Raw genomic sequence first — 72,089 nt, 5'->3', positions numbered from 1 at the left:
TTTGTTTGGGATAAAAGCATTTTATTAATATTTCCCTTCCTTAAAAACATGGCTTATTTTCCAATATGAAAACTCTCCCTTTAGATAAACAAGTATAGTGTTCCCCCCCTTATCCATGGAGGATAAGTTCCAAGACCCCTGTGGATGCCTGAAACTGCAGATAGTTCTGCCACTACATGTACTATATTTTGTCCTATACATACATGCCTATGAGAAAGTATTATTTATAAATTGGGGATAGTGAGAGATTAACTATAATACCTAATAATAAAATAGAACAATTATAATAATATACTACAATAAAAGTTATGTGAGTGCTCCTGGGAGGGACGGAATAGGACAGTGTGAGACTTCCCCAAGCTACTCATTTAACATTTTTGGATTGAAGTTGAACACAGGTAGCTGAAACTTTAGAAAGTGAAACAGAGGTTAAGGGGTGTCTTAGGCTAAGTTTTCTAGAGAAACAAACCCAGTGAAGTATATGGGCATATATACATATGTGTGTGTGTGTGCATATATGCGTATATATATGTAGGTATATACACACACACACAAGTATATATACATATACACACACATATATACACACAAATAAATTATGTATATATATATACACACACACATGCAAATAGAGAGAGAGAGAGAGTTATATCAAGGAAATGCAGTTGTAGAGGTTGGAAAGTCCCAAGTCCGTGGGTTAGGTGTCAGGGTGGAGATTTCTGCTGACTCACATATCTGCAGGAGCTAACGAACCCAAGATCGGTAGGTCAGACTGCAGGTTGCTGACTCAGGGGCTGTGGATGCTAACAAACCCAAGATCAGTAGGTATGATGGCAAGCTACTGACTCAAGTCTCAAGAACCAGAGTTCAGATGATGATGAGCTCAGTGCAGGATCAAGAACAGAGCAAAAGCCAGTGAGCTTTATCAGAAAGTCTGTATATATTGGATGCAGGCTATACCCCAAGGAAATTCCCTTTCAGCTGATTTGTTGCTCATAGCAGATCTCATCATGGAGGAGATTACTACATTACATAACCGTCAAACAATACCATAACTCCCAAACTACTGAGCATCATGTTCTAGCCAAGTTAAGAGAACCTTAACCATCATAGCCCTCTCCTTGTTAACTTGGCACCTGTACACATCTACCTAAACCATGCATAATCTCTAAATAAAAACAATTATAATTGCACCTAAAATGATACAACTAACACATGTACAATTGAAAATGCACTAGCCCTGTTTATATCTTATATTTTATAAGTGAAGAAAACAAAAATATTTGATGCACACATACAAGGAAGAAATACTCATAACTATTACAGTCCTTGTTTCTGTAACTGGTCACATGGGCATAGCTGGTATTTAAAACTTCCTTCTTCCACCACCCATTCTGTATTCCCTTTGCCCTCAGCAAGCACCTCAGCTGGCTGTGGTTCTTTGCCTGGTGAGGTGACCCAAACTTTCATCCCTGAAGTGTCTGGGCCATTAGTAGTCATGTAGGAATTGGGTTGCTATAGTTTTTCATTCATTTTAATCACAGTGCATGGTAGTACTAAGAAATGCCCTAAGGGATCTCCTGAGTTCCAGACATACTCTTCTTTACTTCCATTGTGTAATATCAATCCAATTTCCTTTTGGGAATCAGGATCAATCAAATCAACCAGTATAGTAATTCCCTTCTTTGCCTGTTGATTCAGGAGCATAAGGAGCACAAAGTGGCCAGCTGGCTTTCTCAACTTCCAGTTCAAAGGAATCAGAGATGTGTCTTCAGGTGGGAGCATTCCTCCTTTGGAACTAAGAACTCTAGACATGTATAGCATAGGGTTGCAGAGGCAGGAAGCCAAAATTTTGAAACTGGATCACTAGGGGTAATAGTGAGTCATACCAGTCCTATGTCCACCCCCTGATTCCTAGACCCATGAATTCTCATTATGGGAAAAACAGTGTCATATTTCGGATGCCAATTTAGAACACATACAGCCTTCTGGAGAACATTGCCCCAACCCTGCAAGGTATAGTCACCTAGCTGGTGCCATAACTGTGTCTTTAGAAGGCCATTCCATTGTTCTTTCAAGCCAGGTGCATCAAGATGATGGGGAATATGGTAAGACAAGTGAATTCCATGAACATGGGCCCATTGTTGTACTTCATTTGCTGCGAAGTGATTCCCTTGATCAGAGGTGATGCTGTGTAGGATACCATGATGGTGGACAAGGCATTCTGTAAGTCCACAGATGTTAATTTTGGCAGAAGCTTTGCATGCAGGGGAGGCAAATTTGTATCCAGATAAGTGCCTCTTCCAGTAAGAACAAAATGATGCCCTTTCCATAATGGAAGATTGCTGACTATTCACTTTGAGGTATGGTAGCATATCGGGGACTCAGTGTTGATTTCCGGTGTTTGTAGATTGGGAACTCAGCAACTCACCAAGTTGGCCTTGGTGAGTGGAGGCCATGTTGCTGAGCCCATGCATAACCTCCATCCCTGTTACCACGGTCACTTTGTTCCTGAGCCCATTGGGCAAAAAAACAGGAGTGACTGGGGAAAAAGGATGACGGTTTTCCACAGAATATGTCATTCTATCCACTTGATTGTTAAAACCTACCTCTGCTGAGGTCACCCTTTGGTGAGTATTCACACGAGATACAAATATCTTCACTTATTTGTCCCATTCAGAGACGTCTATCCACATATCTCTTCCCCATACCTTCTTGTCACCAATTTCCCAATCATGGTCTTTCCCTGTCCCTGACCATTCAGCCAAACCATTGGACATAGACCATGAAAAAATATATAATCACACATCTGGCCATTTCTCCTTCCCGGCAAAATGAACAACCAAGTGCATTGCTCAAAGTCCTGCCCATTGGGAGGATTTCCCTTCACCACTGTCCTTCAGGAAACTCCCAGAAAGGGGCTGTACTGCTGTCACTGTCCACTTTCTAGTGGTGCCTGTATATTGTGCAGAACCATCTGTAAACCAGGCACAAGTTTTCTCTTCCTTAGTCAACTGATCATAAGAAACTCCCCAGGAGGATATAAGTACAGACTGGGAGAGGGAAAGTAATGTTACAGGAATAGAGATCATAGGCATTTGGGCCACTTCCTCATGGAACTTGTGCCTTCCAGTCCTGTTCAAGCCCAATATCATATATATCACTTCCATGTAATGATGGAATGCTGCTGTGCACGTCAGACTTCATGGTTCTGTGGGTCAAACAACACTGAGTTCATGATGGGCAGCTCAGGCCACATGGTGATTTGGTGGTCCATTGTTAAGCATTTAATCTATACTAAGTCCCAGTAATGGGCCAAGGCTGTTTCTTAAAAGGAGAATGGTTATCTGCAGAGGACGGCAGGGCTTTGCTTCAAAATCCTAATGGTCTGAACTGTGATTCACCAATAGGGTCTGCCAAAGACTCCAAACAGCCTCTCTACCTGACTTTGACATTTCAAGCACCATTGGGTCAGAGGGATAATATGGCCCAAGTGGCAGAGTTGCTTGCACTGGAAGCCTGAACCTGTTGTAGGGACTTCTCTTGGTCTGGGCCCCATTCAAAACTAGCATTTTTTCAAGTCACTTGATAAATAGGCTGGATTAGAACACCCTAATGGGGATATCTTGCCTCCAAAATCCAAAGATGTTCACCAGGTGTTGTGCCTCCTTTTCAGTCCTTGGTGGGGGGGGGGCCAAATGCAATAACTTTTCCTTCACTTTAGAAGGACTATCTCGACATGCCTCACACCACTGGATCCCTAAAAATTTCTCTGGTGGAACAGTGGTTAAGTGTTCGGCTGCTAACTGAAAGGTTGTCAGTTCTAATCTACCAGCTGCTCTTTGAAACCCTATGGGGCACTTCTACTCTGTCCTAAATGGTCCCTATAACTCAGAATTGACTCGATGACAACAGGTTAGCACACTAATAGGAGCCTTTGTGATACAGTGGCTAAAAATTCAACTGCTAACCAAAAGGTTAGCAGTTTGAATTCACCAGCTGCTCCTTGGAAAACCTGCAGGACAGTTCTACTCTGTCCTATAGGGCTGCTATGAGTCTGGATTGACTCAACTGCAACAGGTTTGGTTTGGTTTTAGCATGAAAATATTACCAGTAAGTACAAAGTCATTGACACTTCTTCCTTACTAGGTCCAGTCAGCACAATGTCATCAATGTAATGGACCAGCATAACCTCTTGTGGAAGGGAAAGGAACTCAAGCTCCCTGTAGATTAATTTTGACACAGGGCTGGAGAGTTGATATGTCTCTGCGGTAGGACAGTGAAGGTATATTGCTGACCTTGCTAGCTAAGGCAAAGACTTCTAGTGGTCCTTCGAAACAGGTATGGAAAAAAAGGCATTAGCTAGATCAGTAGCTGTGTACCAGGTGGCAAGGATATATTAATTTATTCAAACAATGAAACCACATCTGCAACAACAACTGCACTTGAAGCCCCCACCTGGTTAAGTTTTTGATAATCCACTGTCATTCTCCAAGATCCATTTGTTTTTTGCAGGGGTCAAATAGGCGAGTTGAATGGGGATGTCGTAGGAATCACTACCCCTGCATCCTTCAAGTCCTTGATGATGCAGTAATCTCTCCAATCCCTCCAGGAATGTGATATTGCTTTTAGCTTACATTTTCCTAGGAAGAGACAATTCTAATGGCTTATACTTAACCTTTCCTGCCATAATAGCACTTACTCCACATGTCAGTGATCCAGTGTGAGGATTCGGCCAGTTGCAGAGTATGTCTGTTATAATTATGCCTTCTGGAACTGGGGAAATCACTAAAAGATAGGTTCAGGGACCTATATGAGCTAATACTCCATTAATAACCTGAGCTCCATATGTACTCACTCTGACTGGTGGGCCACAGCGACATTTGGTGTCTCCAGGAATCAGTGTCAGTTCAGAACCAGTATCCAGTAATCTCCAAAAAGTCTGATTATTTCCTTTCCTCCAGTGGACAGTCACTCTGATAAACGGCTATAGATACCTTTGGGGAAGGCTGGGAGAAAGGTTAACAGTATAAATTTTTGGCATTGTAGTGGGTTTCTTCTTCAGGGGTCCCAGCCTCCTCTTCATTCAAGGGGCTGTGGACCTGTAAACTCTTCCAAGTCTGGGAATTGATTGAGGGTCCATAACTCTCTATTCTGGAAATTTGAGTTTATTGCCATTCACTTGACCTAGAATTCTTCTGCCTGAACAGATCAGGTAAATATGTAGTAGATTTCCCATCTATTTCACTCCTAGGGACACCATAAATAGCCAATGACAGAAGACTGTATGGGTCAAACTATTCTGATTATTGCTTTAACTCTTTTGTCCACTATGGTAAGCATACTCACCTTGTCCTTGACTATTGAGTGTCACCACTTGGTCCCTACCACCACAGGTTCCAATCAGCCTCATTGTAGTTAGACATTTTAATTCAGGTAGGGCACTTCCCACTGTCACATCTGACTTACATAAAATAGCAATCAGAGCAGTCTTCAAGGATGCTAAGGCTCCTTTCACAAATCTGTTTCTCAACAGTTTGGTAAAGGAAATGTCCTCTTAGTACTCCATGTTAGGGTTTGTGGGTGTAACTTGATAAATCCATTATAACGAGCCAATTGTCTTAAGCCTTTGAATACCTTCTACAGTATACTGAGGCAGATCTGATACTTCAGCTTGATTTAGTGTAGGACACCACATAATCCATGCTTCAGCAACCCAACCAAATAAGCTGTCAGATCCTTTCCTAACCACTTGAGCTGAAACATTGAACAAAGAACCTGTGGTTAGTGGGGCAATATCAATAAACTCAGACTGATCTAACTTTATGTTCCTTGCACATTTATCCCATACCCTTAATAGCTATGCCTACACATATTCCCCAGGTTACTATTTGTACATATTAGAAAAGCCAAGCAGTTCTTTTGTAGTGTAGTATACCTCTTCCTGGGTCACTGTTTGTACTTCATCTTTTGGGGCTCCCTGAGCTTAAGTCAAGCTATAGATCTAGAAGCAAATACTGGTGGCGGGGACGGGTTTGATAACATTCAGTATTTTCTTGTAAGCCATCTGCCTCAGGTGATGCCCCAGATAGTGACTCAGACAAAGGCTCTCTAGACACAGTTGGGTTAATCTAATCAGATGTGGTTGGAGGGACTAATGGTTTTGCTGGCAGAAATGATCCAATGAAATTTAGGGACTCAGTAACCCCAGCTTCCTGATTTTCTGCCCATATATCCCCATCCTAAATTTCAGCATCCTATTTCTTCCCAATAAATCCCTCACTTTAACTTCAGATACCTCCCAAGTTTGGCAGCTGAGCTGTCATTGTAACTCAACCACTCTTATGATAAAATTCTTGGTTTGGTTTTTGGCAATATCAGCCCTCTTATTACAAGAAATAAGGCTTTCTTTCCAGGCACAAGTGGTAAACATGAAGTCATTTATGTGGCACATGAGCTTTGACTTTGAAGCCTTGAGCTCATCTCTTTCTTTCTCCACTTTCTGTCCTCAAAGTAGGACCAACCAATGAGCTTCTTATAATTCTTATTCTGACAAAAGTGTAGAAAAGTATCAAACATGAGATCACCTGAAGCCTCACCTCTCAGCAATATTTGATCTATTGGTGGTGATATTTTGCATATTTCTATTGCGCTCTCCCACCATGAATTAGTAGTGTCATCTTTACTACTCAAAGCAGAGTCATCAACATCTTTAAGACTAACCAGACTTGAGAACAAATTTGGAAAACTCATCCTTACAATTTTGTCTCTCTATAACTACCCTTGGTAACAAATGTCTTAGGTGGGTTCTCTATATAGGTAGACATATATATACATATAGAGAGAGAGAGAGAGAGAGAGAGACTTATGTCAAAGAAATGGCTTATATGGTTGTATAGGATGGAAAGTCCCATATCTGTGTGCTAGGCTTCAGGCTGGAGGCTACAATTTTACTCTTACTAAACATCTCCAAAACATGTATTTAAACATATGTATACTTGCATGGTGAATGTGAATAGGTATGGTGAAAGAATACAACCTTGACGCACACTTTTCCTGACTTTAAACCAATCAGTATCCCGTTGTTCTTCCGAACAACGGCCTCTTGATCTACATAAAGGTTCCTCATGAGCACAGTTAAGTGTTCTGGAATTCCCATTCTTCGCAATGTTATCTATAATTCGTTGTGATCCACATAGTCGAATGCCTTTGCATAGTCAATAAAACACAGGTAAACATCCTTCTGGTATTCTCTGCTTTCATCCAGGATCCACCTGACATCAGCAATAATATCCCTGGTTCCACAACCTCTTCTGAAACCGGCCTGAATTTCTGGCAGTTCCCTGTCAATACATATACTGCTGCAGCCATTTTTGAATCATCTTCAGCAAAATTTTGCTTGTGTGTGATATTAATATTGTTCTATAATTTCCACATTCAGTTGGATCACCTTTCTTGGGAATAAGCATGATAGAACTTGAAGCATTTACTAATGAAGATCAAAAACCACAGCCTTCAGTATGGATTGCACAACCTAAAGAGAACAAAAATCCTCACAACAGGACCAATGAGCAACATCATGATAAAAGGAGAAAAGGTTGAACTTGTCAAAGGTTTCATTTTACTTGGATCCACAATCAACAGCCATGGAAGCAGCAGTTAAGAAATCAAAAGACAGATTGCATTGGGTGAATCTGCTGCAAAGGACATCTTTAAAGTGTTGAAGAGCAAAGATGTCACCTTGAAGACTAAGGTGTGCCTGACCCAAACCATGGTATTTTCAATTGCATCATACGCATGTGAAAGCTGGACAATGAATGAGGAAGACCCGAGAAGAATTGACACCTTTGAATTGTGGTGTTGGCGAAGAATGTTGAATATCCCATGGACTGCCAAAAGAATGAACAAATCTGTCTTAGAAGAAGTACAACCAGAATGCTCCTTAGAAGCAAGGATGGTGAGACTGCATACTTTGGACATGTTACCAGGAGGGTTCAGTCCCTTGGAGAAGGACATTATGCTTGACAGAGTACAGGGTAAGCGGAAAAGAGGAAGACCCTCAATGAGGTAGATTGACACAGTGGCTGCAACAATGAGCTCAAGCATAACAATGATTTTAAAGATGGCTCAGGACCAGGCAGTGTTTCATTCTGTTGAGCATAGGGTCACTACGAGTCGGAACTGATTCGACGGCATCTAACAACAGCTACAATATACTTGCATATATATATATATATATAATTCAAATATATATATATATACCCTCACTTGTCTGTCAGGTTGTCATACTGTGGGGGCTTGTGTATTGCTGTGATGCTGGAAGCTATGCCACCAGTATTCAGATACCTGCAGGGTCACCCATGGAGGACAGGTTTCAGCTGATCTTCCAGACTAAGACAGACTAGGAAGAAGGACACAGCAGTCTACTTCTGAAAAGCATTAGCCAGTGAAAACCTTATGAATAGCAGTGGAACATTGTCTGATATAGTGCTGGAAAATGAGCCCCCCAGGTTGAAAGGCACTCAAAAGATGACTGCAGAAGAGCTGCTTCCTCAAAGTAGGGTTGACCTTAATGACGTGGATGGAGTAAAGCTTTCTGGACCTTCATTTGCTGATGTGGCACAACTCAAAATGAGAAGAAACAGCTGCAGGCATCCATTAATAATCAGAACCTGGAATGTATGAAGTATGAATCTAGGAAAATTGGAAATCATCAAAAATGAAATGGAATGCATAAACATCGATGTCATAGGCATTAGTGAGCTGATATGGACTGGTATTGGCCATTCTGAATCGGATAATCATATAGTCTACTATGCTGGGAACGACAGCTCGAAGAGGAATGGTGTTACATTCATCGTCAAAAAGAACTTTTCAAGATCTATCCTGAAGTACAACGCTGCCAGTGATAGAATACTATCCATATGCCTACAAGGAAGACCAGTTAATATGACTATTATTCAAATTTATGCACCAACCACTAAGGCCAAAGATGAAGAAATAGAAGATTTTTATCAGCTGCCGTAGACTGAAATTGATCGAACATGCAATCAAGATGCATTGATAATTACTGGTGATTGGAATGCGACAGTTGGAAACAAAGAAGAAGGATCAGTAGTTGAAAAATATGGCCTTGGGGATAGAAACAATGCCTGCGATCGTATGATAGAATTTTGCAAGACCAACAACTTCTTCATTGCGAATACCTTCTTTCACCGACATAAATGGCAACTAATTTTTTATACACATGGGCCTCCCAGATGGAACACACAGAAATCAAATAGACTACATCTGTGGAAAAAGACAATGGAAAAGCTCAATATCATCAGTCAGAACAAGGCCAGGGACCGACTGTGGAACAGACCATCAATTGCTCATATGCAAGTTCAAGCTAAAACTGAAGAAAATCAGAGCAAGCCCATGAGAGCCAAAATATGACCTTGAGTATATCCCATCTGAATTTAGAGACCATCTCAAGAATAGATTTGACACATCGAACACTAGTGACCAAAGACCAGACGAGTTGTGGAATGACATCAAGAACATCATACATGAAGAAAGCAAGAGGTCATTGAAGAAACAGGAAAGAAAGAAAAGATCAAGATGGATATCTGAGGAGACTCTGAAACTTGCTTTTGAGCGTCGAGCAGCTAAAGGGAAAAGAAGAATTGATGAAGTAAAAGAACTGAACAGAAGATTTTAAAGGGTCTCTTGAGAAGACAAAGTAAAGTATTATAATGACATGTGCAAAGAGATGGAGATGGAAAACCAAAAGGGAAGAACACGCTCAGCGTTTCTCAAGCTGAAAGAACTGAAGAAAAAATTCAAGCCTTGAGTAGCAATAGTGAAGAATTCCATGGAGAAAATATTAAATGACACAGGAAGCATCAAAAGAAGATGGAAGGAATACACAGAGTCATTATACCAAAAAGAATTAGTTGATATTCAACCATTTCAAGAGGTGGCATATGATCAGGATCCGATGGTACTGAAGGAAGAAGTCCAAGCTGCTCTGCAGGCACTGGTGAAAAACAAGGCCCCAGGAATTGATGGAATATCAACTGAGGTGTTTCAACAAACAGATGCAGCGCTCGTATAAGCCAAGAAATATGGAAGACAGCTTCCTGGCCAACTGATTGGAAGAGATCCGTATTTACGCCTATTCCCAAGAAAGGTGATCCAACCGAATGTGGAAATTATAGAACAATATCATTAATATTACACGCAAGCAAAATTCTGCTGAAGGTCATTCAAAAACGACTGTAGCAGTATATCGACAGGGAACTGCCAGAAATTCAGGTCGGTTTCAGAAGAGGACATGGAACCAGGGATATCATTGCTGATGTCAGATGGATCCTGGCTGAAAGCAGGGAATACCAGAGGGATGTTCACCTGTGTTTTATTGATTATGCAAAGGCATTCGACCATGTGGATCATAACAAAGAATGGATAACACTGCGAAGAACAGGAATTCCAGAACACTTAATTGTGCTCATGAGGAACCCTTATATAGATCAAGAGTCAGTTGTTCGGACAGAACAAGGGGATACTGATTGGTTTAAAGTCAGGAAAAGTGTGCATCAGGGTTGTATTCTTTCACCATACCAATTCAATCTGTATGTTGAACAGAAAATACGAGAAGCTGGACTATATGAAGAAGAATGGGCATCGCGATTGGAGGAAGACTCATTAACAGCCTGCGTTATGCAGATGACACAACCTTGCTTGCTGAAAGTGAAGAGGACTTGAAGCACTTACTAATGAAGATCAAAGACCACAGCCTTCAGTATGGATTACACCTCAACATAAAGAAAACAAAAATCCTCACAACTGGACCAATGAGCAACATCATGATAAACGGAGAAAAGATTGAAGTTTTCAAGGATTTCATTTTACTTGGATCCACAATCAACAGCCATGGAAGCAGCAGTCAAGAAATCAAAAGACACATTTCATTGGGCAAGTCTGCTGCAAAGGACCTCTTCAAAGTGTTGAACAAAGATGTTACCCTGAAGGCTAAGGTGAGCCTGACCCAAGTCATGGTATTTTCAATCACATCATATCCATGTGAAAGTTGGACAATGAATAAGGAAGACCAAAGAAGAGCTGACACCTTTGAATTGTGGTGTTGGTGAAGAATATTGAATACCCCATGGGCTGCCAAAAGAATGAATAAATCTGTCTTGGAAGAAGTGCAGCCAGAATGCTCCTTAGAGGCAAGGATGGCGAGACTACATCTCACATACTTTGGACATGTTGTCAGGAGGGATCAGTCCCTGGAGAAGGACGTCATGCTTGGCAGAGTACAGGGTCAACGGAAAAGAAGAAGACCCTCAATGAGGTGGACTGACACAGTGGCTGCAACAATGAGCTCAAGCATAACAACAGTTGTAAGGATGGCTCAGGACCGGGCAGTTTTTCATTCTGTTGTGCGTAGGGCTACTATGAGTCAGATCCGACTCAACAGCACCTAACAACAACATATACATATAATTTAAATATATATATATGTGTGTGATTATATATATGTATTTATAGTTACATATTATATATATATATACACACACACCATGGTAAATGTTTCCATCAGTGAGAATGTTCTTAGCTACAAGTGACAGAAACCCAACTAGGACTAGAACAGAAACATAAGAATCTTTCACTATATTACATGCTCAGACTTCTAGAAGCCTGGAGGTTTCAGAGGAGCCCTAGTGTCACAGTGGTTAATCACTGGCTGCTAACTGAAAGGTCAGTGGTTCGAACCTCCAACCACTCTTCGGGAGAAATTTGTAGCAGTCTGCTTCCATACAGATTACAGCCTTGGAAAGCTTACAGGGCAATCCTACTCTGTCCTGTAGAACTGCTATGAGTCAGAATAGATTCAAAGGCAAAGGGCTCAGGAAATCTTAGGTTTAGTCATCCAGGATTGTGATTCTCTCTTCCGTTTTCTGAATGTCAACTTTTGTCTTTACGCTTGACTCTCTCAGTTGCAAGGTGGCTGAAGTAGTCCCAGGGATCACAGCTTAACACCACTACATTCAAAGAGGAGAAGAGGAGAAGAAGACAGGACCCATGTCCCTTTCTATATTTCCTTTTAAAAAAACTTTTCCAGGAGACCAACAAAAAGTTTCCCCTCGTGTCACACTGGCCAATATCAACACTGTGCAAGATTCCTCCCCTGGGGCCGAGAAAGGACCCAGATTTCCCTAACGCATGTGACCATCTGATTTTTTGCTGTTAGTTGCCTTTGAGTCCGCTCCAACTCCCGGCAGTGTTATGTGTAACAGGACAAAATGTTGCCTGGTCCTGCACCATTTTTATGAACCACCTGACACCCAAACTAAGTAAAGGTACTGTTAGCAGGAAAGAAGTACTGAGGGAAGGGGATAGAAATGCCAAAATATTCTTTAAACTACAACTTCAATTCATGAGAATCCCAGGCAGAGCTTCCTTTTTGGTTCGTCTTTTACTGCACTGCTTACACAGCATTGGCTCCATTGGGGTCTCCAATATTGCAAGTCTATACAGGATATCGTGCTACCTTTTTTTTTTTTTCAATTGATCCTCAGATGAAAGAGAAAATAAGTAAATATTGGTGTGTATATGCTTGTGGATGAGAGAGGAAGAGAGAAGAGCAGAAAAATAAAATAAATTCATGCCTATATAGATGAGATTAACTGAATTTTTAATCATTTGTAATACTTGACTGGCTTCTTGTATATGTTGGAAAGTCTACCATTTATATAGTCCCAAGACTTGGCCCAGAAATAGAAGAAGGCAAAATAAAGGGTCCGGTTGAAAATCAAGCTGGAGTAAGCATTGTACGTTGCTTCAGTTCGTAATCTTGTTGTGTTTCACACAGCTATGACTATAAAGAAATGATTTCAACAAAGTTCAGAGATGATTCCCTACTCATATCTGCACCCCTTCAGGCTAAGGACTTACAATGACTTTTCAGTGATAATATGGACTATTGGAAAATTGAGGAGGGATCTCGCAGTGAACAGTAGTCTTTGCTAGAGGTAAATTTAAAAATAAGTCAAGTTTGGGGCTTAAATGTTCTGAGAACATATTATGTGGGGCTGCTGAATCAGTCTCTCATTTTCTCTCATGCTTTCTTCTTTCTCTGTTCTTATTGGCACACCTATACAAACTCACCATGTTTTTCATTTCTTCCTGTCCTCCTCCTTTTCCTCATATCACGAGTCCCCTTTTCCCTTCGTCCCCCTCTTCCTGAATCCTCTTCCCTTTGAATCTTCTCTTCCTCTTTTTAACTTAAAGACTCAATTTGGGTAAACTTTTTTCTCCACTGGGCACAATCAGAGGACCATCTCTGTTTATTCTGCCCAGGTAGTATCAGTTCCCAGTAGTATCAAGGCAAACTGCAATAAAGCAGGACCCTTGTTTGGTCAGGTTTAACTATGTAGACAAACAATCTAGAGAAAAAATTCCCAACCTCTGCTCACAAAAACACCCTTTTTCTCCTTTGTAGTGTGTTTTCAGGCCTTAAATTTTTTATGTTCTTGTTTTAACACTTCGCTTCACAATGCCTCCATAAAAAAGCAATATCTTTTCTCTTTTGTTAAAAGAGGAATAACTTCCCAAGCAGCTATCTCTCAAGATGTGTTGAAACCCCAAGAGGTATAGTGCTTTACATTTTAAAAAATGCTTCCCCATGTATTATCTTGTTAGATACTCCCCAAAATCCTGTGAAGTAGCCAGGAAAGTAAAACAGCTTCGAAGAAATTTGGGCAACAATATCACAAGCTAAGACACAACTGAGATGTTTCTCAGTCTTTGCAATGCTGCTACCTATACTAATAAGTTCACAATAAAGTAATTTTACAGAAAATAAGGATATATAAAGCCAATGAATATGCAGTAAACATGTATGATTTTCTTCCTCTTTATTTTTAAGGGGGGGAGTAGCGTTTGCAATCACTCACCCCACGGGCAATAGAATTGCTTCACCTGGTGACAAAGATGCCTTTATCTCTGCATCCAGCTGCTTTGCTCTGTCCTTCAGTTCATTTAGTTCATTTTACTCACAAGTTTGGTATGACATCAGGACAGACCCAAAATTCAACATCGGTCAATTGTCCCTTTCTTCCTTCTTTCATTTTTTCTCCCCTCCTTCCCTCCTTCTATCCCTCCCTTCCTTTCTTTCTTTCTGTTCTTTCCCTGTCTCTGTCTCTCTCTTTCTCTTTTCTTTCTTTTTCTCCTTTTCACCCTCCTCTCCCCACCGAGTTTCTAAGATAAAAATGAGAAATCCTTGATTCCCTGCATTCACATTCTCTTTGCTTTTCATCTTTTTTTTCCCTCTCAGTCCTATAATGTAATGCCAATTATTAGAAAATATAATTCACTGTGTCTCACACTATTATGTATAATCTACTTGAGCATTTTCTTCACATTCTTAATATCCCTGGTGTCGGAGAGAATTACAGCTAGGAAGCTGACTACAGGCCTCTGTGTAACGAGAGACGAGAAGAAGGTTGTTTTCACCAGTGGATTTTCTGTTCTGTGGTGCAGTTTCATGATTTTTCTAGAATGGTTAGTCATTTTGTTAAGCATTTAGAATTATTCTCACACACATAAGCACAAACAAAGACATTCTATGATTAACCTTTTCCTTTCTCCATAGGAATAAGAATATAAAAATCATTCAGTAGATCGGTTTAAAGGAGCAAATATCTTCCTATGTATTTACAAAGATATCCAGGAGATGATGATTCCTGAGCAGCTTACATCTTTATAATATGGCTCTGAGCACATGTGACTCATTTTATACATTTGGTTATGGCTTTCTGGAATTCCTGAGTTCTCTCTCTCTCTCCTTGTTTCTCTCTCTTTCTCTCTTTATATAAACACACACACACCACACAAAGCTGAAATCTTTGCAGACAGACAGATGATGTCTGAGTGTTCCCTTTAAAACTCAGTAATCAACACAATCTCTTCCCTGGGAATGCTGATCTACCATTTATTTTGGACAGGGACAAAATTGATGAACTATCAGGAGTCAAAGAAGATGGAGACACAAAAAAGAAATAGAAAAGAAAAGTTTGGGTAATAAGATGAAGTAAAGGAAGGGAAATAAAAAAGCAGAGAAGATGAAGACAAGGTGGGGAAAAAAAAATTAACGTCTACTATGCAGTTCTAGTCTTTCCTATAGAGTCCAGATGAGCTGGAATCAACTAGACATTACAAAACAGCAGACAAAAAGGAGACCTGGTGGTGGAATGGCTAAGCATTCAGTTGCTAACCAAAAGGTTGGCAGTTCAAACTCACCCAGTCTTTCTGTGGGAGAAAGACCTGGCCTTCTGCTCAGGTAAGGATTTGTTGTTGTTGTTGTTAGGTGCTATTGAAATGGTTCCAACTTTACTGACTTACGGCGACCCTACCTACAACAGAATGGAACACTGCCCTGTCCAGTGTCATCCTCACAATCATTGCTATAGTTCAGGCAATTGTTGCAGCCACTGTGTCAAACCACCTCATTGAGGGTCTTCCTCTTTTTTGCTGACAGTCTACTTTACCAAGCATGATTTCCTTCTTCAGGGACTGCCCCTCCTGATAACATATCCAAAGTACCTGAGATGAAGCCGCACCATCTTCACTTCTAACATTTCTAAGGAGCATCCTTACCGTACTTTGTCCAAGACAGATTTGTTCCTTTTTCTGGCAGTCCATAGTATAGTCAATATTCATCAGTAGTGCCATAATTCAAATGCACCATTTCTTTTTTGGTCTTCCTTATTCAGTGTCCGGCATTCATATGCATATGAAGTGACTGAAAATACCATGGTTTGGGTCAGGCTCACCTTAGTCCTCAAAGTGACATCTTTGATTTTTAACACTTTAAAGAGGTCTTCTGAATCAGATTTTCCCAATGCAATAACTCATTTGATTCCTGACTATTGCTTCTGTGGGTGTTGATTGTAAATCCAAATAAAATGAAATCCTTGACAGCCTCAATCTTTTCTCCATTTATCATGATGTTGCTTATTGGTCCAGTTGTGAGGATTTTCATTTTCTTTCTAATAAGAAGTAATCCATACTGAAGGCTGTAGCCTTTGATTTTCATCAATAAGCACTTCAAGTCCTCTTCACTTTCAGTCAGCAAAGTTGTGTCATCTGCATATTGCAAGTTGTTATTTAGTCTTCCTCCAGTCCTGAGACCACCTTCTTCTTCATATAGTCCAGCTTCTTGGATTATTTGCTCAGCATACAGATTGAATAAGTATGGTGAAAGAATACAACTCTGATTCACAGCTTTTCTGATTTTAAGCAATGCAGCACCTCTTTGTTCTGGTTGAATGACTGCCTGTTGTTCTACACACAGGTCCTCCACGGGCTTAATTAAGTGTTCTGGAATTCTCATTCTTTGCAAATGTTACACATCATTTGTTATGATCCATAAAGATTACAGCCTAGAAAACCCCACGGACTGTTCTACCCCATCACATGATGTTGCTATGAGTGGAAATCAACTTGATGGCAATCAACAAAAACAGCAGGCAGGCAAATATTCTGTCTGGTCGTCTGGATATGAGACAACCCTAACGGTGCTTTTTAAATGCCAAAACTTTAAGTTCTTCTCCAGATCCACAAGTCACACACACACATGCATGCACATGCTTGTGAGATCACACACACACCTTTTTGTGTGTGTGTGTGTGCTTTTGACTCCAGAAGTCTCCATCCTGGTCCTTTCATGGTCATTGCAAACACTCTCTCTCCCTCTTGAACTACCTCTTATGGAATAACTCAAGAGTGGATAGCAATCTCTCCAACTAGCTGCCCTCCTGCTACTGCCTTGTGTTGTTTTTTCTGAAACAAGGATATGAATGCTTTTCAGCTTGAGAACTCAGTATTAATCATGATAGGCAAATGAACATACAGTAATAATAAACTACAAGGAATTACAAACTTATTAGGATTTTACATATGATCAAATTCTCTAGAGTGTATCTTATAATAGGCTCTGAAATTCTTCCAACCATGCAGCTAAATGATACTCTTACATATCATTTTTTATAAAATAGGTCATGGTCCTAGTAGAATTGTTTTGATTTTCTCATATATATTTCCTTATTGTTGGGTTCTATAGTTCAATTAATAAGCCACTCCATCATTTAAAACATTGTTTTATTTTGCTTTATCTGCTTGTCTTTTAAATTATAGCTAGGCACAAGACATTGTTCGATGTGAACAAGTCCAAAGAGTATAAAACCAACCCTGACTTCATTAAACATACCATGTTTAGACAGGGAAGCAAAGACAAATTCAATTATACTTGATAATATAACGTCACTCGTGGGCAATGGTGGCCAACTAAGAGATGGTACTTCTATTTACCTGAAAGATAAGCTGAAGCAAAGACAGTCTCTTTTAAATATTTTATTCCCCTAGCCACTTAGTCTATATTCTATTCTTCTGTAATATGTACTTTCAGGATGCAGCAGGTTGTGTCAAAGATGGTTACTTAATTAGTATTCAGATCCTCACTTGAAAACCAGCACAAATGGTCACAGGTACACAATCAGTGTCTGGGGGTTTGAAAATAAAATGGAGTCTTTGTTTTGATTTAAAGCTATCAACTGGTAATTCACATAACTAGACAGAATAACTTCTAAAATGGACTTCAGAGAACTAAATAGATTTTACCTAGATCTACCTAGTAAAGTTCCTAGTAAAGAACTAGGGATCAAGAATATGGTGTCTCAATTGAAATTTGTGAAAATAATTATTGTACTTGGTGGTAATGTACAGGCACAGGTAAAAAGAAACAAGAAACGGGCATTTCCACAGTTTGTGCCATTTTTAATTTGGTCGAGAGCAAATGTTTCCTATTTAAATTACATATTCATGTAGCAGTTTAAAACACAGAGTTGCTCATTCTCTAGTCCCTGGCATCCCAGAGTCTTCCCATACTAGGTTTTCACTCAGTCTATTGATTTATTACCAAACTTGTCCCTTCAAGCTCATATAGTTTTATTTTGTTCCATAATGAAGCATTTTTTTTTTTTTAATATGTCTTGAATGCCACCTAAAGTAGCCATTAAGAGCACTGAGCATTGGCTGGGAAACCAGACGGCTTGGTGCCAAATCCATGTCCTACCACCATGTGAATTTGGGCCAAGTACTTCACTTCTGGTAAAATATTGAACAACAGAGGAAGCATCAAAAGAAGATGGGAGGGATACACAGAGTCACTGTACCAAAAATAATCAGTCAATGTTCAACCATTTCAGGAGGTAGCACATGATCAAGAACCAATGGTATTGAAGGAAGAATCCAAGGTACACTGAAGGCATTGGGGAAAAAAAAAAAATGACAGAATTGATGGAATACCAATTGAGATGTTTGAACAAATAGATGCAATGCTGAAAACACTCATTCATCTATGCAAAGAAATTTTGAAGACAGCTACCTGGCCAACCAACCAGAAGAGATCTATATTTGTGCCCATTCCAAAGAAAGGTGATCTAACACAATGCGGGAATTATGGAACAGTATCATCAATATTAAACACAAGTAAAATTTTGCTGAAAATAATTCAAAAACATTTGCAGCAGTACATCCGCAAGGAACTGCCAGAAATTCAAGCTGGATTCAGAAAAGAACTTGGAATGAATGATATCATTGCTAATGTCAGATGGGTCTTGGCTGAAAGCAGAAAGATGTTTATCTGTGTTTTATTGACTATGCAAAGGCATTCCCCTGTGTGGATCAAAACAAATGATACATTACATTGCGAAGAATGGGAATTCCAGAACATTAATTGTGCTCATGAGGAACCTGTACATAGACCAAGAAGCAGTCATTGGAACAGAATAATGGGATATTGCGTGGTTTAAAATCAGGAAAGGTATGCGTAAGGGTTGTATCCTTTCACCATACTTATTCAATCTGTATGCTGAGCAAATAATCTGAGAAGCTGGACTATATGAAGAAGAAGGTGGCCTCATGATTGGAGGAAGACTCATTAACAGCCTGTGATATGAGATGACACCACATTGCTTGCTGAAAGTAAAGAGGACTTGAAGCACTTACAGATGAAGATCAAAGGCTACAGCTTTCAGTATGGATTGTACCTCAACATAAAGAAACCGGAAATCCTCACAACTGGATCAATGAACAACATTATAACAAACAGAGAAAATACTGAAATTGTCAAAGATTTCATTTTACTTCATCCACAATCAATGCCCATGGAAGCAGCAGTCAAGAAATCAAATGAGTTATTGCACTGGGAAAATCTGCTGCAAAAGGCCTCTTTAAAGTGTTAAAAAAAAAAAACAAAGATGTCGCTTTGAGGACTAAGGTGAGCCTGAATCAAGCCATGACATTTTCAATCTCCTCATATGCATGTGAAAGCTGGACAATGAATAAGGAAGACTGAAGAAGAATTGATTCATTTGAATTATGGTGTTGGCAAAGAATAGTGGACTGCCAGAAGAAGGAGCAAATCTGTCCTGGAAGAAGTACAATAAGACGGCTCTTTAGAAGCAAGAATGGTGAGACTTCATCTTGCTTACTTCGGATGTGTTATCAGGAGGGGTCAGTCTCTGGGGAAGGACATCATACCTGGTAAAGTAAAGGGTCAGAGAAAAAGAGAAAGACCCTCGGCAAGATAGATTGACATAGTTGCTGCAACAATGGGCTGAAACATAGCAACAATTATGAGGATGGTGCAAGACCAGGCAGTGTTTAGTTCTGTTGTGCACTGGGTTTCTATGAGTTGGAACCAATTCAATAGCACCTAATAACAACGACCAAACTTTGCTATGTCTTGGTTTCTTTATTTGTAAAATGTGGATGATGAAAATCACAGTACCTTCTTTTTAGAAATGTTATGATGATTAAATGAGTTAATGTTTCTAAAGCTCTTATGCTAGAGAAAAGACTCACTGAGGGCAGTGCTTATGTCTTCCATCTCTATTTTCTCTATAAAACCAAAAACAGAGCTCTGCACATAATATATATGTAAAACAATATCTATTAGTATCAAATATGATTGAATTAAGGTGAATTCACTTCTCCTAGCTAAACCCGTCTCCCTACTTATGATTAATACTCAACTGTTAACCAAAATGTCAGCAGTTTGAACCCAGCAGTGGCTCCATTGGAGAAAAGACCTGGAGATCTGCTCAAGTAAAGATTACTGCCTAGGAAACCGTATGGGACACTTCTACTCTGTCCTATAGGGACTGTATGAGTCGGAATTGAGTTGACAGCACACATCAGCAACCTATGTGTTGATGATATCTAGTTGGGAAGAGGGATGTCTATCCTTCTGGAAGATTGTAGTGCTCTGGAAGCTAGGAAACTAATCACTGCTCATCTATCAGAACACTTAACTTTTTGTAAATGTCCTTTGCAGGTATCTTTTCCAGTTTTCCTTGTCTAAGCTAAATTTTGTTGTTATAATATGCTGTTGAATCAGCTCTTACTCACGGCGAACTTATGTACAACAGAACAAAATGTTACTAGGTTCTGCACCATATTCACGGTCATTGATATGCTTGATTCCACTATGTAGTCATTGTTGTTATTCATAAGGTTTTTGTTTGCTGATTTTTGGAAGTAGACCACCAGGTCTTTTTTCCTAGTCTATTGTAGTCTGTAAGTTCTGCTGAAACTTGTCCACCATGGATTACCCTGTTGTTTCTTGAAATACCGGTGGCATATCTTCCAACATCATAATACACGAGTCACCACAGTACAGAAAACTGGCAGATAGGTTGTGGCCCTGAATATTAACTAATCACTTATGCAAATATTAACTAAACCTTTTTGCTGAAAATTATGCCTTAGAAGGAAAGAGAAAGATGGGGCAACCCCTAATTCTTTACTTTTCAGTCCTTCCTTCCTTAACATTAAGCAAGAGGTAGAGAATATTGGTAGAATGTGCAAGTATCAAGGAGCCCTGGTGGTGCAGTGATTAAAGCGATCGACTACTTACCAAAAGTTCAGTGGTTTGAAACCACCAGTAGTTCTGGGGGAGAAAGATGCAGCAATCTGCTTCCATAGAGATTTATGGCCTTAGAAACGCTACGGGGTCGCTATGAGTTGGGATCAACTTTATGGCAGTGGGTTTGGTGCAAGTATCAAAAAGTGAAATGCAAACAGTTGAATTAGTTTTATGCAGTATTTCCACTGTTCTGGTAAGAATGAAATACATATGAATAGACAAACCACAAAATATGAATTATGCTATATCACAAACTAATTAAATACTCTTCTATTTAAATTTAAATCTGGAATTGCACAATACAACATGAATGGCAAAGTCATGCTGAAAACTTAAATATACTTTTTCACTGCTTAGAATGACTGTTGTTATTGTTGTGTGCCACTGAGTAAAGTCCAACTCATAGTGTCCTTAAAAGACAGAGTAGAACTGCCCTATAGGTTTTCCTAAGCTGTAATCCTTATGGGAGCAGATCACCAGTTCTTTCTGCCACAGATCCACTGGGTGGGTAGGAACTGACTTTTTGGTTCACAAGAGTTATGGGATCCTTAGAATGGTATTAAATAGCAAATAGAAAACACCATGCCAAATCAAAGGAAAGACCATAAAATACAGGAAAAAGCTTTATATTTTAATATTTTATATTATACTTACTTTTAATGGGTACATCTGTTCCTTTTATTGAACTAGAGGCTTCATATTTTCATTTGCACTGAGCCCCACAAATTATGTAGCTAGCCCTGCTATCATTATTACAACCATTATCAACCTATCTGGCCGGGACTTCATGGTTGAAACCACTGATGAAACTGGAAATAATTTTTCAGAATTACCTTTCTGTTCAAGAAACTACACCCTCTCTATAGTTGAGCACAATTCCTATTCCTGTAATTTATTGCTGCAACTAAGAATATTTTTCAGCTTTCACAGATATTGGATTCTGAGAAACATCAGATTAATTATTTTATATTTTATTCGGATTCTTCTCCAGGAAATAAATAGTGGCATAGTGCTTGTTGCATCTGAGACTAACTAGCATGGGCCTCTCCCTTCCTGATATGCATGCATTATTGCAGTTGGCCCACACTTGTGACTCAGACAGCATTCTGACCTGCACTGTGGTTGATCAGGGTACCATAGCTCCCCAGCTATACTGAGACGTGGGAACCTTCTTTGTAGCACCCTCTCACAGGGCAGAAGACTTTCATGCAATAGCCTTGTGTCTTTTCCTGATGAGTGAATGAGTAAATAGGTTAAGTAATCAAATATGTTTTAATAATTATTAGAGGCAGATGAGTCAGATTCCAAGGCATTGCACTAAATTCTGGCTTTGCCTGCATTTATGTTTTGACTGAAGAGAAAGCAATGTGTCTGTAATCCTAGAATGTTGTCTTCTTTCTGGAAGGGGGCTGTTTGAGTCCACTGTTCCAATGTATTACTGTGACAGAAATAATAGTTTTAATAATTGAAAGTAAACAGAAGGGCACTGGAGAATTTTTACAGTAAGAACGCCTAACTCTGTCTTCAACTGATGCAGCCTCTGCCCCATTTAGGCATTTTTAAGTCCATATTCTGTTCATACGGTTCCATCCGGAGCAGCTAAGATTTTCATCCCATATATTGCACTGCACAATTGACTTACTCCTTTGTGAATGGGGGGTTTTGCTCTCCTCTGGAGCCTCATGTATCATCTAGTGCTGGAGGCACTGAGAATACAACATTGATGGACCAATGGGCTGATCCAATATGGCCAATCCTATATTCCTGATTGGGTACAAATGAATAACCTCATACAGTTCTGCATGTATTCAACACAATGATGAAAGGGGGGGAAATCAAATGGAATCTCCTGGTCATTGCATTCCACTTTATTTCTGTTTTAACTTTGTGAGTGAATTCAATGTCTGTAGAAGGCAATTGATGGCTTTGAAAGAAAAGGAAAGAAAAATGTTAAAGCCCCAAACCACAATCTGAGCACTGTTAGGCTTGGCTGTCTTCTTCTGGAATCATCAGCTGAGCTGCTCCTTTTGCAGCCTTCAGAGGCCAACTCAGCAAGCTCAAGTCAAGGGGCCATGGATTCTGCAGAATGGGGTTGTAGCTCCCTGTTAGCTGCCAGTTTTTGTTTTTTGTTCTCCTGCTGTTGGGGGACAGAGAGGGTATTGACTAGGTGTATGTGAAAAGAAAGAAAGGAAGGAAGGGGAGCAGGGAAGGAAGGAAGGAGAAAACAAGAGAGAAAGAGAGGGAAGGAGGGAAGAAAAAAGGAAGGAAGGAAAGAAAGAGAGAAGGAAGGAGGGAGGGAGGGAGGGAGGGAGGGAGGGAGGGAGGGAGGGAGGGAGGGAGGGAGGGAGGGAGGGAGGGAGGGAAGGAAGGAAGGAAGGAAGGAAGGAAGGAAGGAAGGAAGGAAGGAAGGAAGGAAGGAAGGAAGGAAGGAAGGAAGGAAGGAAGGAAGGAAGGAAGGAAGGACTTTGCTCCAAATTTGTCAAACGCTTTATATCTGTTAAAATAAAATAATACTGAGCTAATATAAATTGATTTAAAATTTAATACAGAAAAACCCAGTGCTGTCGAGTCGATTCTGACTCATAGCGACCCTATAGGACAGAGTAGAACTGCCCCATAGAGTTTCCAAGGAGCACCTGGAGAATTCAAACTGCCAACCCTTTGGTTAGCAGCCGTAACACTTAACCACTACGCCACCATACAATTTACAAATTGAAAAACACTTCTGACTAGAGTGTCAACATGTTCCAAAGATGAAAGAACTTCCAAAAATTCTTATACCTCATGTTATGGATATTGTCAGGAAAATTGGCAGTTTATATAATAACAATTTACCCTAAAACACAGCTTCCAGTCCAATCCTAGAGTTTCTGTTTCTTGAAACTGACTGCGCATAGATAATTCTTCAAAAGAGCACAATGCCTAAGGTCAAAGCTATTTACTAGGTTATTGTTTGACTCAAGGTGACTTTAGGAAGCCAGTTTTCTCAAGACTCAAGGTTCAAAAGAAGATCCCAGGGCAATGGCCTGGGTGGATCACCCCAACTCCATGGACCCCAGAAATCTGGATTCCAGAGAATTAATAACTGTTTCTCATACCTCATTTTAAGGGATTATGCTACATGCCAATCATTTTTATCTTCTCCACACCCACATTATGTATTGAATTATGTCCCCCAAGAATATCTGTTGTAAATCCTAACCCTTAAACTTGTGGATGTAATTGAATTTGGGAATAGGTGTTTCTCTGTTCTGTTAACAAGGCCAGTGTAGGGTGTGTCTTAGACCAGTCACTTTTTTTTTTATTAACTTTTATTGAGCTTCAAGTGAACTTTTACAAATCAAGTCAGACTGTCACATATAAGTTTATATATACCTTACCCCGTACTCCCACTTGTTCTCCCCCTAAAGAGTCAGCCTTTCCAGTCTCTCCTTTCGTGACAATTTTCCCAGCTTCCAACTCTCTCTATCCTCCCATCCCCCCTCCAGACAGGATATGCCAACACAGTCTCAAGTGACCACTTGATATAATTAGCTCACTCTTCATCAGCATCTCTCACCTACCCACTGTCCAGTCCCTTTCATGTCTGATGAGTTGTCTTCAGGGATGGTGCCTGTCCTGTGCCAACAGAAGGTTTGGGGACCATGACCGCCAGGATTCTTCTAGTCTCAGTCAGACCATCACGTATGGTCTTTTTATGTGAATTTGGGGTCTGCATCCCATTGATCTCCTGCTCCCTCAGGGGTTCTCTGTTGCGCTCCCTGTCAGGGCAGTTGTCGATTGTGGCCGGGCACCAACTAGTTCTTCTGGTCTCAGGATGATGTAGGTCTCTGGTTCATGTGGCCCTTTCTGTCTCTTGGGCTCTTAGTTGTCGTGTGGCCTTGGTGTTCTTCATTCTCCTTTGCTCCAGGTGGGTTGAGACCAAGTGATGCATCTTAGATGGCCGCTTGTTTGCATTTAAGACCCCAGATGCCACATTTCAAAGTGGGATGCAGAATGTTTTCATAATAGAATTATTTTGCCAATTGACTTAGAAGTCCCCTTAAACCATGGTCCCCAAACCCCCGCCCTTGCTCTGCTGACCTTTGAAGCATTCATTTTATTCCAGAAACTTCTTTGCTTTTGGTCCAGTCCAGTTGAGCTGACCTTCCATGTATTGAATGTTGTCTTTCCCTTCACCCAAAGCAGTTCTTATCTACTGATTAATCAATAAAAAACCCTCTCCCTCCCGCCCTCGTAACCACAGAAGTATGTGTTCTTCTCAGTTTATACTATTTCTCAAGATCTTACAATAGTGGTCTTATACAATATTTGTCCTTTTGCCTCTGACTAATGTTGCTCAGCATAATGCCTTCCAGTTTCCTCCATGTTATGAAATGTTTCATAGAATCGTCACTGTTCTTTATCGATGCGTCGTATTCCATTGTGTGAATATACCACAATTTATTTACCCATTCATCCGTTGATGGACACCTTGGTTGCTTCCAGCTTTTTGCTATTGCAAACAGAGCTGCAATAAACATGGGTGTGCATATATCTGTTCGTGTGAAGGCTCTTATTTCTCTAGGGTACATTCCGAGGAGTGGGATTTCTGGGTTGTATGGTAGTTCTATTTCTAACTGTTTAAGATAACGCCAGATAGATTTCCAAAGTGCTTGTACCATTTTACATTCCCACCAGCAGTGTATAAGAGTTCCAATCTCTCCGCAGCCTCGCCAACTTTTATTATTTTGTGTTTTTTGGATTAATGCTAGCCTTGTTGGAGTGAGACGGAATCTCATCGTAGTTTTAATTTGCATTTCTCTAATGGCTAATGATCGAGAGCATTTTCTCATGTATCTGTTAGCTGCCTGAATATCTTCTTCAGTGAAGTGTGTGTTCATATCCTTTGCCCACTTCTTGATTGGGTTGTTTGTCTTTTTGTGGTTGAGTTTTGACAGAATCATGTAGATTTTAGAGATCAGGCGCTGGTCGGAGATGTCATAGCTGAAAATTCTTTCCAAGTCTGTAGGTGGCCTTTTTACTCTTTTGGTGAAGTCTTTAGATGAGCATAGGTGTTTGATTTTTAGGAGCTCCCAGTTATCGGGTTTCTCTTTCTCATTTTTGGTAATGTTTTGTATTCTGTTTATGCCTTGTATTAGGGCTCCTAAGGTTGTCCCTATTTTTTCTTCCATGATCTTTATCGTTTTAGTCTTTATGTTTAGGTCTTTGATTCACTTGGAGTTAGTTTTTGTGCTTGGTGTGAGGTATGGGTCCTGTTTCATTCTTTTGCAAATGGATATCCAGTTATGCCGGCCCCATTTGTTAAAAAGACTATCTTTTCCCCAATTAACTGACTCTGAGCCTTTGTCAAATATCAGCTGCTCATATGTGGATGGATTTATGTCTGGGTTCTCAATTCTGTTCCACTGGTCTATGTGCCTGTTGTTGTACCAATACCAGGCTGTATTGACTACTGTGGCTGTATAATAGGTTCTGAAATCAGGTAGAGTGAGGCCTCCCACTTTCTTCTTCTTTTTCAGTAATGCTTTGCTTATCCGAGGCTTCTTTCCCTTCCATAGGAAGTTCATGATTTGTTTCTCTATCACCTTAAAAAATGGCATTGGAATTTTGATCGGAAGTGCATTGTATGGATAGATGGCTTTTGGTAGAATAGACATTTTTACTATGTTAAGTCTTCCTATCCATGAGCAAGGTATGTTTTTCCACTTATGTAGGTCCTTTTCAGTTTCTTGCACTAGTACTTTGTAGTTTTCTTTGTATAGGTCTTTTACATCTTTGGTAAGATTTATTCCTAAGTATTTTATCTTCTTGGGGGCTACTGTGAATGGTATTGATTTGGTTATTTCCTCTTTGATGTTCTTTTTGTTGATGTAGAGGAATCCAAGTGATTTTTGCATGTTTATTTTATAACCTGAGACTCTGCCAAACTCTTCTATTAGTTTTAGTAGTTTTCTGGTGGATTTGTTGGGGTTTTCTGTGTATAAGATCATGTCATCTGCAAATAGAGATAATTTGACTTCCTCTTTGCCAACCCGGATGCGCTTTATTTCTTTGTCTAGCCTAATTGCTCTGGATAGGACTTCTAGCACAATGTTGAATAAGAGCGGTGATAAAGGGCATCCTTGTCTGGTTCCCGTTCTCAAGGGAAATGCTTTCAGGCTCTCTCCATTTAGAGTGATGTTGGCCGTTGGCTTTGCATAGATGCCCGTTATTATGTTGAGGAATTTTCCTTCAATTCCTATTTTGGTGAGAGTTTTTATCATAAATGGGTGTTGGACTTTGTCAAATGCCTTTTCTGCATCAATTGATAAGATCATGTGGTTTTTGTCTTTTGTTTTGTTTATGTGGTGGATTACATTAATGGTTTTTCTAATATTAAACCAGCCTTGCATACCTGGTATAAATCCCACTTGGTCGTGGTGAATTATTTTTTTCATATGTTGTCGAATTCTATTGGTTAGAATTTTGTTGAGGATTTTTGCATCTATGTTCATGAGGGATATAAGTCTGTAATTTTCTTTTTTGTAATGTCTTTACCTGGTTATGGTATCAGGGAGATGGTGGCTTCACAGAACGAGTTGGGTAGTATTCCGTCATTTTCTATGCTTTGAAATACCTTTAGTAGTAGTGGTGTTAACTCTTCTCTGAAAGTTTGGTAGAACTCTGCAGTGAAGCCGTCTGGGCTAGGGCTTTTTTTTGTTGGGAGTTTTTTGATTACCGTTTCAATCTCTTTTTTTTGTTATGGGTCTATTTAGTTGTTCTACTTCTGAATGTGTTAGTTTAGGTAGGTAGTGTTTTTCCAGAGATTCATCCATTTCTTCTAGATTTGCAAATTTGTTAGAGTACAATTTTTTGTAATAATCTGATATGATTCTTTTAATTTCAGTTGGTTCTGTTGTGATGTGGCCCATCTCGTTTCTTATTTGGGTTATTTGTTTCCTTTCCTGTATTTCTTTAGTCAGTCTAGCCAATGGTTTATCAATTTTGTTATTTTTTTCAAAGAACCAGCTTTTGGCTTTGTTAATTCTTTCAATTGTTTTTCTGTTCTCTAATTCATTTAGTTCAGCTCTAATTTTTGTTATTTGTTTTCTTTTGGTGCCTGATGGATTCTTTTGTTGCTCACTTTCTATTTGTTCAAGTTGTAGGGACAGTTCTCTGCTTTTGGCTCTTTCTTCTTTTTGTATGTGTGCATTTATCGATATAAATTGACCTCTGAGCACTGCTTTTGCTGTGTCCCAGAGGTTTTGATAGGAAGTATTTTCATTCTCGTTGCATTCTGTGAATTTCCTTATTCCCTCCTTGATGTCTTCTATAACCCAGTCTTTTTTCAGGAGGGTATTGTTTAGTTTCCAAGTATTTGATTTCTTTTCCCTAGTTTTTCTGTTACTGATCTCTAGTTTTATTGCCTTGTGGTCTGAGAAGATGCTTTGTAATATTTCGATGTTTTGGACTCTGCAAAGGTTTGTTTTATGACCTAATATGTGGTCTATTCTAGAGAATGTTCCATGTGTGCTAGAAAAAAAAGTATATTTTGCAGCAGTTGGGTGGAGAGTTCTGTATAAGTCAATGAGGTCAAGTTGGTTGATTGTTGTAATTAGGTCTTCCGTGTCTCTGTTGAGCTTCTTACTGGATGTCCTATCCTTCTCCGAAAGTGGTGGGTTGAAGTCTCCTACTATAATTGTGGAGGTGTCTATCTCACTTTTCAGTTCTGTTAAACTTTGATTTATGTATCTTGCAGCCCTGTCATTGGGTGCATAAATATTTAATATGGTTATGTCTTCCTGATCAATTGTCCCTTTTATCATTATATAGTGTCCTTCTTTATCCTTTGTGGTGGATTTAAGTCTAAAGTCTATTTTGTCAGAAATTAATATTGCTACTCCTCTTCTTTTTTGCTTATTGTTTGCTTGATGTATTGTTTTCCATCCTTTGAGTTTTAGTTTGTTTGTGTCTCTAAGTCTAAGGTGTGTCTCTTGTAGGCAGCATATAGACAGATCGTGTTTCTTTATCCAGTCCGAGACTCTCTGTCTCTTTATTGGTGCATTTAGTCCATTTACATTCAGCGTAATTATAGATAAGTAAGTGTTTAGTGTTGTCATTTTGATGCCTTTTTATGTGTGTTGTTGACAGTTTCATTTTTCCACATACTTTTTTGTGCTGAGACGTTTTTCTTAGTAAATTGTGAGATCCTCATTTTCATAGTGTTTGACTTTATGTTTGTTGAGTCGTTACGTTTTTCTTGGCTTTTATCTTGAGTTATGGAGTTGTTATACCTCTTTGTGGTTACCTTAATATTTAACCCTATTTTTCTAAGTAAAAACCTAACTTGTATTGTCCTATATCACCTTGTATCACTCTCCATATGGCAGTTCTATGCCACCTATATTTAGTCCGTCTTGTTGATTATTGTGATCTTTTACATATTGATTCAATATTCCCTGTTATGAGCATTTTTTTTAATTAATCTTAATTTGTTTTTGTGATTTCCCTATTTGAGTTGATATCAGGATGTTCTGTTCTGTGACCTTGTGTTTTGCTGGTATCTGATATTATTGGTTTTCTGACCAAACGATTTCCTTTAGTATTTCTTGTAGCTTTAGTTTGGTTTTTGCAAATTCTCTAAGCTTGTGTTTATCTGTAAATATCTTAATTTCGCCTTCATATTTCAGAGAGAGTTTTGCTGGATATATGATCCTTGGGCGGCAGTTTTTCTCCTTCAGTGCTCTGTATATGTCATCCCATTGCCTTCTTGCCTGCATGGTTTCTGCTGAGTAGTCTGAACTTATTCTTATTGATTCTCCCTTGAAGGAGACCTTTCTTTTCTCCCTGGCTGCTTTTAAATTTTTCTGTTTATCTTTGCTTTTGGCAAGTTTGATGATAATATGTCTTGGTGTTTTTCTTTTTGGACCAGTCTTAAATGGTTTTCGATGAGCATCTTGGATAGATATCCTTTTGTCTTTCATGATGTCAGGGAAGTTTTCTGCCAACAGATCTTCAACTATTTTCGCTATGTTTTCTGTCCTCCTTCCCTGTTCTGGGACTCCAATCACACGCAGGTTATCCTTCTTGATAGAGTCCCACATGATTCTTAGGGTTTCTTCATTTTTTTAAATTCTTTTATCTGATTTTTTTTTCAGCTATGTTGGTGTTAATTCCCTGGTCCTCCAGATTTCCCAGTCTGCATTCTAATTGCTCGAGTCTGCTCCTCTGACTTCCTATTGCGTTGTCTAATTCTGTAATTTTATTGTTAATCTTTTGGATTTCTACACACTGTCTCTCTATGGATTCTTGCAGCTTATTAATTTTTCCACTATGTTCTTGAATAATCTTTTTGAGTTCTTCAACTGTTTTATCAGTGTGTTCCTTGGCTTTTTCTGCAGTTTGCCTTATTTCGTTTCTGAGGTCGTCCCTGATGTCTTGAAGCATTCTGTAAATTAGTTTTTTATATTCTGTATCTGATAATTCCAGGACAGTATCTTCACTTGAGAAAGATTTTGATTCTTTTGTTTGGGGGGTTGTAGAAGGTGTCTTGGTCTGCTTCTTTATGTGGTTTGATATCGACTGCTGTCTCCAAGCCATCACTAAGATATAGAAAACAAAAACAAACAAAAAAAAAAGATATAGTAGTGGTTTATTCTGTAATTGCTCACTGAGTCTTATCTTGTTTTGTTTTCTTTCAATATACTTGGATGGGCTACTAGATTGTGCTGTCTTGTTTGTTGTAGCCCCTGACTTACTTATGACCTCTTACCAGCTGGTTTGGGCTGTTGCCATATATATATGCCTGAGTCTATTCACTATTCTTGAGTAGAATCTGATTTTGGGTCATCAAGTTTGTGCTGCACCCTAACACCTATCCACCTCGAAAGTAGTCGTGATAGTTGTGTGCACCAGATTCTATTAGCAGCTGGGGTTCACCCTCCAGGGGAGGCAGGATGCTGACAGGCTTCCCCCAAGTGTCAGTGAGGTAGGTGTGTCTCTATTCCTGTAGCACCTTGGTGTCAGGGCACTGCAGCTGTACCTTTGGCCCCCAATGCAAGTACCTCTACTGATTGGTACGTATCACCCTCCTTAGATCCCTAAGGCAAGAGGCTAGGTGGTCTGGGGGGAGCTTCAGCCCTCAGTTCCCTGTTGTGGATCAGTTAGGGCTCTTTTGAATAAGCAGAGATATCAGACCTGGGAAACTTCTTTTTCCAGAAAATCCGCTGACTGGGACGCTGGCTCCAGGCTCCAAAAACAATCGCTGCTTCCCCGTATTTGTTCGTTCTCCGTCTCTAAGTCTGTTTGTTGTTCAGCATTCGTAGATTGTTATGTATGTGATCGATTCACTTGTTTTTCCGAGTCTTTTTTGCAAGAGGGATCCGAGGTAGCGTCTACCTAGTCTGCCATCTTAGCCCTGCCTCCTCGACCAATCACTTTTTGAGATATAAAAGAGCAGCCTGGGCTCAGAAGCAAGGAAGCACAGAGGGGAAGATACACGCCACATGAAGATTGCCAAGGAACTGAGGAACAGAAGCTGAAAAGAGAGAATGAGCCGACAGAGGGAGACAGCCTTTCCCCTAGAGCTGCTGCCCTGAATTCAGAATTCTAAAAAAAAAACCCAAAACAGGAGTTTTTTAGAATTCTTGAGAAAATTAATTTCTGTTCGTTAAAGCCACCCACTTGTCGGATTTCTACTGCAACAACACTAAGAAACTAAGATATTTCCCTATTTATATTTTCAACTTCTAACTTTCTAGAACGTCCTATGATTTACTTTCTTTGCCTAATTCCTATGTTGTATATTCTCCATGTCTTACCCCCCACCAAACCCAGACCACCCAGACTAAGATATTCCTTTGTCATGTGAATTTCTGAAAAGTTTATTGTATATTACTTGTTTACCATTATGTTGCTCTGCATTTTAATTTTCGTTTTGTGCAAATATATTTTCTTCCTATTAAATATGTTAATTAAGGAAAGGTCTAGTTTTTTGTGTGTGTCACCTGCAGTTTCTGGCAGGGTCTTTTGCATAATAAGTTGATAATTAATACTTATTAATGAAAACTACTGTTATCTTGAAAATAAGTACATGGAAGTTATTTAAGCATATCTATATCTTTTTTTTTTTTTTTTTTTATATCTACATGGGCAACCCTGGTGGCGTAGTGGCTAAGTGCTATGGTTGCTAACCAAAGGGTCAGCAGTTCAAATCCACCAGGCACTCCTTGGAAACTCTATGAGGCAGTTCTACTCTGTCCTATAGGGTCTCTATGAGTCGGAATCGACTCGACAGCACTTGGTTTGGTTTTCTATATCTACATGTATATCTACATGTACAAGCATATATATGTGTGCGTATATATACGTATATATTAAATATACATGATCTACGCCTAAGTAATTTTCTCCATATACTCATATTTTAAATATTCAATAGAAGAACAAAAAGAAAGTCAATTCTCCTTATTTCTAGTAGTGTTTCCATTTCATCACCAGCTGCAAAAAGCAGGAACTGCATTCCCAAGTGCCAAGGTCCTCAGGGTTAAACACCCACTACCATTTCCCAGCATCACTCCTTTCTTTATCCTGAGCATCAGGGACCAGGAAGTCTGATCCCAACTTAATTAAAACTGGGTGGAAAAAAGAGGAAGAACTCTAAACCCATCCAGAAAAACCCAATCAGCCAATTTAAAAGATCAGGGGTATATTAGCCACAAATGCAGACAAGAATGAGCAGGAAAAATGTGCAAAAGGCCCAGTGGGCATAAACAATCTATGTGATGCAAGGAGGTCATACTGCAGAAAAAGCTCAAATATAATTGAATGTGAACACCATACATAAATCCAGATGAGATTCGAGCTGTGACCTTGAGGTGAAAAGGCTCCTTAAACTGCAACCAAAGCTTTCTATTCTAAAGGGATTAAATCTCTGAAAATCATTTTCTTCCTTTGCATTCATGTTTCACACTTTGTAGTGCTCACATAAAAAGGGCAGATGGACCAGCACTTTGGTGTTTACTTTCTTGTGTTTCTTTTCTTTCCAGATAGCTGGTATCAGCCTTACTGCAGATCAGGATGGGTGAGCCTTTTTCACCTTTTGATTATAGTTTGTAATTGTCCATGCCAGGTTAGCAAGCTTTCTAATGGAAAATACCCGTGCACGGAAAAATGATAAAGCAATCTGCTCAGGTGGGAGAAGCTTAAGCTCGGGAGCCAGACATCTTTTCTAAGACTCACAATAATTAGGAAAGCAAACTTAATAAACGTTGGGATGAAACTTGTAACCGAATACCTTGGATCCTATTGTTGCTGTTGCATAAACTAGACAATACCAGCAGAGAAGTAAAATATTCAAAGACAGACTGAGCAAGCTTGCCCTGCCTGCTTTTCTATAGCCTTAGCATTACATTCAAATCCAACTCCTGAGACAGGGATGCCTGTGGCATTGACAAGTTTGAGTTTTCCTTTCTTGCCAGACAGTGTGTAAGTGATCACAGAGCTCAGGTTTATTTGGAATAGCAGCCACCACAGAGACAGTGGTTTCTTAGTTCAGAGCTTGAAAGGATTAAAGCTGGATTAGGAGGAGGAAGGATGTATTCCCAATGGGCAATGTGTATAATAAGGAGAAGACTTCTTTCCATCTCCTCTACAAGAATAACAAGGAGGAAAATGAATCTGAGCAATGATTCTCAAAATTGCAAGATGTGGGCAAGACTTAAGAAATACACTTTTCTAATTCCCAGGCAATTTATGTGCATATGCCTAAGTATCCAATTAGCAGGCACAGATGTCATTTCACATTAAAAAAATATGGGGTTTTACAACTGCAAACCAGCTGGGTCCATAAATTTCACCAATCACTTTGCAGAGGTCTACCAAGAATTTGGACATGAATACTGTGAAATCTATTTCCTTTAGCATTAAAATAATCAAAGATTGTTTGGCATTGTTTTGTCTCATATAATATTATCAAGGAAAAGTAGGAAATCACAAAATACATATGGTTGTGAGTCTCACAAAAATCTATGGAAATAGGTTATTTCTGAGTCATAAAAAGCATGAATTCTAAACCAGGATTTAAAAAAAAAAACCTGTTGTGGTTGAGTCAATTCCGACTCAAAGCAACCCTAGAGGACAGAGTAGAACTGCCCCATGGAATTTCCAAGGAGCACCTGATGAATTTAAACTGATGACCTTTAGGTTAGCAGCTGAACACTTAACCACTACTCCACTAGGGTTTCCAAACCGGAATAGTCCAATAAAATTTTCTGCAGTAATGGAAATGTTCTGTATCTGTACTGTCCAATAGAGTAGCTGGCTTTGAGAATATGAGTTACTCTAATGTATAATTTAGATTGCACATCCCTAAAAAGAAATAAGCTCCCCCAGAATAAGAATTAAAACAGGTAGCTAGCATTTTGCAAAAGTTTAGGTGACAGAAAATTTCCTTTTAAATAAGTTGAACAGAATATGCACCTAAACGTCAATGTGTAAACTTGAAAGCAGTGAATCAGATTTTAAAGAATAACTATTTATGGGGAGTCTCTTCTGACACCCACTTTGGTCTTTTCTTTCTTCCCTGTCTTTTTTAATGACCTCTTGCTTTCTTCATGTATGATGTCCTTGATGTCATTCCACAACTCATCTGGTCCTCAGTCATTAGTGTTCAATGTGTCAAATCTACTCTTGAGGTGGTCTCTAAATTCAGGTGGGTATACTCAAGGTTGTACTTTGGCTTTCGTGGACTTGTTCTAATTTTCTTTAGTTTCAACTTGAACTTGCATATGAGCAATTGATGGTCTGTTGCATAGTCGGCCCCTGGCCTTGTTCTAACTGATGATATTGAGCTTTTCCATCGTCTCTTGTCAGAGATGTAGTCAATTTAATTCCTGTGTATTCCATCTGGCGAGATCCATGTGCATAGTCACTGTTTATGTTGATAAAAAAAGATATTTGCAATGAAGACATCATTGGTCTTGCAAAATTTATCATGTGATCTCTGGCATAGTTTCTATCACCAAGGCCATATTTTCCAACTACCGATCCTTCTTTGTTTCCAACTTTCACGTTGCAATCACCAGTAACTATCAATGCGTCCCAGTTGCACGTTCAATCAATTTAAGCAAAGATGTCATCTTGAAGACTAAGGTGTGCCTGACCCAAGCCATGGTGTTTTCAGTCTCATCAGATGCATGTGAAACCTGGACAATGAACAAGGAAAACTGGAGAAGAATTTACACCTTTAAATTGCAGTGTTGGCGAAGGATATTGAATATATCATATACCATGGACTGCCAAAAGAATGAAAAAATCTGTCTTGGAAGAAGTAAAACTGGAATGCTCCTTAGAATCAAGGATGGTGAGACTATGTCTTACATACTATGGACATGTTGTCAGGAGGGATCAGCCCCTGGAGAGGGACATCATACTTGGTAAAGTACAGGGGTCATCGGAAAAGAGGAAGACTCTGAACAAGGTCAATTGACGCAGTAGCAGCAACAATAGGCTCAATCCTAACAAGGATTGTGAGCGTGGCACAGGACTGGGCAGTGTTTCTTTCTGTGGTATATTGGGTCACTATGAGTTGAAACCAACTTGGTGACACCTAACAACAACAGCAACATTTAAACGGAAGGTAAAAAGGGCCCTGAAACAAAAGACTCATTTCATTATATAGACCGGTAAATGTAAAAGCAGGATGTGACAGACAAAAAAAAGAGTCAGAAACTCAAAGAGTGGTGGACCCTGGCTGATCCAGAGAAAAGATTGTCTCCCACATTCCATTTAAAAGTTCTCTCAATGTTCCTAGTAAAACAGAACTATCATCTGCCCCAGAACCCCACTGCAGAGACTTTGCTTTTAGCTATTGTTGTTGGGCGCTGTCCTGTTGATTCTGACACATAGTGACTTCATATGACAGAGTAGAATCTTAGGGTTTTGTTGTTTGTAATGTTTATGGAAGCAGATCACCAGATCTTTCTCCCACAGAGCTGCTGGCGGGGTTATAATCACCAACCTGAGTGCTTAACCATTGCACTACCAGGGCTCCTTGCATTTAGATGTACACACGTCTTAATGCCTGATATATTCTATTTAGTTCTTAGCTATTGAGTTCAGGTGTTTTCACTTGTGATGGTTAAGGTTATGTGTCAACTTGGCCAGGCCACAATTCTCAGTGGATTGGCAGATATTACATAATCATCCTCCATTTTGTGATCTGATGTGAGCAGCCAATCAGTTGAAAGGGAGTTTCCACTGGGGCATGGCCTGCATCAGTTATAATGCCTGTTCTCGCAAAACTCACTCTCTGGATCCTACATCTGACTTGTCATTCTCTGACCTCCACTTCTTGAGACCTGAGCCAGCAGCCTTCTGCGGGACCTGCAGATTTTGGGATTCACCAGCTCCAGCAACCCCGTGGGCCAGCACTCTTCTGCATGACTTATTACTTTGCCTTCATCAGCTGCTGCAACCACGTGAGTCAGGAGAAGCCTCCAGCCTGATGCCTGAGCCACAGACTTGGGACTTGCCAGCACCCACAACTGCGCGAGCCATTTCCTTGAAATACCTCTCTCTCTATATTTTTATATACATGCTTCATTGGTTTTGCTCCTCTAGATAACCCAGCCTAAGACATCACACAATTTGCCATTTAGGTTAAAGGAAGTTAAGTAAATTGAGATTAACTGTACTATTATTATCAAGATCCTGGAACTGAACAAAATCCTGAGTGAAGAGTACTTGTCAGGGTATGGCTGAGATCACAGAGTTATTTTTCTGCCTTGTCTTGAGACTCATTACACATGACCCTTTGTTGGTGTTGTTAATTCCTATTGAGTCAGTTCCAACTCATGGTGACCCCAAGTATGTAGAGTAGAACTGCACACCATAGAGTTTTCAAAGCTGTGTCCTTTCAGAAGCAAATCACCAGGCCTTGCTTCCAAAGTGCCTCTGGGTGATTATCAACCATCAGTCTTTTGGTTAGTAGTCTAGAGCTTAACCATTTGCACCACCCAGGTGCTCCTTTGAACAACTGTAGAGGAGAACATTGGTTGAGCTCAAACACAGAGAAATGAAGAGGATACTAATAACTAAAACTATTGATTTTTATTGGTATTCTCTGATACGTGTGTTATACTTTTGACTTATTTATAGATTTTTTGTATTTGTTTTTCTCTCAATTCCCTTCACTAACTTTTGGAAAGAGATGATGCAAGCATCATTTTCTCCATTTGATGGATGCATAAACTAATGCCCAGAAAAACTTAGTGTAGTACTCAGGGTCCCTCAACATGAGGGTGGCAAAAAGGAGACCAGAACTTGGTTACTTTCTTCTTAATTTAGTGCTTTCCTCAAACCAAATAAAAACCTAACTCGTTGCTGTTGAGTTGACTCTGACTCAGAGCAAAGTAGAACTGCCCAACAGGATTTCCAAGGAGCAACTAGTGGATTTAAACTGCTGACCTTTTGGTTAGCAGCCAAGCTCTTAACTATTGTGCCACCCAAGGCACCCGTGCTTTACCCAGTGACCTTCTATTTAATGTGTAGGTAAAGCAAAGGAGCAGAATCCAGTTAGAATCTTGATAAGTTTGAGATCTTTCCTAGACTTATATCAAAAAATCCCTGTGTACGAGAACACAGGCCCTTGCTTTTAAAGTCTGGCACATATTTTTTTCTTTTGCAGCAGTCATTAAGATGTACCATTAGTACCCTGTTTGTTGACCGTTGGGAGGTTTCTAAGAAAGGCACTGTTATTTGTTACATTCAGGAGAGTTTGTGGAGGAATAAATTGCATAACACATAGTGTTCTGGTACACTCTACAACCTGCTTTATGTGGCTGAGAACATTTACATTAAGGTCAATTAGGTTGCCAAAATGGAGAATCACAGCTGAGGGATGCTTAGTGGTGTGCATTCGTGTTTGGCAGGGGAAATGGAACTGACAAACCTACATGTTCTTGGTCTGCCAGCTGGTGGGTGGTCTCAGCCATGCTGCTGGAACACTGTTCAATTCAATTCAGCAAATATTTATTGAGTAACTAGATTGGGCAAAGCACCAGCAAAGAGCTGATGGGGAGGCAAGGCAACACAGACCATGGCTCGGGCCTTAAAAGGCTTTCCAGTAACAATAGATCACCATCTTCAGCAATGATTTCATGATGGCCATATTGTAGACCCTCTTCTAAATGCTTTGCTTGCATTAACCATTTTAATGTTCAAACCAACTCTATATTTAAAAAAAAAAATGCAGTTGATTCGATTCTGACACATAACGACCCTATACGAGAGAGTGGAACTACCCTATAGAGTTTCCAAGATGTGCCTGGTAGATTTGAACTGCCAACCTTTTGGTTAGCAGCCCTACCACTTAACCACTAAACCACCAGTGTTTCCACTATATATAATAGTGTGTTTCTCTCCCTATTTTATCAATGAGAAAACTTGTTTGGTGAAGTATAACAATCATTAGGGCTTTTGATAGTTTTCCTAATTTTCCTGTTTTGAGCATAAGACAGAACTCAATTTCATTGCCAGTTGAAGTCACGTATGGCCATGTGACTTGCTTTACCCAATAGAATGTGAGCAGAAGTGATGTGTACTGCTTCTTGGAGAAGTCTTTAAGAGCTGGTACACAGTTCTCCATATTTTCTTCCTGTTGCCACGGTGCCCATTGACCTTCCAGGTAATAGAAACTCCTTCTACCTGGGTCCATGAGCAAAGATAACAGAGCAGAGATTCCACTGACATAAAATGGACATGTTGTAGTGTTGTTTAAGCTGCTGAGACTTCAAAGTTGTTCATTTTGGAAACATAACCTAGCTAAGATTGACTAATGAAAGGCAACAGTAATAGACATATGAAGTGACTGACAGAAAAGAAAACAGCACTTGATTAAGTCCCAACAAAAAATAATAATACAAGCAGCAACCGTTTATTAAGTGTTGAGCAAGGTGCTAAACTCATTGTATACATTTTCTCTAATCCTCAAAACAAACCTCCAAAACTGTAATCCACATTTTACAGCAAGAAATGGAAGCCCAGAGAGTTTAACTCACAATTTATCAGTTAAGAACATTTAGAACTATGAATAAAACCAGGTATTTTTTTCTCCAAAGCTCACACAACTTACAATAAGGGGTGAAAAAGGACTTCCAGCAACCTACCATTCAATTCCTGTGCTACACAGTTGAAATCATTATAAGGTCCTTTCCTTTCTTCCCCTGCCACTTTTTTCTTTCCCTACTCCTTTTCTCCTCTATTTTCAGTTTCCTTCCATCTCTCCATCTTCTCTCTCCTTGAATTCTTCTCTCCCTCACTGTATTTCTCCTTGCCTATTTTGTGCTTTCTCATTTTTCCCAGATAGCTGTTGTGTACTTTCTTCATGCTCATGTAGGAAGCACTGAATTTCCCTCAAGTTTCTCTTCCTTTTGCTACTCCTAGGCCCCAGCATTTTCTTAACAATCCCCGCTCCTCCTCATGATGACCCCACATACAATAGGATCAGACAGTTGTGATTTGTCGGGTTTTGATTGGATCATTTTTGGTAGTAGATAGCCAGGCCTTGTTTCCTAGTCTGACTTAGTATGGTAGCACCATTAAAACCTGTTCAGCTTCATAGAACCATGCAAGCCTCCACTGACAGACAGGTAGTATCTTCATGTGAAGAGCATCGGCCAGGAATCCAACCTGGGTCTCTTGCACGGAAGGCAAAGATTCTACCACCAGACCACCAGTGCCCTCCGTCTTTACTTAGGTCCAAAGAAAGCAGAATTTAACACAAGGTTTAAAGGTAAGGAAATAGAAGAAGGGAGCAAGGACAGATGTGAACAACGTGATGTGACTTTTTACTATGTGATCATTTTACCATGAGCTACAAAGAGCTCCAATCATATTTTTACTCATTTCTAGTTTCCTATATTGATCATCATGCATTGCTGACTTTTAGTAGCTTTTTAATCTTAAAAAAAAAAAAAAAAGTTCAATATGCTCCACTTTATTTTCAAACCTATTTACTAAATTCTCCAGTTTTCCTTGGCCTGTCCGGAGCTGGGTTTGATTTGATTCTTTTCTGAAACTTTTGAGCATCATATTTATCTATCTCTTAAACCACATTTTGTTTTATAATAAGGCTTCCTTTGGACACATCTGGTATCCTACTAGATTACAGAAGCTTTGTTTGGACAAATAATTTGTCTTTTTTTGCTCTCTGTATCTCTCACAACATGTAGCAAACGGCCTTGAACCTTGCCCATCCTCAATATAAATTTGCTAAACAAGTGCTTCCAATATCTGTCTTGTTTAACTTTGCTTACATTTTCTTTCAATGGACAAAGGTACTGGCTTTCTCTTTTTTTCAATCCTGACCTTTTTGTTTTTCCTTATTTTTCTCAGGAATTTATTGACCCTTGCTGATGTATTTTAAGAAAATGCAACTCATATATATATATATATAAATATTTTGTTCATAGGAATAATGTGATAGTCTTACAGGTATAGTAGCCTAACATGTCTAGTCTTTGCTCTGATACTAGTTAGCTAAGTAACCTTGAGAAAGTCATCTTACCTTTGTGGGCCTTCATTTACTTATCTTTAAAATGATCTGTAACGGTTTCTGTGTGAGCTACCACACAGGACTATTTGAAAGAATAAACACTATCATATAACCACATTCTGGAGGTGCAGAGCACCATATAATTGCTAACACTATCATGAATAGAAAACAATAGCTTCTCCGAGCAGGGCCATCCTTTAAGAACATTTAGTCCAGTCCTTTTAGGCTAGTATTGAGGAGACCAGATATCAGAAGGTTACAGAACTTGCTCAGAGTCACAGAACTGGTTGAAGCCAGAGCCAAGAAATGAATCAGCTGATTGAAGCAACCAATTCTATCTTCCTAAATTCCTACTCCCATATCTCCAGCTGACCTGATCTTTCCAGGTAATTATTTCTATCTCCCTACTTTTTTTTTTTTTTTTACCCCCGATACATACACTGTCTGTACCTCATGGTTACTTCCGTCTGACCTTGTGGAGAGGTCAGAATCACTGTCATTGGCATTTATGGAGGCTCTTTTCTACCCTTCAGTTGTGCTGTCACTTTGTTGTTTGGTGCCATCAAGTTGTTTTTGACACATGGATACCCCATGGGACAAAGTAGAACTGCCCCATGGGGTTTTCTAGGCTGTAATCTTTATAGGAGCAGATTGCCAGGTCTTTCTCTTGCTGGTTGAGTGTGAACCTTCAAACTTTCCGCTTAGCAGCAAAGAGCTTAATTGTTGCAACACCACGGCTCCTTCAGGGATTCGAGCTTCTTCAAATTTGACTTTAAACCAGAGTCCTGGCCAGGCTCCTAAGTGGCCACATGCCTGTGTTGTCTAGCATTTTTTACTAAGCCAACATGCTTTAAAATCATAAGCAGACTCCTTGATATTTCTAATGTGATAACCTGGCCTACCATTTCATGTGAGTTATTCTTTGCAGACAGAATGTGCCTCCCAGTTGTTTGTGTGTTCATTCAGCATAGATGACTCCTGTGTCCTGCAGTCACCGACTCCCCCGGCTAGTTCAGGTCATCAGCTCTCCCAATTCTCTGGAATATTCTTTGGTAATTTATCACTCAGGTATTTCCAGAGGTGGAAGTTTAGCTCCAAGTTCTTATAAGTGCATACTCACAGTATAGAGTATTTTAAATAGTAAATATATTCACAGACTTTATAAAAAATATTCTGGCCTTCTGACTCCTAGACACATTTTTTTCCAAATATGTAATTGTATAATTTATTGTTTATTATCACTATCAAGAACATAAATAAAAGTAGAAAATCCTCATTCACTAATCCAACTCAATTTGTATTTTTCTCATTCTTGAGGAGGGTGTTGGTTTCCTTTGAGTATCATCAACCTGTTATTTCCTCTAGCAGTAAAAAAAAAAAAAGTCAAGAGTCCCAGGCACTTTCCATTGCTAGTAGTCAGATGAAACTCATATATACAAAATGGAATGAAAAACTGTTTTGATGAGCATGACTTGAAGCAGGAGGACAGGCATCATATATCTCATTGTTTTATTTGCCTTTCTGGGTTCTCCAATAACTATTCCCAATTTTGTTTTGCATCATCTATTCCTCCAAAATATACTCCTTAGGCTTTTATATTTATAGATCCTTCTTCCCTTTTCATTCCTTTTATGCTCTTTTTTTCCCTTTTTTTCTTCGCTCCCCAATTATTCTACAGAGGTTTTTATTGACTTTAGTCCTTGATAGCTCTATGTATTTGAAAGCAGCCATTCACTGCCTCCTCTGGAGAAGTACCAATAAAGTGCAAAACCATTATCACAAAACTGTTTCTCAAAGTTTTGTCACATCCCAGACAGTTTCATGAAGATATGCTGAAAGAATTTGTTTTGTTTGGTTTTGCTTTAGGGATTGCTAAGGGCAACAGGCAATCCTGAAAGGCATTGTAAATCATGAGTTATTATGACACATCTTACTTGTTTCCAGGGTTTTTTTTTTTGGCCCAAAAAGTCAAAGTTTTGTTCAAAAGTATTTTCTGATGTTCCATGCCATGTCGGAAGAATAGTGTATATTTTCTTACTTAAAATCTTGAAAACTTTCTAAACTGTGTTTTAAATAATTTCCAATCCAGGCCAATGAGCATTAAGTAGTAACATACTCTGGTTAAAAAAAAAAAAAAAGTGCTTATAGAGTATTTTCAAGGCAATAACTTCTAGAGGTCTGATACAAACTCAGCCAAGGTAGATCGTCTTAATGTACTGAATCTCAAAGGGATGCTCTATGTGGCAGGCCTCGTTTTAGGAAACTCTGGTTTTAGGATAAACCATTGAGAGTTCTGTTTCTGTGATTCCCCACTGACCTGCTGGGTCACTGTTCAAGAAGTATCCAGAACCCCAAAGACCAGGTTATCAAGGTACTTGTAGTGATAGAGGATGTTTGTATTCGTTTTGAGTGGAAGATAATTTGTTGGTTTGTTTGTGTTTTGTGAAGCCTAATTCAGGAACCTGGTAATATCCATGGTGATTATTATCCATGTGTCGGCAAGTTCGGTGCTCAAGAGGGAAATCAAGATTAGAGACATAGTCCTTTCATGCACTGAATTAAAAAAAAAAGATATGTGTTGGGCTCCTATATCACACCAAGTGGTGGTCCAGAGGAAACCCAAAGTGGACAAGAAAGACTTAGAGCTGGCCCTCATGGAGTTTAGGCCTAGGGACCAAGGCACTAGAATTTTATACAAGCCAGAACTTGCAGAGGTAGGTAGAGGAGAAGGAGTCACAGGGATCAAGCAAAACTAGAAAAGTGACATGACCTTCATGGAGTGAAGTATTGCAAATATGAACATTTCAACTGCAGTCTTTTTTTTTTTTTTTTTTTTATTGTGGTGCAAATACACTCAACACAACATTTACCAATTAAACAGTTTCTACAAGACAATTCAATGACAGTGACTATACTCCTTATATTGTGCAACCCTTATGTCTACTTTTCTCCTAATTATTCTACCTCTGTTAACATATACTCAGTGCCCCCTAAGCAAAAACTCCCCTTTTCTCCATTTTTCCCACTTCTGGTGACCACTCATAGGCTTTGGTGTCTATGTATTTGCTTATTTTATGTAAGCGAGATAGTACTGTATTTGTCTTTTGTGGCTGACTTATTTCGCTAAGCATAATGTTTTCAAGGTTCATTCGTGTTGTGGCATGACTCAGGACTTCATTTCTCTTTACGACTGAGTAATATTGTATTTATGTACTGCATTTTGTTTATCCATTCATCTGTTAGTGAACATTTAGGTCATTTCCGCATTTGGCTATTGTGATTAGTGCACAATGAACATTCGTGTACAGGTTTGTGTTTGTGTTCTTACTTTCACTTATTTGGTGTATTTCCCCAGAATTTGGATTGCTGGGCTATATGGTAGCTCCATGTTCAATCTTTTGGGGGACTGCTACACTCTTTTTCACAGTGCTGTACCATTTTGCATTCCCAAGAGCAATGAATGAGGGTTCCAGTTTCTCCATATTTTGATTATTGCCATTCTAAAGAGTGAGGTAGTATCTCACTGTGGTTTTGATTTGCATCTCCATTTGGCTAATGATGTTGGCATCTTTTCGCATACTTGTATATCTTCTTTGGTGAACTGCCTGTTCAAATCCTTTGCCCATATTTTGATTGGGTTGCTTTTCTTTTTGTCTTTAAGTTGGTGGGGGGGGGGTTAAAATATATTTTGCATATTACTCTCATCAGATAAATGGTTCCTGAAAATTTGTTCTCAATCTGTAGACTGTCTCTCCACTCTGTTGATAAAAACTGTTTGATGTACAAAAGTATTTAATTTTTATGAGGTCCCACTTATCTTTTTTCCCTTTTTGCTGCTCATGATTTTGTTGTCAAATCTGATAATCTATTGTTAAATACTAGGTCCCACAGCCACATCTTTATATATTCTTCTAAGAATTTCATGGTTTAATGTTCACATTTATATATATATATATTTTTTGCTTTTGTTCTCTTACCCTTTTATTTTTATGTAAATTGCAATAATAGTGTTAAGGATTCTCTTACATCTTTCATCCAGATTCCTCAAATGTTAACGCTTTACCACCTTTGCTTTATCCTTTTCTATTCTTTTTTTTCTGGATCATTTGAAAGTCATTTGCAGAGACCCTGCCCCTTAGCCCAAATAGTTTAGTGCGTATTTCCTAAAAGCAAGGACATTCTCTTATATAACCACAGAACAATGGTCAAAATCAGGAAATTAGCTTTGACACAATACTGTTATAATCTACATAGCTTATTCAGACCAATTGTCTCGATAATGTCAAGCAAAAGAAAAGTCTGAATGTGTGTATATTCGGTTGTCATGATTCTTGAGTCTCCTTTAATCTGGAGTACTTCCTCAGTCTTTGCCTTTATGATATTGACACTTGAAGGCAACATACCAGTGTGTAGAACCCACTGCTGTTGAGTTGATCCCAACTCATAGCGACCCTATAGGTAAGAGCAGAACTGCCCCATAGGGTTTCCAAGGAGCTGCTGGTGGATTCGAACTGCTGACCTTTTTAGTTCTCAACGAGACTGTGAACCCCGCTGCGCTACCACGGCTCCATATGTGATAGAATGCCGCTCAGTTTAGTCTTGTCAAATCTTTTCTCATCGTCCAGCTCAAGTTATGCACTTTTGGCAGAGATCTCTTAGAAGTAATTTGTTCTTTTCAGTGCATTGTATCAGGATATATGATATATATGTTGATGCACAATATTTTTTAACAGGAAAAATATATATGTCTTGACATCTCTTCTCAGTGGGGGAAAAAAAAAATCTAAACCATCATCAGACTCTCAGTAATACTGTACCAAATTCTGTGTTTTCTTACTACATCCCAGGGCCAGCCTGTAAGTATCACATTTATATTTTTAATTAATTTTGAATTGGTTTCTGGGTATATCCACTTCTGATGGAGTGTTTTAAGAGGGTAAATATTTAGGATGGGAAGACTTTATTTTGTGGAAATAAAATTCTTTATCCACACCAGGAGGACCCTATAAACAGAAAAATACCTATTAGTAAGACATTACAACTCTCTAAAAGATATTTTTGATACAGATTTTCATTTTCTGAATTTTCTAAGTGTTTATGCATAAGCATATATTTTATTCTATACTATCATGTACCTTTTGAACATTCAGTAAGTCTTCAATGAATGAGTGACCAAAACATAATGAATACCCAATTGGCATGGATATCTTCTGTAGGCATAAATTCAATAAATACGTGCTTAAGACTTTTTAACTACCTCTCATACCCTAGGCATGATGCAAACACTGAAACATACACGTGTATTAATTAAAGTGCATGAAAAGGTAAATAACAATTGAAGAAAACAGTAGCATGTGGGCATTCAACAGGCACCCTGGTGGCGCAGCGGTTAAAGTGCTTGGCTGCTAACTGAAAAGTTGGCAGTTAGAACCTACCAGCGACTCTGTGGGAGAAAAAGATATGGTAGTCTGCTTCCATAAAGATTTACAGCCTTGGAAACCCTATGAAGCATTCTACTCCATCCTATAGGGTCATTATGTGCCACAAATGACTCGATGGCAGTGGGCTTTTTTTGCATTCAACAGGAATCTTATCAGATTCTTTGCTTCTTTCATTCCATTTACTTGTCCAATCATTCGTTCCATACATATCTATTGAGATGACCTATAAATTTCCTTCCAAATCTGAGATTCTCTTCTCCTGTAATTTGATGGCATCACATTTATGCACTAGACTAGTTCACATTGTTTTTGTTTTCTTTCTTTGTGATATGTATAATCCTCTCTTTCCAAACAGCCTTAAGCTAAGAGGTCAAAGGATATAATCTCTTTTTGTGTATTTCGTGCAATTCCTGGCTACCTGCTATGAAAGCAAGTATTTTTCTCTCTATATTTACTTGCTAAATGAATAATGTATAAATGTGTACAGAAACATATGCATAAACATACATGTCCTCTAAATGTAGGGTCAGTAAGCATCTCATTCATTTTTCATATTTTACCCTGGTTTTAGTTACTTCTACCAAGCAGTCTCTTTCTAAACTAGCATGAAGCATCATTGAAGGCATTTGACACATCCAATTTAATACAGCTTTTATAGCTTTTTTTTTTAATTTACAGAGTTTGTTTGTTTTTTTTTTTGTTCCATCAAAGTGTAAACTCATTGTTCTGTTTCTGTTTGTTTTGAATTACCAGGGAAGGTACGTAAGCACAGTCTTTGATCATCACCCTACTCCTGATTCCATCTCCAACACAATCCTAAGCCTGGGGCAGGTGGGCAATGAGCATTACCCTTCTCATTGTTCTTTCATTTCTCTTGTGTTTCTGCTCATTTACAGACTACTCACATTCATTCATTGTTTCAGTCCAAATTATCAAACAAGCTAGTCTTATTGGTCTGCTTAATTACCACTAACCTGTTGGGTAGAGTCATATTGGTCTGCTTAATTACCACTAACCTATTGGGTAGAGTCATAGATGACAGAATATGTTATAGCCTAGTAAACTTTGAATCAGAAGACAATCTGATCCTGATTCGGTTAGTGGCGGTTATGCCTGAAGAACACTTCAGTACATATTTCACAAACACTGATCTATGGATAGGACAGTTTCTGAAGGAAGGAGATAGGCCAACCATAAGTTCTAGTTTGCCCGAGATAGCCCCAGTTTGTAGTAGTTCGAGCTGCCTAGCTCCCCAATTCATTCTCAAGAGTGCAAGAGTGGTCTGTCCTTCACATCATTGGCTGTCATCTTCCTACATATAAAATTTCAGGGATACTCCTCTCTAGCATGATCCAGGGAACAAAAATAAGCACAACTATCACTTTCCCACAGGGAAACAATTTAAAGTTGTCTCCAGTTACTTTATCCAAGGAGAATATTACAGGGCTCCTTTAAACACTGTTTGTCTTGGAATCCACGGTCTCCATATGTTGTGTATTTCTCCTTTAATTCCGTCATAATCCCACCCAGATGTTACCAGATCATTTATGAATTATGGGCTACATAGTAACTTTAGCTACCAATACAACAACTTTTGAGTAGTAAACCCACCAAAAAAAAAAAAAAGAGGGGTTAAAATTAGAGCATGTGGAAACACATAGGAATGGTAGCAATAATACCTGAACACAGATAAAAGCAACAGCTCTCATGTCTGCTGCATATCACAACACCTTAGCTGTTTTTGTTTTGTTTTTCCTTGTATTCTCCAAGGTATATTTGATGTCCTTTTGCTTTCATTTAGAAAATCAGTTGGCTAGAATTCTTAGCCCAATGTTGTGAGACAAACCATTCATTGTCAGGAATCCCGGCCCTGAGTTGTCTTGCCAGTACATGTGGTTGTAGACTGCTGTTAAGTTTTGCCATCAATCATGGTTATATAAAAAGGTTGATAAAAATCCCAAAGCTTCCAAAATTCATTGCTAAACTTTCTGCATAATACTGTGACACCTTTTTTCACCTGCTTATATGAAATTTACTGCAATTTTAATTTCCTATTTAAAAAAATATAGTCTTTTCCCTGGATTGAATTGTTCTTCTTTTGACTTCTATTATTATCAACCAATCAACTGGCTGCCATTTAAATGATTCTGACTCATGGCTACCCCATATGTTTCCGAGTAGAACTGCATTCTATAAGGTTTAAAATGGCTATGGCTTTTTGGAAGCAAATCTCCAGGCCTTTCTTCCAAGGTGCCTCTGGGTGGATTCAAACCACCAAACTTTTTGTTAGTAGTTGAGCATCTAAACTTTTGCACAACCCAAGGCCTCCTCTATAATTAGAGAGGAGCCAAAAACAACTTTTTTGAGAGTGTGCTGTTATAAATAATCATGAGAGACTCAGGCCAACTGCTCCAAGCCATGGTCTCAGGATTCAGGAGTTGAGACGAGGAAAGAAATAACAGAAGATACCACAAACTTTATCTTAGAAGAAAAACATCCATCTTCTCAGTTGGGAATCAACCAATAGATTTTGTTTTGTTTTAATTTTGTTTTATTTTACATTTTATAATGACAGTGTCTGAGCGTGATAGGTTACAAAACTAGTGAATCCCATTAGGAACAAGCCACTTCACTTCTGGCCCAAATACTGTTGACTACCAATTCCAATACTTATTTCCCTATTTTATGCTCTCAAAAAAAAATCCGTTTTTGCTCAGTTATATTCCCTTCAGGGAAGATAACTTTATTATGAATTCTTAAACCAAGTATCGTAATCCCAATCCCACTCAGTGATTGCTTTAGGGGTGCACATATGACCTAATGGGTAGCTTTATTAAGGAGTTTCTCAGGAAAAAAAAAAATAGTCCTCATTCTTAGAGAGAGCCAAGGAACAGATTACTCACCTTCTGTTAGATGGTGTTTTGCTGTTAGGGGATGTATGTAACATCAGCAATCCTTTTGCAATGTAAAGCGAGGCAGCTGGCTTCACTTAGAGGTAAATGTTGAGGATTAGCTGCCATGTTCTATGTGGTAAGGACACTGCCCTGCTGAGGGTGTGTCCATGTTGGGGGAATGGTCTGACTCTACATCTCCCATCCAGGCTTCCCAAGTAAAGGCCTTGGACCCAGAGCATTCTCTGATAAGGAGGCTGGGAACTGGGTTGCCTTCTCTCTCTCAGTTCCTTCTCCTTATCAGAGAAGCCTTCCCCCTGTTCTAGGCACACAGTAACTTTCTCTTTCTCTTGCACATGCACAGGTACCATACAGCACCTGGTCAACCCCACTTCTATACCTATTCCCAGTGGGGAGGGAACAGTGTCTCTCATGACATGGCACAAGATGGGGGAGTGGCTCAAGAGAGAAAACATTGTAAGAGCCAGCCTCAAGGAGTGGGCTGAAGGGGAAACAGGCTTTGCAAGGTCGAACTGGAGCATCCCCATGTGATCAGCTGATCACTACAGTGTGCATTCTTATGTAAGCCCCCTGCCTTGGAGCCACTATTGTACACCACCACTATAAAACCTCTCCCCTCCCAATACAAAATGTGGAGATCTTTTCTGGTCCTGCAGTCACCCAGGACTCACCTAGTATATAACCTAAAACCAAACCAAATCCACAGTCATGGAGTTGATTCCAACTCATAGCCACCTTATAGGACAGAGAAGAACTGCCCCATTGAGTTTCCAGGGATCACCTGGTGAATTCAAACTGCACACCTTTTGGTTAGCAGTCGTAGCACTTAACCACTACACCACCAGGGTTTCCACTAAAATACTCCTTTACTGCCACATTGGAGTTATCAGCCACTTTCTTCGGTCTCTCGGCACCCTCCATTTCTGGAGACACATTTCACATTACCAGTCCATGCCTGAACAATCCAAAGTATAGAAAAACAGAGAAACAACTAACTTTCTCTTTGAGAGTTAGGAAATGTGAAGACAAGATAAATTTTAAACTGAGGATTAATAGAGAATTTTAAAGAGCAAATATGGCTGGAAAAGGTGATGCATGCAGAAGAAACTGAATATACATAAGCACAAAGACTAAAAGAGTGTGTAGTATTAGAGATAAATTTACTACGGATTATTCGGAGGAGCAGGTCAGGCAATGAAGATAGAAAAGTTGATCAAGGCCAGACGTTGGGGGACCTTTTGTGTTTTGCTGCAGCTGAGAGTGTATTAAGAATACATATTCACATTAATTTTTAGAAAGATACTTGGAGAAAATGGAGAGGAAAGCGTAAACTTAGGAAAAAGGAAAAGCCATTAGGTAACAGTTAAAATAGCACAATAAAAAAAAAAAAAAGCACAATAGGTGAGGAAAATTAGGGCCATAATAAAAGGCACTGGCTTCACTTAGTTTACTGATCCTTTCTTTTCACGAAACTTCATATGCTGCAGCTGACCCAATACAGCATGGATTTGAACCCGGGCTTTATTTTGCAAATTTCTATAACAAGACTGTTCATAAAATTTTTACAAATATTTTATGTCTTCAACCTAGAGCTACTAACAACTCTGATTTTTTATGTCCTTTCCCCATTCTTAAAAATCAGTGTCAATTGTCTTCATGCTGTTTTTTCTCTCTCCTAAATTACATTGTAAGCTTCTGCCAAAAGCATAAAATCACCATTTAAAAAAAAAAAAAGTTTCAGTAAAGTTTCAGTCAGCCCAGTCAGCCAATCTGTTGCAGAAGTGCTAGCTTCCCTGAAGACCGCTAACATATTTTTCTCCTTCTCTGGCAGTCAATGTTGTTTCTAAATTCCCCAACAGATTCTTTGAGAGAACCTCAAATTCTTCCCCAACTTTTTTTAGTCTTACTCTGTAAAACATGGAGGGAATGTAGGCTTTGTAGATGGAAAGAGTTTTTCACCACAGTGATACTTCTTTCCTTCTTGGTATAACAATCTTTTAGACTCTTGATATTTTCATTGTATCTTCTCTTTCCTGCACATTGCATGAAATTGGCTTTATACATAGGCTTAAAAAGCAGGTGTTGGTGAGCAGTATCATGTTAGACTCAGGCAAGAGCAGCCCTGAACCTGAGCTTTAAAGAGCACCTCTCTGACCCTCTTTTGGCATGTGGCTCTCCAAAAGAGGAGGAACAGAGGATGGAAGAGTTTTTGCAGCCAAATGGATACACTCACTTGGAGTTCCCATTCCTCTTTCAGACAATGCTCCAGGTATCCAGGACTTTGAGATTCTCTGCCACAGCTCAAAACCCACTTTGAAGGACTGTGCAAGCCTTTTCTGTAAGTCTTGCCTCTGCAGAAGTGTACACACCCTTAGGACTGAGGAATCACCATAGTGAAACTGTTTGCAACAGGCGTAGGCGGAGTTTGATATGCAGGCTCCAATACCCACACATGTATTCATGAGCCTACCTGTGGTGATGGACAGAGCCAGTGATAGGAAGAGAAAGGGATGGCCAGTTCTTCCCACTATGCCAAGCTCCTGACACAGAATGATTTAAGAGTAAAAGAATTCCAAATTCAAACATGGCTTTCCAAGTTGTTATCAAGGTATATTTTTCAAAGTAGCAGGATCAAATATATTTTGTTTAATAGTTTGTTGACATGACTTATACAAAATTAAGCATTAAAAATATGGTAGGTGGATCTGCATTTGCACTTTTGCCCCAGGAATCACAAATGTTAAGAAGAACAAATGATTGAGTTATGATCTGGAGGATCCTAGAAAGCTTGTTACTCATAGGGTCACTATGAGTTAGAATCAGCTTGACAGCGTGCAACAGTAACAACGACAACAGATAGCTTGTTCTGTGATCTTCCTCTATAGTCAGTTGCTGTGGATGAAAATTCACCACCGTTGTTCCTTGCTCAAATGAAAATCCACCGGAGGGTATCACTTCTGTAGGATTGGCATTTCAAAATTGTTTCCGGGTGGTAGCTTTTGAGAACAGGTTTTAATAAGAGGAAGATGGAAAAGACATGAAAACGTACAATGACTATCTGAGTTCAAGAAAAAAAAAAAAAAAAAGAAGGAAACTATGTCCTTTTCTTGGGTCGAACCACAATTATAGAAACTACAATCCTATCAGTAGTGTTTCCTGTTGCATACCTCTTATTTACCACGATAAAGGTAAAAGAAATATCTAAGTGACTTTGCACAATCTAGTGAGCTTCCTGAGGTTCCCAAAGGCTCACCAAGTTTGGCTATAACAGATTACCATCCCTGACTGTTGCATTCCATGTGCATATTGTCCATGCCTTTGGTGGATCTGGTCCAGGGCGAGTGTTTTTCCTAGATGTACAATGAGGTGAAGCAAAATGGGCCAAGAATATGCATTCAGTGTCGTCTCTGGCACTAACAGATTTCAAAGGCTCGGGGAAAAAATAACTCTCTGCCTCCCATTTCCTCTTATCTAGAGTAGAGATCATCTTTCCACAAAATCTCACACATAAGGTCTTTTCTAGTTTATTTGACTTGTTTTCTGTGACATCAGATAATAGTGAATTGGAAGGAGCTCTATAAACAGAAATGTACATGAATAAGTTTGGAATTTTCTTTTGTGCCTGATCTTACCTTGCTTTCATCATTATTACAGCTCTGTGTGTATGTATGTATGTGTGTATGTGAGAGGGAGATAGAGAGGTTACCTTGGATTTTTTTTTCACAGTAAAAGAAGTACGCATCAGGAAACACACACAAACCAATGTAATTGTTGTGGTTTGACCCAAGAAAAGAGACACTTAGGCCCAATCCCATCATTACCAAGGGTACAGCACACAGAAACAGAATTAAAATAGTTCATCAAAAGCCAAGTCCTTGATCCTCCTTCCCTGACAAGCTATAGCTGGATAGACCTTTAGGAAATGGATGTTTCTAGGGCCCAAGTGGGTCTTTGAGGTAGATTGTTTCTTTGAGATGGTTGGAAGACTAGTTGCTTGCTGAGGCTGTGCTTTGCCTAGATCAAAATCATTCTAAAACCATATAATATTTCAAACAATGCTCAAAATAAATATGATGGTTGAATGCTTAGTCTGTATATATCAGGTAACATATATCGAGGACTTACTGTGTGCTGAGCTTGTATTAAATAAAATATTATCTCATTTAAGCCTCACAACAAGTCCAAGAGTCAGGTAAAACTTCTGTTTTCCTGTATCAGTGAGGGATCAACCCTGAAAACAGACCCTGAGAAAGGGAGATCTTGAAATGGAGGCAGGAGAAAGAGCAGGTGGATTTAGAGATAACATCTGAATAAGGAAGAAGCAGTTGGGGCTGCTGTTTGGAAAGATGTCAGCACAGCCAACTGCCAATGGCAAAATGTGCAGTTTTACCCCCAACCAAGAGTCATGTATCAGGTTAAAACAAAACAAAATGAAAGAAAAAAAAAACATTGAAGGCCTGACATATGTCAATTCTAGTGCAGGCTCTACTGGAGGTCAAATATGAAAAAACACAATTCAAACTTTTTCTGTGAGGGGCAGATGCTCAGATGAGAATTCTAACATGGTGTGATAAATGCCCACTAGTTGTATATGCAACGTCAAGAGGAGAGCCAGAGTCACTTAGCACATGGGGATTGGGGATGGCTTTAAACTGAAGGTGACAATGGGTTTAGATTTTGAGAGACACAAAGGATAATAACTGCATATCACAGAAGGATAGTTTGAGAAATTCTTGGTGGAATGAGCCATGTAAACAAGCAGGAAGCTTGTATAATACGTAAGTCAAATGGAAAACACAGAGAATGAATAGACAAAAAATTAAAGCGTTCTTCCATATCTTACTGAAAAAATAACTTTAAAAAAAAGGAATGTATTTGTTTTGGAAACGATTAGCTATAGTATTTCATGAATCAAACTCTCTTAAACTTCAAAGGAATAAAAAAAAAAAAGAAGAAGCAGAGGAAGTTTAATTTGGGTTTTCTCCAGCTGTACCATTAAATGCCATTTTCCTTGCTCTTCACAGCCCTCTTCCCTTGGATTATAAACCCCAAGCAACATGATACCATTCCCAGGTGTATATGTAGATAAATAAGTTCTCCCAAGCACTGGAGAGCATTCAATAAATTTCTCCTCAATTGAAATCTGTAATATTAGAACAGGTGGTAGAGAGGGGGAAAAAAAAAAAAAAGTAGTTAAGATTCTGCTGGTCTGCATTGAAATCCTAACAGTTAGGGAAGCTATAAAGACCTGAAAAGACAAATGAGGTCAACATAGCATCTGAAAATAGCCAGAAGTCGAGAAGTCCCATAATAGCAAGCTGTAAAGTGCTACCCAAACAGATGAACAGAGAAATCAAGCAGAGAGAGAGGCAGAAATGCTGCTGATTACTTTGCTCTAATAAAAATCATTCCGTTTGGGGCTTTGTTGGTATTGCAGTCTCCGGTGTATGCGGTATGCTGGGAACCTCTGGTAGCATCTGATTAGAAAGGTGCAGTTGTCAGTGCATTTCTACTCTTTGGAAATGTGAAGTGATGAAATATCAAAGTTAATATTTTTGCCAATCTTCCCTGCCCTTTGCAATCTCGCATCTCTCCAGGGGCCTGAAATCTGCCAGTCCTGGAGCAGATCCATGTGTGACTGCCAACAAAGTCTCTCCAAGGAGAGCCCGAGTGTTTGATTCCACATTGGGCAGACAAACATGCTCACCTGTGTTCTCCCCAGTGAGTGCGGGGAAACTCCAAAGGCAGATGCAGCCATGGAGCAAAAAGGTTCTGTCGTGATTTTATCTCCTTATTTAAATTTGCTTTTTCTTCTCTACTTTTATTTTCCTTTATAAGAAAATGGAATATAAAATGAATATGGTCTGAAGAAAATGATAAAAGAATAATGTGAATTTAATGCCTGGGGCAATGTTCTGGAGAAAGTGCTACAGAATTCAGCTGACTAAAATTTGTCCCTGTTGATATCACTTTTTGTGGAGTTTTGTCCCTTTGGCTTTTATCTAAGTGTTTATATTAAAACCTGGATATTCTAGCAGAGATATTTGATTAGACACACCCTCAGAAAATTCTGAATTCTCTCTGACTGACTTTATTTCTCTATTTTTTCCACTTTTGCTATCTCCTCAAGCCCTACTTTTTTCCTATACATTTGAAATGTAAAACATTTATAAAAATTGTGCGGTGTTGACCACTTTCTACTATGGAGCTTCTTACAGAATCCTTCAAGGATCTAGACTATAGTCTAGAGAGCTGCCGATAGCAATTGAGGCAGATTTTTAGTCTGGACTTGGCAAAGATGAGTAAACTGCATGTTTATCATTCATGGTAAGGGTGTAGAGCAAACGGAACTTTCATATTTGCTGGTGGGAATGTAAAATGGCACAACCACTTAAGAAAACTGTTAGCAGTTTCCTATAAAGCTAAATATACACTTAGCATATAACCCAGAAACTTCCTCTTAGGTGTGTACTCAAGAGAAATAAAAACATGCCCGCTCAAATGCTTGTACTCAAATGTTCATAGAAGTTTTGTTCACAATAAGTTAAAAATAAAATCTGCCTTCAATCCAAATAGCCATCAAAATGTGAATGTACAAAGTGTTGTAAACCACATAATGGAATAAACCCCAAAACCCACTGCCGTCAAGTCAACTCCAAATCATGGAGACGCTGTAAGATGAAGTAGAACTGCCTCATAGGGTTTCTAAGGCTATAAATCTTTATGGAAGCAGACTGCCACGTCTTTCTCCTGTGAAGTAGCTGGTGGGTTTGAACCACTGACCTTTCAGTTAGCAGCCGAGTACTGAACCGCTGGACCACCAGGGCTTCTTATACATAATGGAATACTACTCATCAGTAACAGAATGAAACGTTGATACACACAATGACATGGTTGTATCTTTAAATCATCATGTTGAATTAAGGAAGCCAGATACAAAAATGTATATACTATGGAATTCCATGTGTACAAAATTCTAGACAATGCAAACTGACAGTAAGAAGATAGGGGTTTGCCTGGAGTTGGGTGTTGCAGAAAGGAGTGAATGAATTGGAAGGTGCTCAAGGAAACTTTTTGGACTGATGGAATTGTTCTATAAATTGGTTGTGATGGTAGTTTAACATATGCATACAACTGTCAAAACTCACCAAAATACAAACTTAACATGGGTGCATTTTATTGTGTATATATGTTACCTTAGCTCAGTTAAAACAGATTTCTTGTGATTGAGGAGTGGAATTTATATTAATCGCAGAGGAGATGGGCTGTTGCTTCATTTTTTTTTAACTTAAAATATACATTACGTCAATTCATTCTTTTATTCAAGGATGAGAATGACTCTATAATACTGAAAATAAGGGAAGTTTGAAGCTGTTTATGAATATAGTTTAAAAAAAGGCATTGGTAAGGCTAAGGACTAGAATATAGTACAATAAATATGTCCTTGGAAGTCAGGTGTGTGTGTGTGTGTGTATACTAGTTTCCTACAGCAGTTGGGTAATTTAAGGAAGAATAACCTGGCAATCTGCTCCCGTAAAGATTACAGCCTAGGAAACCCTCTGGGGCAATTTTATTCTGTCACATGGTGTATCTTGCTATGAGGCAAAATCAACTAGACAGCATCAAACAACAACAACAAGGGAATTACAGACTACAGTAGGCTAGGGCTGGAAAAAGAAAATTAAAAACAAAACAGAACCGTGCATATATGTCCCACCAATTGAAAGTTAATGCTAAAATTAAGGAACACAGTTTGAAGATGCCAATTTTACCTCTTTTGCAACCATTCACACTGTAGGTATTCCTGGACTTAAGATGTTCCTTTCCATGGTAAGCCTGTTCTGATGCAAATCAAATAATTATTTTTTAAGTTTTTGTAATTATTACCTTTTATATATTTATAAATCCAATCTTTATTTGTCTTTAGGGGTTAGCATGAGAATGAGAACATCAGCACAGTATTCTCTGCAACATTGTATGTAGTACATATTACTAACAATAAGGTGTAAAAAATAAAATAAAAAGATGGTTGAAAACGTGGTTCCCTGTAACCCGCATACATTGTAAGTCGGGGACTACCTATTTGTTACCAATATTCAAAACAATGACTGGCATCAAAGCCTGGGTGTTATAAAACGTAGGGAGTAAAAAATCTGATTAGGGCACTAATTTTGTAAAAGTCATTATTGATGGAAAGGACAGATATGAATCGAATGGCACATATTTTGAAACAGGATCTCTTATTGTGTGAAGGTAAAAGAGCTATAAAGAACAGGAGAAGAGTCTACATCACCAATCTGTGAGTTTTTAGTTGTGTCCATTAATAATTTATCTCACACTTTTCTATTTAATTGATCTGGAACTAATATTTTTCAAAGTATACTCTGCATAGCACCTGCAGAGTATCATCTGAGTGTGAACATTGTGATCTAGGCATTTCTCCAAGCTCACTGATCTGGAATTTTAGTGATTTTTCTGAGAGTCAACAAGCACCATAGTTGCTTAATTTATTGTTGTTGCTGTCAGGTGCCATTGAGTCAGTTCAGACTCAGCACCCTTATCTACAACAGAACAAAACACTGTCTGGTCCTGCACCATCCTCACAATCATTGCGATGTTTGAGCTCATTGTTGCAGCTACTGTGTCAATCCATCTCATTGACAGTCTTCCTCTTTTCTGCTGACCCTGTACTTTACCAAGCATGGTGTCCTTCTCTAGGGACTGGTCCATACTGATAACATGTCCAAAGTACATGAGATGATGTCTCATCATCCTTGCTTCTCAGGAGCATTCTGGTGGTACTTCTAAGACAGATTTGTTTGCTCTTCTGGCAGGCCATGGTATACTCAATATTCTTCACCAACACCATAATTCAAATGCATTAATTCTTCTTTGTCTTCCTTATTTAGTGTTCAGGCAGATGAGGTGACTGAAAATAACATGGTTTGGGTCAGGACGTTTATTGTGGATAAAAGTAAAATGAAATCCTCAACAACTTCAATCTTTTCTCCTTTTATCATGATGTTGGTTATTGGCCCAGTCATGAGGGCTTTTTGCTTCCTTTATGTCAAGATGTAATCTATACTGTGGGCTATAGTCTTTGATCTTTATCAGTAAGTGCTTCAAGTCTTCATTTTCAACAAGCAAGTCTGTGTCATTTGCATATCGCAGTTGTTTATTAGTCTTCCTTCAATCCTGATTCCACGTTCCTCTTCATAGAGTTTGGGTTCTCGGGTTATCTGCTAAGCATAGAAATTTAACACATACAGTGAAAGGATACAAAATTATATATTTTTTTAGTTTTAAGGAACTCTAAAATTTGAAAATCCCAGTTAACATTGCATCATTTAAATACCGAAGGTATTCCTTAAAGTTCTTCAGCGCGTATCATCAAAGTTAAGTCTTAGTTTTGGCCATTTGGTTCATCCAATTTCCTATAAAAGAAATGCAAAAAAGAGATTAAGGAATCCCAGGAAGAATACTTGAGATGCTATCAGTTAAAAAATGGGATTCTCATCTGAGGCATGAAAAAGCCTCAGGAAAGGGGTAACTGAGAAGTAGTGTGGTTCCTGGAAGTGCAAAAGCAATATGAGTTGGAAACTAGAGACTTACAATACACACACTCACACACATATATTTAAACACATATATACACACACACATATATATTCATTAAAACAAATAAAAATAACACTCAGCCAACAAGTACTTATTGACTGGCACTATTGATTATACCATTCCTCGTTATATATTTTCTGCCAGCTATGAGATTAGTATTATAAGCAATTAAAACAAAACGTAACAAAACAGAAATAATGCCACAACCTGAAGGAAGTTATACTCCAATTGATGGAAACAGGACTAGCACACATTTCCTAGAAAAACAATAAAAATTATATCCAAAATGCTCTGAGACTCTATATAAATACTATATAAACAGAGAAGAGTGGAGGTCAAAGTTCTTGAGAATAAGTTTTGTAGAGAAGTTAATAGTTGTTCTGTACTTTGAAGGCTAGGTATGAATCAAAGGGAAAGAAGAGTGATAGTTCTTAGTAGAAAAAGGTCTATAGGAGCAAGGCATAGAATCAAGAATATGATACTTTGTCAGAGGGCTTAGAAGGGTGGAGGATGGTATAGAAACAATAGGCTAGCCTAATGAGATTCAAATTATATATGATACTTAGCTGCCAAAAAATGTTTAATCAATTGGGCTGACAAGTCATACATATCCCCCAAACTGATAAACAGGGCAGTCAGTGATCCTTCAGAGAAAGAAGAAAATTGTTTGGGGAGGAAATCCTCAAGTTATCAAAGCCTCAGAGAGCAGATGGGACAAGATCTGAGCCTAGAAGAATGAGAAATTTGTAAGTGGAAAAAAGAAAGAAAAAGACTCCAAGTGGGCAAACCAAACAGAGGCATTGAATGAGAAAAATCCTGGAGATATGGATAAGGACCCTATCACGAAAGGTCTCTGGGGTTGTATGAAGAAGATTTGACTTACTTGGAGAGTCAGAAGAAATTCCAGAAGTTTTTCATCTGAGACAGACGTAATAGATTTGTGTTATGGAAAGAACACTCTTGCCGCAAGATGTGAAGTAAATTGGAGAGTCCCAAGTAGAGCGGAGCTGGGCCAGTTAGATTACTGTAGCACTTAGTTCATGTCAGAAATGACAGTGACTTCACTAGGGTGGAGGAGAAGGGACAGCTGAGGGAGGATACGGTAGGGAATAATGGGGAACAACACCAGGAATGAGTATGGTTTGCCGTCATTCATCTCCCTCTACCCTCTGAGATTCTCATACAATAATCCTCATTCTTCTTTTTTTATAGCAGAGTGCAGATATATAAGTGGGGATCCTCATTTGTTTCTTATCGTGCTTCACACTTAATTCCATGGTGCCTATGTGTGTACCCAAAAGTGTCTGTGAGTGTGTGTGTGTGTGTGTGTGTGTGTGTGTGTGAGGGAGATAGAGGTGGATGTGGGGTGTTATCTGCTCCAAACACAGGAGAGTTTTCTTGGAATGGTATAGTATCTTGTTGGCTAAGTGTGGATGCCTGTCATCCTTCATTAATAAAAATTAACTGTAAATCTCCCTGCTTCCCACAGGAAGGCCTTTTAAACATTCCATCAGGGGCCTGTGGAGGACTTTTGGCGGCGAGTCAATCAAGAAGCAGCATGAACCAGCAGCAGAATGTACGCGAGCTTTTAAAATATATATTTATATATATGTTGATATACTTTTTCTATCTATCTGCCAGTCCTAGGCAGCCTGCCTCGGAATGTGTTCCCTTGGTTTCTCCATCCAGTCTCTTTTTCCACCCTCTCGGCCCGACTCCCTCATCCTTCCCTCACCACCCCTCCACCCCCGCCCCCACCCCACCCCTGCCGTGCCCCTAGTGCTAGAGACCTGTGCAATATCATTTTCCGCATAATGAAATCTGGAGTGACATTAATATAAGTGTAATTTTATAGAAGGGAATGGGCCTGGCTGATAGTTTCTACCTGCTGTGTTTTGATGATAGACATCGGGATGTCACCATCTGTGTAATGAAATTTCACCTCCGTAATGGTTCAGATTATCAAACGTTCTTCCAAACTGGCTCAGGGAATCTATTTATTTATTTATTTCCGTATTTATTTATCTGCGAACGGGCACTGTAGGCCCCTTTATCATAGAAGGTATGGGTGAAGAGGGTATTAAGTGCTTTAAGCAAAGTAAAGGAGAAGCGAAGCTAAACATTTGTTATTGCCCCATAGATACATCTATCAGAGGGTGAAGTTCCTATTTCCAGTCCTGGATATGAGTTTTTCTTTGATATTAACCCCCATAGCTCTCTAATTGGAACATATCAAACTGATAGGTTAATTTCAGGTGAGTGTAAAATTAAGGTAAGCAATATGCATTGTCTATTAAATAAACATTTAGACATAATCTCATTTAATTCCTACAAATATGTTGCCAGGCCTAAAGCTCCTGAGAAGAAATATAAAACTTAGAATGTGTAATACCCAAATGTAGGGGCTAAAAACACATTACCCTTTGCTGTCAAGTCAGGCTCATAGCTACCCTATAGGACAGAGTAGAACTGCCTCGTAGGGTTTCCAAGGAGGGGCTGGTGAATTCGAACTACCAACCTTCTGGTTAGTAGCCAAGCTCTTTAACCACTGCACCACCAGGGCTCTAATGTAGGTGCTTTCACCCTCTTAAGCAAAAAGTGAGACTCAGGGAGGTAATTAACTTGCCAGGATGACCCAGCGATAAAACAAGTTTCAACTCAGATGTGTCTGCCTCACAAACGCACGCTCTCTTCATTATTCCAAGTGGTTTCCAGGCACAAAAGGTCAAATTAAGGCAGGTGAGTTGCATTTAGCAGTAAGAATCTCCAAAATGTCCAACCTTCTCAATATGGCTCAATCTATTCAACTTATACTGTGGACTGCATCTCCCACTGACCTAGAACATCCTTGTTTTCTATTTACCCACTGCCTAGCTGTAGCTGAGACAATGCCATTAAGAGCAGAGAGAATAAATATTGATATAAAATGATATCAGTTAGATTGCAAACTGCTTCTTCCATTATACTACAAATCCATTTATATATGAATTCTTAGAACTTCGTTTCAGATTATATCCAGAAGCCAAATACTCCTTTTTGATAATCAATTTCTGAATATTGTGACTGGCTATATCTTCTACTCTTTTTAAATAAAAAATGCTATAATATTATTCTACGATTAAAAAACGATCACTCAGTGTTTTATCCTTTTATTTCACCTCCCTCCCCCCCAGAAAACAAGATAAAATAAAAAACAAGGAAACAAACTAAGAAAAAAAAAAAAAAAACTTCAGATATTCAAATATCTACTTCAACCTTTGTTTTGTGCGTGTTTGTCTGTTTTAGGTGCCAGTTTATAGAGCAAATTAGTTTCTCATTAAACCACAAATACATATATTGTTTTGTGACATTGGTTCTCAGCCCCTCTTTGCATCAGCATTATCCCCTTCTCCATCTTGGGTTTCCCATTTCCATTTGTTCAGCTTTCCTGTCCCTTCATGCCTTTTCATTCTCGACCCTGGGCTGTTGTGCCCATTAGTCTCATATACATGGCTGAACTATGTGTGTTATTGTTTGTTTTATAGGTCTGTCTAATCTTTGGCTGAAGAGTGAACCTCAGGAGTGACTTCAGTACTGAACTAAACGGGTGTCTAGGGGCCTTAACCTCGTAATCGCTCCATTCTCTGTCAAACCAGTAAGTCTGGTCTTTTTTATGCGTTTGAATTTTGCTGTACATTTTTCTCCAGCTGTCTGGAACCCTCTATTGTGACCCCTGTCAGACCAGTGGGTGGTGGTAGCTGGGTACCATCTAATTGTGCTGGACTCTGTTTGGTGGAGGCTGTGGTAGTTGTGGTTCATTAGTGCTTTTGGACTGAACTTTCCCCTATGTCTTTGGTTTTCTTTATTCTTCTTTGCTCCAGGCAGGGTAGGACTAGTAGACATATCTTAGATGGACATTCACAAACTTTTAAGACCCCAAACGCTACTCACCAAAGTAGGACATAGAACATTTTCTTTATAAACTATGTTATGCTAATTGAGCTGTCTTCTGAAACCATGGTCCCAAGCCCTCAACCCAGTAACTTGATTCTTCAGGGAGTTTGGACATGTCTATTAAGCTTCTGTGACTTTGCCTCAGTCAAGTTGTGCTGACCTCCCCAGTATTGTGTACTGTCTTATCCTTCACTAAACCCTGGTGTTGTAGTGGCTAAAGAGCTCGATTGCTAACCAAAAGGTTGGCAGTTCAAATCCGCCAGCCCTTCCCTGGAAACTATAGGGCCACTATGAGTCAGAACCAACTCGATAGCAGTGGGCTTTTTTTTTTTTTTTCTAGTTTAGCGATTTTCTTCTCGCCTCCATTGTAACCATCAAAGATTGTTCCTTTCTGTGTATAAACCTTTTCGTGAGGTATTTGTAGTAGTGGTCTCATACAGTGTGATGGTTAAGATTGTGCATCAGCTTGGTTGGGGCATGATTCTCAGTGCTTATATGTGATCACTCCCATGATGGGCTCTGCTGTGAGCAGCTAATCAGTTGAAATGGAATTTTCTTGGGCATGTGGCCTGCATCCGAATATAAGCAGAAATTCTGACTTTTTGCTTATTCAGGATCCTGTGGCTGCCTCCTGTTTGTCTGACCTCTAGGTCGTGGGACTTGAGCTATCAGCTTATGTGCCAATCTTGGGATTTGTGGATTATCATAGCCTATGAGTGGGAACCCTGTTCTCCAACCTGCCGATTTTGGGTTTCTCCAGCCCCTGCAGCTATGTGAGTCAAGAGAAGCCTCAATCTCGATCCACTGACTTGGGACATTCCAGCTTCTACAATCACGTGAGCTGTTTCCTTGATATAAATCTCTCTATATATTTATTTATATGCTTTACTGGTTTTGCTTCTCTAGAGAACCCAGCCTAAGACATAGATTATGCTTCAAGTTTTTTCAACTAGTAGGAATTATTTTAATTTTGAGGTGTGCCAAAAGTGGTAGATGATAAGTAAGGCATCAAAATTTAAATCATTGACTTCTTTTGCCGGTGCATTTGAGCATGAGACTTCTCTAACAATATTATTTTCATTCATTTGGAGGAAAGGAATAGCTAAGTGGTAGTTTATTATGTAAAATCCAAAGCCATTTTACTTATGTCACTATTTGTAGGAGTGTGAGACTCATATGAAAGTCCTCTACAGAGTCCTGACAAAAGTCTGAGAATCAAGATCTACTTAATTAAGTACAACTGTCATTTGAGCCCCTCTTTTTTTTCAGTAATGTCATAATTTTTCATCCCATATCTTCCACCCTTCTACATAGTCTCTCCTTTTGGACGACTTGGTTTATACCCCATCCTGGGTACCTATCTCATGCCCCAATTATGTTGAAGACCCCCCAAAGTGGGGGACTACTTTTATTCATCTTTTGTCTTCTGTGATACCTAGCACAGTGCACTAAAAAAAATCAGGGACTCCTTTTATGTATGTCTAATAATCCTTTTTATACTAGCGTTAAAACTAAGCAAAGCACCTTAGCTATCATATCTTGGGACACGCGTCTTCTGGAACTCTGATTTTCTGCCTCTAGTTAAGTCCACCTCCTAAATGTTCCTACTACTCTGTGTCATTCCTTGTTCTCAGATTCTCCTGCAAGGAGCCTTGAGCCTTTATTCATTATCTCAGTTAGGAGTCTTTGTGGTTGGAGATTCCAAGAGATCGCCCTTGATCACTGTTTTACATGGGCTGAAGGCAGAATCAAATGTGCTTAATACCTAGACAGATGGCCAGAGAGTCACTGGAGTGTGAAACCAGCAATGTTTTGTTGGTGGTGAGCACATGCTTATCCACTTTAGAATAAACAAACCCAGTGGTATAGGTTTGTTTATCAACAGGGGGTAAGGATAGAGGTAGGGGACAAGTTTATTTTCTTGACATCTGCCATCTGGGTCTTGGGCAAGAAACTCTGCTAACTCAAGATTGGAATATTCCCCTTAAAAATATGCTTTTCACGGCCTAAAACTTTTGCATGTACCAGAGACCAGAGCTTGGGGTACTGACTATGATTTAATGCAGCCCCCTTGAATGATTTTTGCCTGTATCTGGGTACAGGTATAGCCTCCCAAAGATGGTCTTACACCTTACACTATGCCATTTGATCTTCTCTCCTAATCAAACCTAACTTTACCCAGTCTGATTGAACCATTAAAAGAGGGATAGGGAACATACATTTGATTTTCATTTACATTAAAAAAAACTAACCAGTTACTGTCTAGTTGACTCTGACTCATAGTGAACCCAGGTGTGTCAGAGTAGAACTCTACTTGCATAGGGCTTTCAATGGCTGGTTTTTCAGAAGCAGATTGCTAAGGCTTTCTTCTGAGGTACCTCTGAGTGACTTGAATCTCCAACTTCTCAGTTAGGAGCAAAGTATCTTAAACATTTGTACCACTCTGTGACCCCTTTACACTGAAAGAGCTGGATTTATTCTGGTCAAGACTTTCTAGCTGAAGCCCAAGTCTCATCTACCATTTTATTTTTCCTTTTTCTTAGTTTCTATTTTCTTCAGAGCATCTCACATTTCCCCTTTGAGAAGATGCTATTTTCAAAGTCCCATCAAGGGAAACTTTTCACAAGCCATTAAGGACTAAGATTTTCACTAAGTTTTTAATCCTGAAAATTCAAGTTCAAAAACACACGCACTCACACAAACTATGTACTCACATATATGGACTTTCTTCTTCATTCATTCTCGTTACTTTTCTTTGAGTTGCCCCCCAGCATTTAAAACTTCTTCAGTTGTATTGATATTTGCTGTCTCTTTACAAATTAGAGGTGAAAGGCAAGCAGTTCAGTTGCAGTTTGTCTTTCTAACACTGAATCTGGGGTCACCTCAGCAAGAAAAGTCCAGATAAGGGATGAGTCTGAGTAAATGAGTTACCTGGGTCTGTAAACTAAGGAATACATAAATTGCCATTGCTAGAGCTTCTGAATGGGCTTGAGTAAGGAGTCAAGGTAACTCAGGAAAAGTTGGGAGGAACATGAAGAGCCGGTGGCCATAAACTATACAAGCAGAGGGACTTCAAAGAAGCCAAAGGGTCTCTTGTTTCAGAACAAGTGAGAGGCTAATAATCAAGGCCTGTTGAAACATGGTTGTGACAATGAAAGTGAGGTAAAGAGGTCAGAGCTGTGAGGACCTCATTAACTTGCTGCCAAGCTGGAAACAAGGGTCTTGTGTCACAGGTATCAAAGCGCTGGAATTTTAAAGTTGATGCAACATGTGTTGGCTTTAAGAATTATCTAGACACTTTCCCTGCTGCCCTGAATCTATAATTCAGGTAGAAGAGTGCTGTTGGTGCAGCACTTCCTCCTGTCCTCGCCACTACATTTTGTATAGAATTTGCTCAGCTTCCCTTTGGTGATGTTTTCCTATTTTGCAGAGGAAGCCAGAAGCCTAGTTTAATAACCATAATGCTGCCACTTCAACCTATGTACATGTGGGTAAAAATACACACAAAAAATTCAGATTCAACAGGAAAAAGGAAAAAAAAAAAACCCAAATAGACAATGGTATATATGTATTGCTTGAAATTCCATCCTATACATTAAAACTTTGAGTAGCACAAATCTAAAGATTTAAAAGTTTACATTATCTAGTCTGAAGTTTAAGGAAGTTGTCTAACTTTAGAAAGGTGTAGACAATGTAAACCAAAGCCAAAACAAAATCGTTGCCATTGAGTCGATTCCAATTCATAGCAACCCTACAGGACAGAGTGGCACTGCCCCAGAGTTTTCAAGAAGCAGCTGGTGGATTTGAAATGCTGACCACTGCACCACCAGAGCTCCAAAGACAACGTAGGTAGCCTTAAAATCAGCTTTTCAAAACTCTTAGAACTGTAGAACTCCTCATAATTAACTCACCTACAGAACTCAAGGGGATGCTCTGTCTACCCAGAATATAGAAACTGATGATTTAGAATTACAGAAGTGAGCAAACTACGGCCTGCAGCCTGTTTTTGTAATAAAGTACTATTGGGGCACAGTCATACCCATTCTTTCTTGACTTGTCCTCGGTTCCTTCTGCGCTATAGCTGCAGAGTTGAGTAGTTGTGACAGACTGTATGGCACAAGAAACCTAAAATATTTACTCTCTGGACTTTTACAGAAGTTTGATCACTGCTGGGTTAGAGATAAGGACACCAAAGTGTAGCATTTAAGTAACTGCCCAAAATAAGGACAAGTAACTAACAAAATAAAATGAATAAACATTTGATTCATATTGTTTCAAAATACCAAGCAGCTAATAAAAGTGCTAAGTCCTTTGGCCCAAACAAACAAACAAAAAACTAACATTATCCTTGAAGGAGAGAAAAGGTGACATTGAAACCTTTAATTTCATCATCATAGAATCTTGGGACCATTTGTCCAGGTTTGTAACAGTGAAAGAAAATGCAACTTAAAAATAAAGAAATAATTTGGGGGCTTTTTAAAATAGATAAACAAATGCCAGAATAATGAAAAGTTATCCTGAGAGTGATAAAAATTTCACTCATGAGAAATGAAACATTATGTCACACACACATTATGGAAAAGAAGAAGGAAAACAGGAAAGATGGAAATTAGAGATACTACTCTAAGCATATGTAATTGAATGCTTGTGAAATAATTATTGAAATATTAGATGGTGAGAAAATACTTACAGACCACCACCCAACCACTCCCCCAACACCTCCCCTGTAGTAAATAAATAAATGATGAGCAAGAAATAAATAAGTGCAAGAGAGTATTACAGAAGTCTTACAGAAAGTAGAAGGTGCCTTGTTATTGAATGGATGATCATTGGGGTGTCCCATATAGTAAGCCATGGACAAATGTCTTCTAAAGATGCTCAAGTCATAAGCACGAGGCAGGTTTGGGAAAAATGGGATTTTTTTCTACCAAATACACATGTAGGCACTTTCTCTCTTAAAATTCTACGTTTTGGGTTTTTCATGAGGGAGTTTCCATTCCCATTCTCAATTTCTTGCCTCTTTACAGAGCAAGACAAACTTTCCAAGAATGCTTCCAACAGATATTCTTATCCATCTCACTGGCCGGGGTTGTGTTAATGCACCTTTACAAATAAATAAATACATTAAATCACTGGCAAGGGAATGGGAATGTTATATTTAGATTAACTAAAACTCAGCCCCGCCTCCACAAAGTGACAAGGGGCCCATTTCCTCTGAAGGACAATGTAGAAATATACTTGATCTGTCAACAAGGAAGCAGGGGAAAGGGGTGTGATTGGATAGGACACCTCCTTTCAGTGTCTCCAGTATCTCATGTAAGTTCCATGTACATGTTCCAGGGAACATGTAACACCTTTGTTCTCCCAATAGTGCCAAGTTCTCAGGATAGGCTGTTAATAACCCACTTGTAACAAATGCTTGATTTCCTCATTATGTAGTTAAAATCCTTAACATGGGGTCAATTTACATCCACATGAGGATCATGATTTTGCCTCTTTTTTGAAAATTAACTTTTAACAGGCAACATGGTGCAGAAATACAAAGGGAAGTAACATGATAAAACAAAAGACGACATGATGGGAGAAAGCATTTATCACGAAAGTAACTATCTCAAATTTTTCTTGAGGTGTTTTTATATTTTCCATATTGATTTCACATACATATTAGAGACTTAAACCTTAATAATGCTGGTTATGTAACTTTTTGTCAGAAACTAGGCTAGTTTTTCTGTGTAATTTATCTTTCTTAAGCCTCATAATTAATCCTATAGAGTGAATATAATTATCCTCATTTCACAGATAAGAAAACTGAGGCTTAACAGGGTTAATTAAAATGTCTGTGACAAGGAGTTCATAACTGGCAGAGGTAGGGTTTGAGTCCAGAAATGTCTAATTCTAGAGATAGACATACCTACTTCATTTAACTCTTACTTTAGCTAAACCTAAGCTTTTCTTCTGAAGTGCCTCTAGCTGGGTTCAAGCCACCAACCTTTTGGTCACTACTGAACCACTAACATTTGCACCACCCAGGGACTCCTAAACAGTATTGGTGCTTAATACACATTTTTGAATGAATGAATGAATGTTTTCTCAGCTGAGATCTGACAACCATACAAACTCACTATACTTCAAAAACAGAAAAGAGTCTGGTCTGCAGTCGTACTACTCAGATTGTGTGTACATGTTTATTTATTTTAAATATTCCATTATCTCAAATTAAACATGTTCAAATTGTAACTCATTATCTTCCAAGATATACCTGCTCTCTTTTCTGTGTTCCCTGACTTATCAAAAGTTATCATATTCACCCAAAGTGCTCCTTCTACATCATTCCTTACCTACAATCCATTTCCAAATCATGTGAATTCCATCAAGCTATATACCAAACTCTGGTGGTGTAGTGGTAAGTGCTATGGCTGCTAACCAAAAGGATAGCAGTTTGAATCCACCAGGCGCTCCTTGGAAACCCTGTGGGGCAGGTCTACTTTGTACTGTAGGGTCGGTATGAGTTAGAATTGACTCGATGGCAAAGTTTTTTTTTTTTTCAGTATACACCAAACCCAGCCACTTTTCTCCATTCCCATTCCCCACCTTGCATTGAACCAACACTATCTCCCAGTGGGTCACCATAACACGTCTTACCTGCTCACATCCATCTCCATGCTGCTGCTGGAATGTCCCATCTTTATGCAGATTTCATTATGCCATATTTCTGCTTTAAACTGTTCAAAAGCTTTCCATTGCACTGAGGACAGAGCCTTCTTAGATGGCCTGTAAGACCCTTTCTCATCTTTCCTTTTCCAGTTTACATCATTGGTCTCACCACTTACCCCCTTGCTGTTTCCACCACTAAAAATAATAATAATAATAATTAGTTATACTTTCACAAATGGGCCAAGCCTTCAACATCCTCAGAGATTTTGTCTTTACTTCTTCCTCTGCCAGAATGCTTTTTCCTACTCCTGGCCTAACTAATTCCTAAATAGCAGGACTGAGCTAGATTGCACATGCTTCCACAAGCTCTCCCAGTGGAGACAGGCTCAACTGTCCCCATAAATGCCTGCATCTATCCGTATTATGACACTGTCCCACTGTATTGAGCTTTGTAATGACTTACCTGCCTCTGTTTCCCTGTAAGTGGAATCAGCTTGAAAACATAGGCTCTGTCTTCTTCATTCATCTATCACCAGAGTGAGCACACTTGGTATATTTTTCACATTCAATAAACTCTTTCCAAATAATGTAATAAAGGAATGCATGTATGAGTAAAAAGGAAGGGTGGAGAGAAGGAAAGAAAAAAGAAAGAAAACTTTATTTCTCTTGCCCAAGAAGAAGAGAAAAACAATACAGATAGTTTTGGGGACAACGGATGGAATCTGAAGCTCATGGTACTGTGAGATGCAAGTGTATTTTTAGAGAAAATAAATTATAGTATGTTTCTTGTATAGAAAACTGTAAACCTATCACTGCTGGCTGTAAATCTGACCCTCCATGGAATAAATCTATCCTGTAATCTCAGTGTTTTTCCTAAAATAGTATTCTCTTCTTTAGAAGAGTAAAATGATCTAATCTGCTGTTCCAAAACGTCTCTTTTCCAAAAAAAAAAAAGGAAGGATTATTGAAATTTATAGATTTGTCCATGACAAAATGGCATTTATGTGTCTCAGAGTTAAAATGCAATAAAATATATAACTTGTTGGGTTTTGCTTTCATGACAAATAGGCACTGACAAATACATGCCACATTACCATCCTTGATTGCTCTGATGGAACTCATTTTCATCTTGTGTTCCTCTAATTACATGAAAATTGCATAGTTTTTATTCATGACACATTTTGCACAGCTTTAGCAAAAGGTTGTGAAGAGAGGAAGAAAAAAAAAAAACATTCATCAGTTTTTTCCCCTTTCGCAGCAGCAATTGATCATCTTTCCAGCAATCAATCTTGCTTTATGGGCCTACTTTTCTCCACTATTGTTGTAACCAAGTGGCAGCAGGAAGGCACTGTACACAAAAAAATATGGTGTTTTTTTTTTCGTGTTTTTCTCTGTTCTTAATAGATGAGATTTAGGATGCCCTGGTTTTCAGATAATTGGTCTGAGTGGTTTTCTTTGCACCTCACTGCCCTCTCTGCCTGAATTTGAAGGTTTTCACCTTGGTAACAGTGATCCGGCTCCTGGGTAAGAATACAACCCCACCTCTTATTGCTCATTCAAACTACTTTGCATTTATAGAGAATAGTTAAATTTTTAAGGCACTTTCTTATCCATGTTTTTCATTTTAGTTTCACAATTAAACGGGGATATGTTTAGGGAAGACAATTTTAATGCCTGGGTTTAAAGATGAGGAAATAGAATGATTATATGACTTACGGCTTGCCTAAATTGATCTGATTTATTTGTTTTAAGTCTTGAAGCCCTGGTTTCCAGCCACAGTCTTTCCCAGAGGGTTTGGCTTCTCTCTGCTGACGACTAGGAAAAATAATTTTTCTGCTACCTATCCCTAAAATGCATACGAAGAACACATCAATAACAAATACCAGAGCAAATTACAGGCAATCAATTGGGTGTTTCTTCTCCCATTCTTTATTTCTTTCCTTTCTGAGCAAGAAGGCATTGGCATTCACAGGAAGCTTAGCGTCATTGTATTTAACTCGAAAGGGATTATGGAAGGCACAGCTCATTCCTTGAAAAATAATGACAAATTATGCAATTTTTGTTTTACCCAACTACATTGAAAATGCCTGGGGAATAGCCAAGCTGCCTGGCAAAGGGAGGCATTTGATGTTCGGGGCTTTGGAGCTGAGGGAGCGGCATTGCTTTTTAAACAGGTGTGGGCTCCTAAAGCTGTGCTTGCGTCCCTTTTTTGGACAGGCACAGCACCTGACCAACTTCGGGAGAACAAAGCCTCCATCTGGACCAAAGCGAAAGAGGGCTGGTCGCCCACGGAGCAGCAGGGAACAAGGCTCTGCTCCCCTTTGAAGCACTGGCATTTTTGTTAATCACCTGGCAAAGTCTTAATTTAAATAGGGACTCTTAGAGAAAGGGGGTAGCGGTTCTCAAATATATTTGACTTTCATATTAAATCTTTTTACCTTTTATCTGGTTTATTAAAACTGATGATGCCTCAGGTGCTAATAGTGAACGCCATTTGCATCTGAATCCAAAGTATTGCCTGTGGGGCCTCCCTGTTACTTGGTTTGGTCCTGGGGTGCACTCATATTATCACCGTTACCACAGAGTAATGATTTCTGGGGATAAATCCTGTGGCATCAGGCACACTGAATTACAGTTGTTGCAGGGTAAACATGAAGGGACTTCAGGTTCTTAGAGCTCCTAATCAGACAATAATTACATTGTGGGACAGCCGAAACACCCTAGCCTAGGAAGTGTTGCATTTTTCACCTTTGGATACTGTATGCCTTGAAGTGTTTCATATTCTGCCTGTTAGAAAATAAATATCCTAAATAAATTGTCTTATCTTTTCTGGAAGACACCCGAAAGCTTCCTTTGGAGAAATATAGAATATCCATTAAGCACTGGTCTCAGGAGGAGAGGCCATCTCATGCCATGTGTATGAAAAGTCGTAGTGATTTCAAAGTGTATACCTCACCCATTTCTACTCTAGAGTAATTTAAAAAAAAAAAAAAATGAGGTAAGATATTTCTTGA

This window comes from Elephas maximus, chromosome 11, assembly GCF_024166365.1.
Source record: "Elephas maximus indicus isolate mEleMax1 chromosome 11, mEleMax1 primary haplotype, whole genome shotgun sequence".
Classification (NCBI taxonomy): domain Eukaryota; kingdom Metazoa; phylum Chordata; class Mammalia; order Proboscidea; family Elephantidae; genus Elephas; species Elephas maximus.
This window is presented reverse-complemented; position numbering follows the sequence as displayed.